The sequence below is a fragment of the Mustela lutreola genome, chromosome 8 (assembly GCF_030435805.1).
Source record: "Mustela lutreola isolate mMusLut2 chromosome 8, mMusLut2.pri, whole genome shotgun sequence".
Classification (NCBI taxonomy): domain Eukaryota; kingdom Metazoa; phylum Chordata; class Mammalia; order Carnivora; family Mustelidae; genus Mustela; species Mustela lutreola.
In genome coordinates, this window is record NC_081297.1 from 121752305 (window position 1) to 121824393 (window position 72089).

General features: G+C 39.4%; 1 long non-coding RNA gene across 1 annotated transcript; it reads left to right on the top strand.

The window, feature by feature from the left end:
• Positions 1-8551: 8551 nt before the first annotated feature.
• LOC131839247 (uncharacterized) lies at positions 8552-42273 on the top strand. Its single transcript, XR_009356882.1, has 4 exons — positions 8552-8751; positions 23424-23618; positions 26823-26904; positions 41225-42273. It is a non-coding gene; the product is annotated as an uncharacterized LOC131839247 (long non-coding RNA).
• The last annotated feature ends 29816 nt before the right edge of the window (positions 42274-72089 follow it).

A 72089-nucleotide genomic window follows, 5' to 3' on the forward strand; every position in this document is an offset into this window, starting at 1 on the left:
TAGTGTCCAGCTAAATTTATAACGAAGCCATTAGAGCAGATGAAAAATGATCACGCTTGATGCTCTTTTATCCTGAACTTTCTCCCAGGATTCTTTTATTTCTCTTTGTCCCCAAAGTGATCTATCTTATATTGAGAAAACTTTACTCCGTTGTCATTCCCCAACTAATGGGATTCGGGTTTAGCAATACAGTGAGGTTATAATAAAGAGTGGAATCATTACAAACTATCTTGCATGTGAGTCATATAATACGCTGAATAGGTCCCTATGAAGCCATACTTATGTAATTATAATGAGGCCAACTCCTTGAAGAACACATGTTTGTGTCTCATATAACTAATTAATGAAGACTGAAATAATTGATGGTGAATGTAACAGAAGTATGCCAGTAGATACTGAAGTTTAGCTCCTTTTTCACCATTGGTTCTTTATCTGTGGTACTAATATTAATTGAGTAATTTGACAAAACAATAGCTCTGTTTGCTTGCTATCCAAATGGTGTGACAGCCCTATAGGACACACTGTATAAGATTAAAAACCTGAAAATAAAATGATGGATGGTGGATTACTGTAGAAAACTAAACTTAATATTAAGTCATTTTTTGAATTATTTTGAATTATTTGCAGATCATAGTGGTCTGTTTTGATGGGTAAGGAAGTAGTCTAGGATCCCAAGCTCAGTTTATTCATTTTTAAATGAACTGGAGCTTTCGCTTTCATTAAACATGACACATAAGGACTGCACTGATTGATCCTTCCAAAAGTAAAACAATCTTCATTTGCATGATTTGGAATGTTAATAAATTCTAAAACCTCCCTTCTACAGCAACACAATGGGATCAGTTAGTTAGCAAGGCTGTGGGTGTCTGTGTAAGTACAATGTTGGATGGATGGATTTTTAATAAAGTTGGGAATAGGAGATACAGTTAAAAAAAAAGAAAAAAGAAAAAAGGATGAAATATTTCATGAGTTATGGACCCACCTACAGTAAATAATAAAGCTGAGTTAGTTGAGAAGTATAAGACAGATGGAGAGGGTGCGTGGGTGGCTCAGTTGGTTAAGCAACTGCCTTCAGCTCAGGTCATGATCTGAGAGTCCCAGGATCAAGTCCCACATCGGGCTCCCTGCTCAGCGGGGAGTCTGCTTCTCCCTCTGACCCTACCCCGTCTCCTACTCTCTCATTCTCTCTCTTTCAAATAAATAAATAAAATCTTTTAAAAAAGCGAAACAAAACAGAGATTCTGTAGCTATGAAAACATTTTATAAGAATGATGCTACAGGTATGTTTTGAAAAGCAATGAGAGACAAATGATAACCAGTACCAGTATGAAGACTCCACACACAACTGTACACAAGTCAAGGGTTTTTTGAAAGAAATGAGGATACTGTTTTCCCTTCACAATTTAATTTATTTTTTTAAATAAAATCTAAAAAATTTTTTTAAGATTTGTTTATTTATTTATTTATTTGACAGGCAGAGATCATAAGCAGAGAGGGAGAAGCAGGCAGAGAAGCAGGGAGCAGAGAGCCCCATGTGGGGCTCGATCCCAGGACCCTGGGATCATGATGGAGCTGAAGGCAGAGGCTTTAACCCACTGAGCCATCCAGGCGCCCCCACCTCCACAATTTTAATCTTTCCTTTCCAATCCGACCCCATGATTCCTTTCTGAATATTTAACTGATAGAAGTTTAAAAAAAAATGTAGGCAATGTTATGAGTGTTACTGAAAAATCTAAGTATTTGTCCTTAGATAGTTACATATATATCAAGGTCTGCTATCTTTTACTATTGTGCTAACTTGAGTTTTTCAAATTTGCCCAACTCTTTGAAAAAATCTTACTGGATTTATGCAGATATTTTTCCAAAAACAAAACAACAGACCAAAAAGCCCTTCCATTTCTTTCTGTAGTGTGCTACTTCGTTGGAAAGTAATAGGATTTACCCTTTTCTCATTTTGAGCTACTGTGTATTTTTCATTTTGAGGAAAACGGAACAGGCTGTAGATAATATCAATCTTCTTGATCTTTCATCTCTCTTTTGATGGCTGGTGACGGGAGAGCTGTGAGGGTTTCTGTATCTGTCTTTTGCTTACAGCGCAAAGATAATGGATCACCTTTTCAGAAGGGGCTGACTTTCACTTTTCAAAAGTGTCTAAGGAAAGGAGTCAAGGAGGTTTTACATCAGTTACTTGTTGAAATATACGGGACAGCATCGATATTTGCTCTGTTTCAAGGGACACCTAAATTCACCTCTTAACCTCCTATTAGAATGGCTGTGACTCTGGGGAAGTCAACTGCTGCGACATGCTGAACTTTCAAACAGAAATACTTTAGCGATAATAGTATGTTGCAACAAAAAGCTTGAATGGTGTATAGTTCTTATACGGAAATTGATGTGCAAGCAATGCAATTTTTCTCAGATTTTAATACAAAATTTAATAGGAAAATTAAATAGGAAAAAGTCATAAGCTATTGCACATTTTATTCCCTTACTGATTGTTAAAGAATTTTTTACTACTGTTAAAAAAAAAAAAAAGCACTAAAAACTTGACCTTTCTATTTACTTCATAATCTGGGACTGACTTCTTCTTCTTTTTTTTTTTTTTTTTAAAGATTTTATTTATTTTACAGAAAGAGGGAGACAGAGAGGGAACATAAACAATGGGGTGAGAGAGGGAGAAGCAGGCTTTCTGCTGAGCAGGGAGCCCAAGATGGGGCTCGATCTCAGGACCCTGGGATCGTGACCTGAGCTGAAGGCAGACGCTTAACAACTTGAGACATCCAGGCGCCACATAATCTGGAACTTCTATAGCAAGCTTCATAAAATTTTGATTCTTTGTTTTCTCAAAAAAAAAAAAAAAAAAAGGTCATTCAAAAATTCACAGATTCATGCTGAGTATCAATTGTATACGATTTCTATAACTAAGTAAAATGAACACAAGTACTGGGCACAATGTCGTGGTAGGTAAACTGCTTGTTAATTTTTTTTTTTTTCCAGATCAGCTTACATAGTGTAACTGTAGCTTTGTTTTATCTCCCTTTAAACTCAATTCACCCAACAGTAAAGGATCTGAACTGGTAACACAGTCTAGACAATAGATAAGATAGTGTCATGTGGTACAAATGGAGGCTTCATTCTCTTTTTAAAAAAGAAACCTCTTAAGACGGGCAGTAGACTCAAAGACATTTTTGCACAGCACAAGCCTAAGGCACGGTTTGTAATCCACTGATGACAAAAATTGTTTCAAGCCGAGAAATGTTCTCTCCTATAGGATAAAGACAATTTTATTTGTGGACAAAATGCCCTATGGAAGGGCTTTTATAATCACATCACCCATTATCATAATCATCAGCTGCATACAACGTCTAAGTCCAATTAATGGAAGATGGGACCATATGGACGTCTGTTGACAGCGTCGTGGTAAGAAGATAATGCTTTCCGTCTTCGGTTCAAGTGCTTTAGAAGCATTAAGCTTCTCAGTACCTATGTAAACTAGGTAAGCGATTCTCTGTGCTCTGCTTTCTCTTTGTGCCTCAGTACATCCAGGCTAAGGCTGCTGCTGATCTTTGAATGTGTAATGATAACTATGAGTTTAAAATGTCTAATTACGTCTCCCCAGAAGGGACCATATGTAATTCTGTGTTTTATGTGATGTGTTAATGAGGAAAATGACCACACTCTTCATCACGGCAACTCAGCTGTGTTTGCTCACGTGACCTCATTCACAGAGCAAATGCTCAGGTGAAGGCAGCTCTTAGCACAACCGTCCAGGAGGATGGTTTCCGGGCACTCTCAGGGCCCTGTGGCTGTAAGTGGGGAGAGGGAGTGCTTTCAACAAATAGGTCAATTCTGGTGGCTTTGTCCTTGCACTTTATAGCGCTGGTCTCTGGGATTGTGGCCTGGGGAGGAGCTGAGAGCTGGCAAGGACCAATGGACACGTAGACATAATGATTTTTTTACTGCGTGTTCAGCTATGTGAAGGGAACATGGTGCCGGGCGGCCAAAGAATGGTTTGTTTAGATGTATAAATAGCTGGGAAGGTTTTTGAGCTCAAAAGGAAGATCGAATACACAGACTTTGTGTAATTTTGTGCTATACTCTACGACTCAAAGAAATGCTGAGCTAATTTGGACAATAGACATCATGGAAAAATCTGGATGACCTCATTATTTTATGGCTTCACTGAGTTAACTTGGTATTTTGACCTCTTATGCATTTAGTGTCACTGTTTCTTAAATGAAAATTTTATTCCTATCGAATATTTATAGATATTAACTGTGATACCTCTGCAAAAATCACTATTGCCAAACCACACTTTACTGTTGCCTTGTTGGCTTTCATAGAGACATGACCCCAAAGCCAAGCAGATTATATCACTTTTCTTTTTGCTGTAAAACTGATAGTGAAGACATGTTGGTTATGTTTCTCCATAAACCCAATACGATACATTTATTTTACAGTTTGGTTTCAGAGAAATTTTTTCATCTCAAAGTCTTGATACAAGAATGATATAGCCTATCATATTTGCTTTGAATTGCCTTGGCTCTTGAGAAGTCAAAGATAAATAATGATAGTGATGGTACAGTCTTTATTGTTTTTCCATTTATATAAAAGTAGTCAAATCAGGCAGAACCCAATATTTGGGTCATGCAAGGCTTTCTACTAACTTACATGGACTAAATGACTGTACTACTACCCATATGCTAGTAAGAGTTAAAATTTCTCATGGTTCTGGGAAATCGGCTGACAAATCTTTAGGCAGTAACATGATTAACTTGTCTTTGAAAAAATAATGTAAGGACTGAAAGAATGAAATTATAGTCCCCTGTCATTGACAGAAGAGAGCATAGTGCATGCTTGTGGAAAGGCACTGGATTGAGTCAGAGTCACTTGGATTTGAATCGTAAATTCTTCTCTGTTTTTTATTTGTATCATTTGGAGCAGACTGCCATTATTTTTGAATTTCAGCATTCTATTTATGAACTACGTAAAGCTCTTCAAATGCTGCCTACTACATAGTAAATATTCAATGGATATTGACTCTATTATTCTGAATAATGATCATTATCGATTAAAACACACTAGACAATGCTGGTTAAAACGTGAAAATACATGTTTTTAGATTATTCTGTGAGAGTTGCAAAAGAAATATTACTGAACTAATGAATATTTTCTATTTGAATGCAGAGGTTTTATAATTATTACACTCTATTTAACATATATAAAGACTTACTTCTTTTTTAACCTGTATAACATGGAAGTCTAAAATATGCATCGGATTTCTCTCGGGGTTCAATAAAATTTTTATTTAAGAATGCTAAAACAACGGTTAGTGTTTTAACAGGATGGAAATTGATAAATGTGGAACAACTGATGAGTTATGCTTAAAGAATAGCCCAAGGTTTCATAGTCACCCCAAATCCAAAAAATATAGTACTGATTCGTCTATAGGTAGGCTTACCCACTAATTTACAAATATGTTGTCTTCTGAAAGTTTCCTTGTAACTCGCAAATTTGAGATTCAGAGAGAATTTTCTTACAGAAAATGTCTTGCAAATGCTGACTTGTTTTCAGTTTAGCCCTTTTTTCCAAAGCTGATTTAATCTGAGCTCAAATCTTATGTTTTCAATAAAAGACAGAAAACAATACTTTAATAACACCTTTTATTCTAAAGCTAATAAATTATATTTGAGCATACAGAATATTCATAAAGGATTTTAATTAAATATTTTCCTATTATGCAACCTATAATCAAAAAAGATTAAAAAAAAAAAAACCCCAATTAGGGAATTTTGAATGAGTTTAATTAGATGTAGGCAAGAAGGCCGGAGGGAACTTTGGTGCATATCTCAGTGGAGAGCTGAGTGGTTTTTGAGGTTCCATTCAATAAATATGCTTTTCCATTGGACCTGCCCTTTTGAGACTATGTTGCATATTTCAATGAAGAACCAATAAATGTCATCTCTATGCTTCCACACCACTGAAGATCAAGTCCAGGTGCCTAAGGCAGGAACATCCATGGTAGCCTCCAGTTAAATGAAGAAAGAAGAAAGAAGTATATTTCCCTGTCATATATACAGGAGTCTAGACGGGGGGCGGGAGACGGTAGGGCAGGCCTGATGAAGCTCTTCAGCTTCTTTTCCCTTGCTCTTCTGCTGCGTATGGCTTCTCTTCCCTGAGGAACCTCATGGTCCATGATGGGTTCAGGAAGTTTGCCATCCCACCTGTGTCAACAGCAAGAGGGGAGGAGGAAAAGATGGGCACCCCTCTCATATAAGAAGTTTTTATTGTTAGCATTTCTTTTAAAGTGCAGTTTTAGGCTCACAGCAAAATTGAATGGGGGGCCCAGAGGCTTCTCCCATACATTCTGGCCCCACACATGCATTACTCCCCTTTATCAGTATGTCCCACGGACCTCTCATTTTAAAAGAAACTTTCTGTAAATCTCATTCAACATTTCTGCTTACCCCTCATTTGGCCAGAGCTCAGTCCTATGGGGTTCACTCATACATTCACGAAGACCGAGAAATGTGGTCTTTCAGCTTCTGGGCAGTGTATCTTCTGGGCAGCTAAAATTCGAGGTTCTATTACAATAAAAGGGGAGAGGGATGACCAGCAGTCTATCCAGTACTCCAAGAGCAGTTTCAGTAGAGAAGTCGGTTGGTCAGCATGAAGAGCTTGGTACCACTGGTCATCACGAGTGAAGGACCACAAAAGAGGTACATGCACAGGACAACGCGTGGTCAGAGAGCAAATGCAGTTGGGAGTACTGGGGAATGCCTTCACGAAATGGACACCAACTGAGGAGGGCCTGCGGGGTGAATAGTATATCAGATCCTACTGCCCACACCAGTCCTGTCTGCTCTTTTCTCTCTTTTTGGAAGATCCTGAATCTGAGGCCCCTCTGAACACGAGGTTGCTCTTAACAACCAACCTTTCCAAAGAATAAACCTCCCTTCAGCAGAGAACTTAACATAAAGTTTTAAAGCTCTTGAAGAGAACCTGAGAGCCTCTTTGAAAATTTTGAGGGTCCCGGGGGATCTTGGACCCTAGGTTGAGAAGCACTGGTCTAGGCCTCCAAAAAAGAAGAAAATAGTTTTTTGTCAGAGGTCATATACCATGCTTATGTGCTTGGTCTAGAGCCAAATAGCCTGGGTTTAAATCTTAATTTTGTCTTTACTAACCCCATGTTTGGGTCAAGGAATTCAACTTTGTTCTATTTCAGTTTTCCCATCTGTTAAGTGAAGATAGCAGTAATATCCATTTTATAGGTTATTATAAGGAGTCAATGAACAAATATTTATGAAGTACATGGAACAGTATCTAGCATATTTTATGTTTCTCCCCCTGCAGAATCAGTAATTCTCAACATTTTGTAAAGTCGAATTCTTTTTCGTTTCCCATCCTCTTTTCCCTTTATGCTTGCTGAGATTGAAAGAAGGGTCACTTGGCTGGCTCCCTTTCCCCCTAAGGCCTCTCTTCCCTGGTCGTACAAATGGAACCTTAGAGACTTCTAGTGGGCACATACTCAACTCCATTCTGAACAAGCCCTTTGTTCTTCTTACGGTGTCTACCTTGTGGAAGGAAGAGAGTAGTTCATCCTTTCTCTTGCAAAAATGAGTAGATCTGGGTTTGAATCCAGACTTTGGATTTCTACCCGCACGTCCCCTTCCTTTCTAAGCTCTGGTTTCTTCATAGGCCAAAGGGAATAGCATAGCTCAGAGGGTTATGATGACATTTGAAGGAAATGATGGCCGTCGAGTACTTATCATGGTGCCCAGCCTGTGGGAAATGCTCAATGAATTTCATCCACACTGAGCTTTAGACTTGAAGACATCATAATGTGGGCTCTGTGAGTGCGCCCCAGAGGTCAGGAGGAGGATGAACGTCATGAAACAAATCCGTCCTTCCAAAGACTAAGCAGACAAGAGTAGGTGGGAGCTGGGGAAGGATCAAAGAGAAATCACTCTAGCCGAGGAGATGAGACGGGAAAGGGGAGCTCTGAGGACAAAGAGGTGAGTTTTCTTCAAGGGCTCTGCCTTGTCCATCCATTGTTTGCTTTTAACTCGAATATTAAACATAAAAGAACAACCATCAGTTGCTGTGTTGTTGTTGTAGTTGTTTCTGAAAGAAAAGTTTTGACATTGTGCCAATATTGAAACTGAAGTTTGGGCAAAGTGCATTTCTGATCATTTCACTAAGAGGAACAGTAATTGCCATGATGCATAATATGAAACCTCAATGCAGAAATAGTGCACTTTAATAGCATATGAAAGTAACACTTCAACTTATTTCTTGGAATATCTTGGCAGAAGTGAGAATCCCCTCAATAACAGTGTATGTTAATATGGCCGTAATCAATTATTTAAAAAAATAGAAAAGGTCCCCTGAGAGATACTTATCAAAACTGTCTTCTGTATAGCTGGAGAATTCCCATAACTGAGGAGATAACTCCATAATAGGCTTTCTTTCATTTGTTTGGACTCACAGATCTTTGTGATATACAAACATTTTCCATTTCTCCTTAGCTGAAAGCAAATATTGGTCTAATACTAGATCCGAATTTTCTCAGATAGCATAGGATGATTAAAAGTGATCACAGTACATCATATTATCGAATTAACATTTTCTTCCCCAAGCTCAGAGGGACCTTTATAGGAATGTACCTCCGAAGACACCCGCCATCATGGTGAGAGGCTGTCACCACAGGATTTCCATTATCCCGGGGACCTACAAACATGGTAGTCTGAGGTACGGGCCCATTATTTTCTTTTCTGCTCTTTGATCCACACCAGAAATTTCTTGGGGGAAGTTTAAATAATATTTATTCAAGTTTCTTTTGCTGGCAAAGGCAAGACTTTATTGATTGCTGGACATAGACAGGTACTATATAATTTCTAAGTTTTTTCTATAACATCGTCTTGACTTACTTTTGACAAAGTTAAATTGATACAAAAATCTGTTGTCTTATGATTTTATAAGCAGATGACTTCTAAAACGTTACAGATCTTTGGTATAAGAACTCATACCAATTGGCTCCGAATAGAACGTTTGAACTTACGATGGCCTTTCGTCTACAGAAGATAAAATGCCTGGCCTATTCTTGGGTTTCTTATTACGCAGCAGACAGGACAATGTTAGTATAAAACACATTGTTAAAACTGAGCAGAAACAGTCAGAATAAACTGCTGTAAACCTTCAATGAAATGAAAAGGTAACAATTTCTACAAAGGGACTGCTCCATTTTGGGGCCCAAATTATAACTCTGCAAGGGCAAAAGAGTTCACCAGATGGAAGGCTGTCTGCACTCACAAGTGTACATATCTTTTTCTTCTGGAGGAAGGAGGCATTTGTCTCCTGACATGTTATCAGAAAAACTGTTCATTTTTATTCTTCATCTGTCACTCAAAGTTGTCACTACATTTAGTGGCTATTTATTCTGTACATCGTTTCTACCTCTACGAGTGCTGTCAGCCTGTCTGGTATTCATATGCCAGCGACACATTTCTTTATACTTCAAGCATGACTTCTGGAAAGTAACTTCCTCCTTCTGTTCTAAATCCCAGCCGAGTCATTGCAAGAAGTTCCAGTCTGCTCGCCCTCCTTTCTGTTCCTTATTTTGAACCAAAATAGGAACTAGTGACATTTTCCTTGATGAGCAGAGCCTTGTTTTGTGTTTTTCCTTGAGTCGAAGGGTTCGATTGAAGCTAATCTCTCCACGCATTTCCACTGAGCCTTCTTTGGGACAAACGCACAAGTTTAAATACGAATGGTGGGAAGGAAAGGGATAACTTGATCTGTAACCTTCACATCATAAATATTTCAATTGACTTAGCTCAATAGCTAGTATTAAGAAATTAGTGACATCGACTTTTATTACTCATTTTCTTTCGCATTTGTCTGAGAGCTCAGAAGCTCTCACCCCTCTGACAAGAGGTAGGCTGAATAACAAACTGGGGATTCCAACGAATGCGTCATTTAAGGGCAGTTTATTTTGCTAAACAAAACAAAACAAATCAAACTGAAACAGAAAGAATAAGTACTTTAATCCTTTCTTTACCAATAATATACTGCATGATTATAAATAAGTTAATTAACCTCTCCATTCCAGTAAGTCCCTTGGCAATGAATTGAAAACCAGAGTTAATTACATAGGACACAAAATTTCAAGGTTATTCTTGAAATATTTTTATTAAGATTTCCTTATCTCAATGCTCATACTCGTAATCTATTTACCAAGAAAATATTCACTGATATCTAACAAAGGTAAAGGCTTAAAACATAATTCCCTGAAGCAAACCAGATAATATTCTGAAATGTATTACCTAAATGAGTTTAAAAGTCAAAAATGCCAGATGGTTTTAGAATTTTCATTTCCAAAAAGGAATTTTAGTGTTTGATCTTGTTTCTTCAGAGGACAAATGTTTCAGCATCTATTACTCTGGCCATTATTTTCTGACTTAAGATTAGTGAATCGAGTTAATAGAGCACAGTCTCTGGATACAGAGAGTCTAAAATCTGTGCTCAGAAAGAAATAATCTCCCGAAGAAGAATTTGCTCCTCATTTACATGATGGCTGCGTCCTGTGATACTGCAAAGAGCCCTGGAATATGGGTCAGGGGACTTCAGATCTGGTCCTGCCTCTTCCATTAGAAATGGCCACGTGAACAGTGTGGGCCTCACTTTCTTCATGTGCAAAGTAAATGGGTTGAACCAGATCCATCCTTTCTTTCTTTCTTTCTTTCTTTCTTTCTTTCTTTCTTTCTTTCTTTCTTTCAGACTTTATTTATTTATTTGACAGACAGAGATCACAAGTAGGCAGAGAGGCAGGCAGAGAGAGGGGGGGAGAAGCAGGCTCCCCCCTGAGCAGAGATCCCGATGCAGGGCTTGATCTCAGGACCCTGGGATCATGACCTGAGCGGAAAGCAGAGGCTTTAACCCACTGAGCCACCCAGGCACCCCGAACCAGATCATTTCTAAGGACGCTTCTAACCCGAGGATTATACTGAAGAATTGGAGAACTGATTTGTCCCGCATCCAAAAACATTATTAAAAATAATTTTAAAAGCTGAGCTTGTCATTTTGCACGTAAAGATGAAACAAGCTGCACATCAGTATATTTAGCTAAAGTGATTGAGATGCCAACCTTAAAAATAAAATCAACATTCTCTGCATCAGGACAATGAACTGCCCCCCAAATTGGGCAATGCTTGGGATAACCCTCTTCTTTCTGAATGAGGGTTCCTCAACCTCAGCACTCCTGACATCCTGAGATGGATATGTCCTTGTTGGGTGGGGCGGGGTGGGGTGGTTTCTCTTGTGCATTTTACGATGTTTAATAGTCTTCCTGGTCTCTGTCTCCTAGATCCCTGACCTCCCAAGTTGTGACAACCAAAAATATCTCCAGATATTTATCCCCAGTTGAGAATCACTGCTTTAAAGTGAACTAGTCTTCTCTGGCTTCTTATCTTAATTCATGCCCAATTGTACCAGGGTTGTCATAGTTCGATACCTTTTAAGCATGTGCCCATATTTTTAAAGAATGAAAACACCCAAAATAAGAATTACCGAGATTAGGGGCGCCTGGGTGGCTCCGTGGGTTAAGCCGTTGCCTTCAGCTCAGGTCATGATCTCAGGGTCCTGGGATCGAGCCTCACATTGGGCTCTCTTCTCAGCAGGGAGCCTGCTTCCCCCTCTTTCTCTGCCTGCTTCTCTGCCTACTTGTGATCTTTCTCTCTGTCAAATAAATAAATAAAATCTTAAAAAAAAAAAAAAGAATTACCGAGATTAGTATGGAAGTTATAATATATAGATGCTCGCTTGTGCCAGGCACCAAATAATCTGTTTCCTGAATCAGCATCCTTGCAGTTAACACCTGCATTATCTGAAGACTGTAATGTTGATCCCCACTGACCTTACTTTCTGGCTGGGGAGATGGGGAGACGTGCAATCCATGAATTTAAAATGGGCTTCCGATGACTTACAAAGTGGCGAGCTGGTGAAATGAGTATGACTGAAGAGGGTGCTGCGTGAGGGCTGATAAGGGTGCCCGGGGACCTGGGAGGTGCCAAGGAGGAAGTGGTCCTTGAGGTGGTTGGCGCTGCCAGGGTGGAGGTGGGACGGGCGGAGTGGGAGGGATGGCAGGTGCCCTGGGAGCAGTGAGAACTCACAACTAGGGAGAAAGGCAGTGAGGGCTGTAAGAGGGGCTTGCAGCATCCTGTGGTCCGGCCGAAGGCCGTGGCTTTCACTGTGCATATTAGCCGATCCGGACATGGGGCCGTGAGATGAAAGGAGGTTTTCGACGGAAATAGCACCTTTCATTCCTGCGACAAAGGCTAGGCATATGGAGAGACTACTCAAAATGCCATTTTACTTTTTAGGATGGCAGTCAAAAGATAGTTCTATAGTTTTCCCTTTCCACGCCCACTTAAAAAAGGTGACCAGCATGGAAATTCAGTCTAGCCAGGCTGATAAACAATCATTTCAGAGCTGCCAAATTATTGGGACTAAAGTATCATATTGTGAGGTGGCTACGTCCTCACATTATCTGCAGGATGTCAGAAAATGCCACCCTCCCCGACAGGGAAGTGCCAGAGACAGCAATGGGAGAGTTATCCAGAGCAAGAAACCATATGGAATAGGGGCCAGAGCATGGATGTTGGGGTTGCGTGGCTTTGGTCTTGAGTCCTGACTCCATGATGTATTCTGTGTGATCCTCAACTTTCTCTTCTATGAAATGGGAATAGGTTGTGTTAGAAGGAATCTTGATATGTTGGAAATACTGGGATAAGTCAGTTATATAACATATAGTAAGCATATAAGATTTAAGGCACTTAGAATTTCTGGCATCTAGCTAAGGACTCATTAAATATGCACTACATTATTATTCCTGCTAAGCCATAAATACTTCTCTTCAAGAGTTGTAAATGTACCAGACTCCCCTTGAGCTTGTCTTTCACATGTAAACATGTTCTGTGAATCCACAAAATGGGATTTTTGTCTAAATAAAAAGATATGGTATAGGGAGGAAAGCCTGGAGAAGAGAACGAACTCTGAAAGTGCATTTTGTTATAACTAAAAGGCTAGACAAAGAACCAGTGGATCAGGTTCTGAGCTCCTGAGAAGTGTTATGGAGAGAGGGGACACTAATGCATGGTTGTGGATCTTGGGGTTGATACAGGGCTGTGCAGTCTTGCCTATGGAAAGTGGACTTTCCTGGAAGGAGATCTCCATGTTTCTGGATGTTCCAGGGGCACTGGCTTCTCCATACTGTTTCCCATATCCTCTGCTCCCTCAACTCCAAGGAAATAGGAAGAAGTGTTTGAGCAGCTCAAACTCTCCTGCCATTTTCCGCCCTGGGAAAGTGTGGCAAGTGCATCTGATTTTGTCTAAAATGAGCTAAGGACATATAGATCTTGTGCCAGGACAGTTCTCTCCCTATCTCTTTGCACATGTTCCTTCCTCACAGAAAGGAGCCAGAGGCCTCCTTCATGGATGGAGGAGGTGGCTATTCAAGACAGTAGATTCAACCAGAAACCAAGGGATCCTACCAAGGAGTGTAGCTTACACTTAAGTTATTAATCCAAAGGGAACCAGAGAGGTGCCAAAGTGGCACAGTCACATAAGCATCTGACACTTGGTTTTGGCTCAGGTTGTGATCTCGTGGTCATGAGACTGAGGCCCACGTCAGGCGAGTCTGTTTGAGATTCTCTCTCCTGCCTCTCATGCTCTCTGTCTCTGTTTCTCTCTCTCAAAATAAATAAATAAATAAATATTAAAAATAAGGGTGTAGGAGAGCCTGACCTGCCTGCTGTAAGACTGGTGAATAGAAGATTGGGAAGATAAGGGACGAGAACCCCCGCCTCAAGGACAGATTAGTTGCTGGGCCTCAGGAAGTTCAAATGAGGTGCTATTTTACCACACCCAATACAGTCTTCTCAACCTTTTGGTTCTACACCAGAAGAGACTGTCCAGTGTTTCACAAAAGAGCTGAAGGAGGTGTGACAATCATGAATACTGAATTTGTCCTTCCAAGTGTCCTTGTCCTGTTATGACTTAGTTGAGTCTCTGAACGGACAGTGTATGCACACCTATACAGCGTGTAGAGTTTGTGATGAAGGGAGACTGGAGAAGACGACGGACCAGGAAAGACTCAGTTAGATGAAACGATATGGTTTGGAACGGAAGATATCCTTCCTCTGCCCTTCCCCCCTGCCTACTCTCCTCACACTCTTTGATGGTCATGCCAGAGTTCACTTGAGCTCAACTTGTGCACAAGATGGCCTCCTTATCTGTTTTATTACCCAGATGTCATTCTGCCATTTGGTGTTTGTTAAATATGGCATCTTGTTATTACAGAGGACACTTTCCAGAGACCAAGTATGACAGCAAGAATCAGTTCAAGTCTCACATTCATCAGTGTTTGGGAAAGAACATAGCCTTCTTCACTGTTTAATTCCTATCTATTCCTTGGTGTAAGTAAATGCTCTCTGACTTCTTTAAGATGTTTCTAACTTACTTAGAAGTACAATTGAATTGTTATATTTTCTGACAGCATATTAAAGATAACATAATTCCATGTTGGCTTTCTATTTTGAGTTGTTCCCCTTCAACTCTTTCTCCTCATTGTCCATTCTATAAGGTTTGTGTCACATTGGTCAAAATTTAACTTTTAACTAAAATGACATCATTCTCATCAGGTAAAATTCTGTTAAAAGTGAAAAATTTGGATTAATACAAATGACTAATAACAGGTAAGTAGTCAAATTCAGAGTAATTGTGCATGTATCTTGTGGATAACAGGCAGCCATTAAAAACCATGATTTCAGAAAAAAATTTTTTTAAAGATTTATTTATTTATTTTAGAGAGAAAGAGGGATGAGGGACAGAAGGAGAAGAGAAAGAGAATCCCAAGCAGACCCCATGCTGAGTGCAGAGCCTGATGCAGGGCTTAGTCCCACGACCCCTGATGCCATAACCTGAGCTGAAATTGGGTCGGATGCTCCACCGACTAAGCTACCCAAACACTCCTCAGAAAATGTTTAATAGCACGGAAAAGGCTTATTACATAACCTAAGAGAACAGAACAAGATGCAAAGCCATATAGATAGTATAGCTCAAGATAGGTAAAAATATAGATTATATATGAAGAAAAACATTGGACGGAAAGCCTAATGTTAACAGAGTTTATATCTGGTATGAGTTTATGGCTGGTTTTATGCATTTTTCTTTTTGTATTCCTATGCTTCCCAGATTTTCTTTTTTTACTTGTGTATTATATCATAATCCAAAATTAACATTATAACATTTTTGCTTCATCAGACCTTACTTACAATATCTTTTCAAGTTACATGTCCTGGTTCCACAGAAACTTCCTCCTTTTTAAATTTATCCCTCTTTGTATCTTTTAAATAGCTAAGTATTTATATGTATATCTGAACAGCTCTTGGTAGTAATACATTTAATGCTACTTCTTTGTTGCTTGTGTGTACGGCTTCACGCCTTTGTAGCAAACAGTATGTGGAGCTGCTGGGTATATATCATAGGAAACCTGCCCTTGCTGTGTTTTTGTTTTTGTTTTTTAATCTGAGAAGCAGAACTGTCAAAAAGGTGCAGCCTTTACCGTGAGCTAAGAACCAGAGGTCAAAATAAAATGCAAAATGGAAAGAAAAGGCATGGTTATGGAGTGCTCTCTGCTAGGCACTTCCACATGTTAGCCCAGTTTCCTCTTCCCGACCCACTACAGAGGTAGACATCCGCTTTTTCTCTGAAATGGAGGCTCACTGAGGGCACGGGACCTACCACTTGCCGCGTAGCCACTCACCGCTGTCCTGCCCGTGCCTGTCGTCTCCACCTGACTCTTCCACTTTACTTGGTCATAAACAAACCTATCTGGCCATGTGTGTTCAGTTAGCAACCACACAGCTGAAAATGCAAGTCTGGGAATGCATGACAGAGAAGTGTGTGGATGCAGATTAAAAACAAAAATGTTTGTCATTTCATATCACAGCAACTTATGTCATGCATGTTTTATGTAAGTTCATTGTCAGAGAACAAATGTTCTCCTTTTTAACTCCTCACAGTTACTAGAGCACAGCGCCCTCCCTCTAGAGTCTCAGCAGGCGCTCCCACCCAGCCATGAGATCTTAGTACCATATACTGCCCACAGCCCACCGCTAGTTTGGATCCACAGATGGTAGGGTTTTTCCATAGATGAATAATAGCTAAGAGACAACAAGGATTTCCAGACAATCAAAACACGTAGTGTGGGAACCTAGCTACGATTTCACGGGCCCCTTCATAAAATGATGAGAATTAAAAATGGCTTATTTTTTAGATAAGTTTTAGACAAGAATGGTGGAAGAACATGTGTTATTAATGCTACTCATAAAACGACTTCCTGGTAGAACAGTGTTTTAAGTTAGTGAGATGTTCGGCGGTGTTAAAACGTAGTAATAGCCAGTGGGGCCTGGGTGGCTCAGTTGTTAAGCATCTGCCTTCAGCTTCGGTCATGATCCCAGAGTCCTGGGATCAAGCCCCGCCTGGGATCAAGCCCCGCCTGCCTCTCCCTCTCCCTCTTCCACTCCCCCTGCTTGTATTCCCTCTCTAGCTCTCTCTGTTTGTATGTGTGTCAAATAAATAAATAAAATCTTAAAAAAAAAAAAGTAGTAATAGTCACTGAATTCTCAATATAATGCTAAAATGGGAGTACTTTGGTAAGGTCAGTAAGGACAGTGGTAGCAATTAAGACATCAGTGAACACCTGTACATGCTAGTTCTTCAATTCCACATATATTGCAGAATCAGAATAGTTGATGAGATTACCAGAAAGTGGTAACCATAGAAATGCCACCAAAAAAAAAAAAAAAAAAAAAAAACTGAAGCTCCTTGGCTTTGTCTTCACACCTTTTAACTGTCTCATTTAGCAAACGTTCACATGTAGCCTAGAATTAATTGGTTGATTAGTTAACTGAATATCTCATCATGTCCCAGGTCTCCCACCTGATAAAACACAAAACGTAAAGATAAAAAAGAGACACTTCCTGGCATCAAGGACATTACAACCTACTATGCCATTTGTATACCAAGAGGGACACAAAGCAGAGTTAATGAAGATGGGGAAGGAGCAAGGGTAAAGTGCTCCGCGTGTCGGATGAGTCAGCCTGAAGGCTGCACGGGGTTCTCATCAAGTCAGCCAGAGGCAGCAAACCCTGCTGGCCAGATGCTGGCGAAGGTGATTTTCCTAAGACTGCAATGAAGGATGTGCAATGTTTATAAAGCCAAGAGCCATGAATGTCGGGGCACCATCGTGTGCAAAGTAGATCAGCTACCAACAGCACAAAATGAATCTCTGTCCATGTTACTTGTCTCTCTCAAAAACTGGGAAAGGTACACAGAGCTCTTGGAAAATTTCCTCAAAATTCCCCTCTTCTCTTTGACATAAGCTGCTTTCACGCCCCATAGCTACCCTCACTCTTAGCCTCTTTTCGGAACCACTTCCTCTCCCCTAGTTTGGGCTGTCCGCATCTGGTCTGCCCACCCACCCTCTCTTGCTCTGTATCAGAACTGACTCTGTAAGTCCTTCCTACCACCTCCAAGGCAATGTTCTCTCCGTCCATTCTTTGATGGTTCTCCATCACTAATGGCCCAAAGCATTATTTTCTTTGTCATTTCTCCTCTTCTCTTCTCACAACATAGAGGGAGGGAAGAAGCTGCATAAAGAAGCTGAGCTTCTTCGGCGGGATGGAAAGACTTAAAGGAGTAGTTTCTGCACCTTTATGGAGGTACAAAATCGCTCTTAAAACCTACTGAATCTGACATCCTGCATATGATTGCTTTAATCACTTACCTACTCAATTTGGGGTTCTGGTGTCTCTACACCTCATATGTCCCATTGCAGGACGTTAAGCACTGCTGTGACTCACTCGGGGAACAGCCTTCCACTGTAGAAATGTAGGTCGGGATCATACATATTTAGGATGTCATTCATACGAAAGACAAGAATTCCTATTTTAATTTCCTCTTTCCTTACTCCATTCTAGTATCTTCCAATATTGCAGATCTTGGGCCTTTGACTTTTCTTGCTCTTGTATAGGAAAAAATTGGATTCTTTCCCATTAATATTCATGGACATGCATACAGATGGTAACAGCAAAAATATATTGTTTTCCAGAAGTGATCCAATAAGTAGAGAGCTGCAATTGTTGGCATGTATATTATAGGAATGGCTTTGATGACGTATTCATGGTATAGGGAGAGAGAGAAGTTTTTTTTTTTTTTTAAGATTTTATTTATTTATTTGAAAGAGAGAGATCACAAGTAGGCAGAGAGGCAGGCAGAGAGGAGGAAGCAGGCTCCCTTCTGAGCAGAGAGCCCGATGTGGGGCTCCATCCCAGGACTCTGAGATCATGACCTGAGCTGAAGGCAGAGGCTTTAACCCACTGAGCCACCCAGGCGCCCCGAGAGAAAAATTTTTGAATAGCCATGGGGCTCTGCTACCGTGCTGGTTGAGTGATTACATACACACACACCTACCTGTTTTAATAATGACACGGAGTGTAGAAAATGAATTACACAACTATTATAAGAGCTCATCTAAGTTCTTTCCCACTAAATTTCTCTTCAAACCAGAAATGCTAAGAGGCCGAAAGCCAGTGCATGTGAGTTTTCTCAGCTCTTCGTTTCCTCTCACTCTTGTTGCAAATCCTAATGAACTGACGGCTTGCACAAAACCCAGCACCCAGAAGTCACTCAACTTTTTACTGAATGAAAATGAACCCCCGAAATCTGAGCCCAGAAGGATAAAGGTAGGAAGGAGCTGAGTGCATCCTGTTCATTTATATACCGTTCCCTGCATAATCACAGAGTAGCTGAAGATGATTCATCTGAAAGACCTATTTAAGGAAGGAAGTGAAAGTCAGAGGCTAAAAAATGACCCATAATCAGGTGCTGACAGTTGTGTGTTGAAAGGTTCTATGTAAAGCCAAACTTTCCGACCACAAAAAGGGACCTGTTTTGTTCAACATTTTGGAGTGAAGAAATTAAGAGGAAAGCTGAGCTAAGATGAAAGGTCTAGAAATAGTTTTAACTTTCATGCTTGACACAGAGAAATAAAAGAAATCTACTGAGTAGATTAAGTAAATCAATGTCCAATCATGCGTTTAATTTGAATTCCCACGAAAATTTGTAGAATTTGTAAGAAGACTCCAGAGTTTATTTTTGATACAAGGTAGGCCACCTCGTATGCCAAAAATTGAAAAGCCCCATGAAATCACGGATGGATGACTTGATGATTCAGGAGCAGAAGGTTCAGATGGTCTGTTATTGATATCCCCTGTTGCTTCCTTATCAGCTAATAAATGCATTTGTTCATGCATTCATTTCTTCTTCTTCTTCTTCTTCTTTGTTTTTTTTAATTCATCCTACAGTTAGTACTTCCTTCATGCTGGGCCTTATGCTAGGGTTTAGGGACAAAAAAAAAATGCATTGCCCTCTGTTAAGGAACATACAGTCTGGTTTGTAAGACAAGAAAAGAGACTCTAACTGTATAGTGCTTTAAGCGCTGTGATAAAAATAAGCCCAGAAGGCTAATTCAGACTGGGGGATCTAAGAAGGCTTCCAGAAAGCATGAACACGTGAACTGAGCTTTGAATAAGAATGGGTTTAACCAGATGAAGCAGAGGCACTAGAGCATGGTTGCTAAATGTGTAGATCCTACAGTCAGGCTGTCTGGGCTCAGGTCTTGATTTTTGCCAGAAACAGTGCATGACTCTGGGCAAATGTCCCTCACTTTTTTTCCATGAGTGGGGATTATAACAGTACCCACCACTTACCCATCCCAGGATTGTAAATAATGAATATGCGAGTTGTTATTTCCAAAGTGCTCAGAAGAGCGCCTTTCTCCCTTAAGGGTTAAGGGAGAAAAGCATGTGGTGAAGACAAGCTTAGGGAGATGAGTCACCCAGGTCTCCGGGATGGCTGGTGCAGTGGTGGGAAAGGGCAGGCACGCTGCATTTTGGAAAGAGTTAAGACTAAGGTTTGGGGGCCATCACGGGGGAGGACTGAAAGATAAGGGTGAAGAGATAGGAAGGCTCTGCTAAAGAATGTGAATCTTATCCTATACACCACGGAGAACTATGGAAATGTTTTAAGCAAAGACATGTTAAGATTAAGTTCGTATTTTAAATTCCCAGGTCACTCTGGGAATGCTGTGGTGAGGGGATTGTAGAGTGCAGTTTGCAGACTGCAGTTCTGCAGTCGGGGAGGCAAATTAGGACAGGTTCCCCCCCAATTTTCCAATAACAAGAATTGTCTGGACTGCTTTTTAAACATACAGATTCTCAGGCTCCTTCCTGAGAGATTCTTACTTGGAAGATTTGGGGCAGGCCAGGTAAAACATATTTCCTGTCCTCAGGGAGATTTTGCAAACACTGAGTTAGGTGGTGGTAGGAGTCTAGGTGAGGACTAATGAGGTCCTAAATAAATGTACCAGAAACAATCTGTTTGGAGATAAGGGGGGCAGATTTCAAAAGGAAGAAACAACAGGACTTGGTAACAAATAGGACGACAACTCAGATTTGGATAGGTAGAGTTTGCAGTGCCAGTGGGAAGAAGTTCTGGTAGAACTTCCAAATACATGCCTGTCTGGGGAAGAGATCTGGACAAAACTGGAAGTCATCAGCATAGACACAGTAACATAGTAACTGTAGCTCAGTAAACTGCAATAATTAATTGGTGGGTAGAGGAACACAATCCCATTTTATTTGCTTATTTATTTAATCATTCACTCAGCAAACCAATTTTAAAATGTATGTCTTAAGCCAGGAATTATGTTAAACACTTATTACATAAAGGAACCTGTGAAGAAATAGCTAAGAGGGATATCAGGAAAAGAGTAGTGTCATCAAAGCCAGTGGAAGAGATTATGTCAAATGATACCAAGATGCCAAGTGAGATGGTTAGTGAAATGGGTTCCCTCGATTTAGCAAAAAACAAGAAGGTCATTGGTAACTTGGGAGAGACCAGATGCTGCTGAGTGATGGGTAAGGACATTGAATTTGAAATATGGCTTGTGGTATGAATGGGTAGTGAGGAAGGAGAGGTAATGAAGGAAGAAGAGACATACGTGTGGTAGACTACAGAAAAGGTTAAGAAATCTTCCCACACCTGTATGCATGACTCTTTGCATAGTTACTCCCATCAAGAAGTGGAGTGAATTTCTTCACCCTTTAATCTGGGCTCGGTCATGTGACTTGCTATGATCATTGGGATATTAGCAAATGTGATGCAAACAGAATCTTGAAAAGCCCTCGCTTATTGGGGCTTGCCTTTCTTGCTGCTCTGGGGAAACCCCATGACTGCCACCAAATGAATATAAACCTGGACAAATTTGCTGGAGACCTGGGACCACTCATCTGTGTCACTCTCCTGGCAGCCAGCTTCCATTGACAGCAAAGTGCAACCACCAGACATGGAGTGAGACGTTGAATCAGTCCCTAGTCAATTCCCCGGAATCACCCATTCACAGAAAAATGACTCTCGTTTTAAGCCATTCAAGTTTCGGGCAGTTTGTTTCTTACACAGCAAAAACTGACAGATGGAATAGGATATTGTTTGAGTGTCAAAGATTTCAAGTATCTAAGTTATCCTGGGATTTGTACTTGTCTCTTAGCTGGATTGGAGATCAGAAGAGCTGTGTTTTTTCTTGCTAACACATTGTTTCGGGCAGAAACACTATGAGTACCATTTAGGAGTGGAATGGCTAGGTCATAGAGTAGGCTAGGTCATAGAGTAGTATGATTCATGCCGCAATACAGATGAATTTTAAAATAACTATGCTGAATGAAAGAAGCCAACCCCCTCTGACCCCTCCCCTACCAAATACTTACTGGGTTATTTCATTTATATAAAATTCTAGAAAATGAATTCTAGAAAATGAATCTGTAATGACAGAAAGCAGATCATTGGTTGTCTGGGGATGAGAAGGAGGAGGCACGGGTGGATTACAAAGGGGCACGGGGAAACTTTGAGGCATAATGGATGTATTCATTATCTTGATGGTGGTGATGGATTTATGGGTATACACTATATACATATGTCAAAACTCATAAAATTGAACACTTTAAAGATGTGCAGTTTAATGTACATCAATTTTACCTTGATAATGCTGTTAAAGAGAAAAAAGAAGAACAAATAAAGTCTTCCAATCGTGGTTCCTATTCATAAGTGTGGCAGCAGAATAATGTGCTGCAAAGACACTCATGCCTTTATCTCTGGACCTGGAGATATACATATGTAGAGCTCTGTAGGAATGTGAATATTTTACCTTAACAGGGCAAAGGAAGTTAGCAGATCTTGAGTTCAGGAGATTATCTTGTCCTAATCTACTCACATGAGTCCTTTTTTTTTTTTTTTTTTTTTAAGATTTTATTTATTTATTTAACAGAGAGAGAGAGAGAGAGAGAGAGAACACAAGCAGGGAGAATAAGAGTGGGAGAAGCAGGCTCCCTGCTAAGCTGGGAGCCGGATGCTGGACTCCATCCCAGGACCCAGGACCCATGATCCCCTGGGATCATGACCTGAGCTGAAGGCAGATGCCTATCGACTGAGCCACCCACAAGCCCTATTCTCACAGGTCCTTAAAAAGGAAAAGATTTTCCCACTTGGGTCAGAGAGATGAAAGAGCAGTGGGGGTGGGGGAGTGGAGAAATTTGAAGGATTCAACTGCCATTGCTGGCTCTGAAGACAGAGGAGGGGGCCAGGAGACAAGGAATGTGGTAGCTTCTAGAAGCTGGGAATGGACCTCCATTACAGGAGCCAGAAGACAAGGGCTTCAGTCTTACTACCATAAAGAACTAAATGCTTCAATAACCCAAATGAGCAAAGAATGACTTCTCCCTTAGAATATCTGGAAAGAATGCAGACTGCAGACAGCTTGCTTTCTTTCTCTGGTGAGAACTATAGCAGACTGCTGACCTACTCAATTAAAAGGTGCTTAATTGGTGTCGTTTTAGGCGGCTAAGTCTGCTGTATTACAGCAGTAATAGAAAGAGAAGGTTTTCATGGACAGAAAACTGAACTTACTGGCTATGGTAGCTCTCTGAACGGCCAGTGTTTCCCAGCCATAAATCAGAACTAATCATGTGCTGACTGTATTTTGCCTCCACTTGCCACTTTCTCCTGTCTTACAAACTTTAGGCTTACTCATCTTTCAAAGGGCTGTTCTCACCATTTGGCCACAGCCTGGCTGTGGGAGCCTAGCTCTCCTGGTCCCCTAGTCTGAGCACACACGAGGAGACATTTTCCCTCAACTGTACAATTAGCCCCTCATCGAACACTAGTTCCATCAAACACACCTTTACAAATTAAAGTGGGTTTTTTTTTTTTTTTTTTTTTTGTTGTTGTTGTTTTTTCCTTGTATACAGAACTTAAAAGCCCACGAACTCTCAGGGGAAATGCTGTATACTTTCCCAGATGCCTTACATCTCTTCGGGATCTAAAACTTGAAAACAGACTGCCTTAGTTTAATAGTGGCTCTACCCTACACCTCAAGAGACGTTTTGCCCTCGGTGTTTCTGTTTTCTCATCTGTACAACGGAGACAAGAGCCGTACACTGAAAGTAAGGATTAAATGAGTCTATGAAAAAGGGTTTTAACAATGCCTGGTACACAGAAGCCCTCCGTGAGTGTTGGCCGGTTAACTGTGATTGTTATGATGACGCCTTCGCTGTCAGAGGAAAATTTCGATCTCAGTACTGGATTCACATGTCCTAACTTTGTATGTCCTAGCGGAAGAGACCTTAGTTTGCCTTTTTCCTGCACCTGTCCTGCTAAGAAGATGAGGTTCCCTTCCTCTGGTTTTCTTGCCCTAGAAGTTCCTGTTTCTTCTTAGGCAAAAGCAGGAAGAAAGAAAAAAATCACATAGTGATGTTTGCTGAACACATCAGGATTCAGTGCAGGGACTTCATTTTTCCCCAATTAGGAGGGCGCCGTTGCCAGGGGAGGGAGTGCTCTTTTTCACTCTCCCCATCTTTCCAGCTTTTCCCAAATGGCCAGATCTCCACACTGAGCCTCTCCTTCTCAGCGAATGATGATGAGCTGAAAGATTCCTCAAGTTCTGTTGTTTCTGAAAACAAAACAGGGACATTCCGGACCAAATTTAAACAGAATCCTTTACAGTTAAATCATGGATCAGCTTTTCTGCGTGGCATTTATTTGAGGAAAGGCCCTCTGGAGACGAGGGACTTGATTTTAGAAAATCAAGTCACACAGATTTAAATGACGATCTGGTTTGGGAGAAGAAAAAAAAAATCCACTATGTGAAAGAAGAGTTATTTTTAATGAACTTATTTTCATGGCTCTGAGTGCACCGAGGCGAAAACATATGGATGGGATTGCTAATTTAATATCATGTTTGCTTCAGGCTCTAGATGCAATATTCTAGACTGGGAGTCCAAGTCGTTGGTCTCCAGTTTTGAATGGAATACTGACATGTGAAATAGTCAACTGAAAATAAAGTAGCAGAGTTAATGAAAGCAGTTTTCTTCACTGTGGTTACAAGATGGCAGGGGCTTCCCGATCTGCACACTGTACATCGAAGTGGAAGCGGATATGCCAGAGCTCAGAGCTCTGTGTGGGCAGGCTTCACAGTGGGGATTTCAATTTGAAAATTGTATTAGTTGCCATAGTAATTGTCACCATCCCATGGTTTGTATGGTCTTTGTGATACTGAGCACCTATTAGAAGCACCCAGCAAGCAAAAGTGTTTTATTTTTTCCCTTGTGCATTCTCGAACAGAAAAACAATGTGTTCAAATTTTAAGTTGAATTCAAAGCACAAAAAAAAAAAGGATCCCTTGCCTAACTTTATTTAAAGCATGTTCATTTCCTAATTATGTTTTTAATCAGATTTTTCTTCAGCAGAGAAATCATCAGGAAGTGATTTTTTTTTTTTTTTTTTTTTCCAAAACAAGGAGTCCCAGAAACCAAGGTTACTAAGCTTCATGAAAAGAACAGGAAACTCTCCTCTTCTTATGAATGTGTTGTGTCAGCGGGATGCCACTTGAGTGCAGATTGAAATTAAAACTGAACCGGAAGTGGCTGTGTATGTTACCACTCCCTTTGCAAATGGTGCGCCCCATGGCTACGGGTTACCTCATCCCTGGATGCTATTCTCAAGGCTAGGTTTTGCTGTTGGGCCATCTGATGGGTCATGTGATGGAGAGGTGAAATGAAGTCCCCCAAGATAAGCATTGTGTTTATTCCTCTTTATAACTCCTGTAATTTTGGGGTGCCTGGGTGGCTCAGTTGGTTGGGTGTCTGCCTTTGGCTCGGGTCATGATCCCAGGGTCCCAGGTCATGTTGGGCTCCCCGCTCAGTGGGGAGCCTGCTTCTCTCTCTGGCCCTCCCTCCTTCTCTGCTCTCTCTCTCAAATAAATAAAACCTTAAAAAAAAAAAACCCAAAACTCCTTAATTTCTGTTTTTACATGTTGATTTTTTTGGCAGATAGCTATACACAATTGCTATATCTTTATAGGGAATTGCACACTTCGGCATTATTAGATTCTCTTCTCTGTCTTATGTAGCTATTTGTTCTGATTTCCACTAGTTTGATATAAAGAGGATGGCTTCTGCTTTATATTATCTGTTTTGGTTTGGTAGATCTTTGACCACTCTTTTATTCGAAGTCTTTATCTTTGATTTTTTTCCCTTGTATTTGGTGTGAAGTAGGTTCTATTTTGTGATTCAGTTTGTAAAAGTTCTCCTTTAAATAGATGAGTCAAGACAAGTTACACTTATTGATAGGCAAAAATGCTTGGTCTTAATTTTGTTATTCTGTTATATCACGTTTCTCTTTAACAGCTTTTATTATTATTATTTTTTTTTTTTTTTGAGAGAGAGTGAGAGAGTGCATGTGTGTGGAAGGGAGGGGCAGAGAGAGAGAGAGGGAGAGGAAGAGAGAGAATCTTAAGCAGGCTCCACACTCAGCAAGGAGGCCTACGTGGGGCTCCATCGCGGGACACTGAGATCACGATCTGAGCTGAAATCAAGAGTCAGACACTTAACCGACCATGCCACCCAGGTGCCCCTCTCTTCCTAACTTTCTTTAAAAAGGTCTGTTACCACACGACCTGTTTGCTTTGTCCACTTATTGTTTTCGGTGGGAAGTCTGGCTGAGATTTAGGGAGGTTTATACTTTTTTATTTTAATATTTTCATAATTATATCTTTATATAATACCATTAAGTCCTAATCTTTAAAAATTTATTAAACAAAATTTATTAGTTTCCCTTTATGAACAATGATGAAGGTAACTGGTTTACTATTCCACTTCTTCGCCCTCTCTTTCCCTCCCCAACTTTATTCAGTGACCTTTCTTAATGTTCTCTTTTGTAGAGTTATATAGGCTTCTAAGTCCATTTTAAATTATAGTGCTTGACTCTTGGCTGTTACAGATGGGAGATTTACTATTCCACTCACATTCTTTCTCTTTTATCTCCCATTAAAAAAAAAAATTGCGTTCTCTTTTTTAATCATCAGGCCGTGTACAATTTACATTACCTTTCTTTGCCACAAACTGCAATTTGTATAATCGTTCTAATTGTACAGTTAAATATATTCAAGGGTCACTAACATTCTTTTTTTTCTGTAGTTTCCTCCATTATATCTTGATGAATTGAAATTTTTTCTCTGGTCGTTTCCCTATGAAGTGCCCCAAAGAACAACATTCCATGAATTCTTGTATATTTAAAACATCTGAAATTTTTATTCTTTAGGGGCACGTTGGCTGAATACAGAATTGTTGATGTACCCTTTCTTTGTGGAGTATTTTGCAGGCATTGCTTCACTTTTCCTGGTATTTATAACTGCTGTGAAGATTTCCGAAGCCAACACAATTTCCTTCCTTTGTAAGTAATTTGATAGTTTTGCCTGGCTGTCCATTTCTTTCTGTATTTGGAGTATTTCATAATTATGCTAACAACATAAGACTAATCATTAACTATGGTGAATTAATTTTTTTCTGTCATGGCATAGTGTGCCCTTGAAACATAGCGACTCAGATTTATATTTAAAGAACATTTTCTGAGTTTAGGAGGGTACGTATTGCATGGAGCACTGGGTGTTATATGTTATATGCAAATAATGAATCATAGAACACTACATCAAAAACTAATGATGTATTGTATGGTGACTAACAAAACATAATAAAATAAAATAAAGTACTTTTTTTAAAAGATTTTATTTATTTGATAGACAGAGATCTCAAGTAGGCAGAGAGGCAGGCAGAGAGAGAGGAGGAAGCAGGTTCCCTGCTGAGCAGAGAGCCCGATATGGGGCTCGATCCCAGCACCCTGAGACCATGACCTGAGCTGAAGGCAGGGGCTTCAACCCACTGAGCCACCCAGGTACCCCAAGTTAAGTACTTTTAATTGAAAAAAAATTAAGAAAATGTTCCTAAATTGTAACTTTATATTTTTGTTTTGTTAAATGTTTTTCTTTTTCTTTTTGGGAACTCCTTCTACGCAAATGTTGTGTCTCCTTTGTCAGTCTTCCATTTCTCCTGTTTTCTCACTACTACTTTTTTAATCCTTTATTTTCATTTGTTTTGTTTGCTTTCTTATCTTTATACCTTTTACTGTATTTTTGCTATCATTCCAATTTTATATTGATTTCTCATATGATTTGTAAGGTCTACTTCTGTCCTGACTGGAGCAGCCTGAGTGAGGACGGTGGGGAGGGGTCTGGCACAGAGGTGGCACCAAGGAACAGAGTGGCAGAAGATGAGTTGAAGGAGTCGGGCAGGGCATGGTTAGATCATGCTTTGGGCTATCGGCAAGGAGTTTGGATTTTATTCCAAGTGTTACAGGAAATAACTGGGAGAGAAAATGTGGTAAAGAGGGAAAGTATCTCTGAAGAGGGGTGTTTGAGCAGAAACCTGGTAGGCCTACAGGAACCACGATAGAAAAGCCAGGGTAAGAAGAGTCCTAGGCAGAATGAACAACAAGCATGAAGGTTTAAGAACAGAAAGAGATTGGTATGTGAGGAAAGGAAAGGAAGTCTGGATGAGTGGAACACAGACAAGAGAGAAAGGGATACAAGACAAGACTGGAAACCCAGCTACGGACTGTAGAAACACAGTGGAACTGGAGAGACCAGATGTGAGGTTATTACATTTAGGGGATCGTGGCTTAGATTAGAGTGTGGCAGTAGATCTGGACAGAAGTGAACCGATCTGAGATATATTATGGAGGTTGAGTTAACAGTACTTGCTAATAGCTTTGATAAGGAAAGAGAATAAAGGTCTCAAAGATAATTCTTAGTGTAGATATATAAGGACACCTGAAGATGAACTTATTATAGGAATTGAATCAAAAGAATTTTCAGCCTTAAAAAAAAAATTCAGCCTTAAACATTTGAATTAATAGGTGGGAAGGAAGATGGAGTAATGTAGAGTTATCGAAGGAAAAAATGTTTATGAATTAACTGTGACAGACATTCACATATGGGATCTCCTTTATTGTACATAAGAGTCATTCCTTCATTCAACAAATACTGGCATGCTATACAAAATCTTAGGTACTGAAGATATAGCAACTGATGGGAAAAACACAAAAACCTCAGATTCTTTACTCCCCTGACGTTTACAAACTGGTGGAGACTTCGATTCTCTATTACATGTGTTATGTAGGAATTATTTGTCCTCAGTTTTCAGACAAGGACCCAAGGCTTAGAGTGAATAAATGTTTCATCCAATGTCATATGAACAGATGGGGTCTAGATTTGACTGTAATCTTTATGATTCTAATGTCCATTCCTAATGATGTCCTCACACATCATTAAACTGATGCAATTCGTTTATTTTAAACCGAAAATGCAGTATCTGGGTAGGGATATAAATTGATATGAATAATCTAAGAAATTGAAGACTTTTTTTCTGTTAGAGGGTTTTTGAGGTTTTTTTTCTTCATTCATTCCTATTTGATTTAAATTGAATATTTAAATTTTGCATTTGTAATTTACAAGATGCTGATAACGTTCTCAATTAGGACGGAAGAAGTGTGTCTAACACTCCTGAAAACACATCTCCCAACCCCCAAAGTGCCCGAGTTTATGTGAAACAGAGAGATTTTCTTCACTGTCAGGTTTCCTGCCTCTCACTTCACTCCCACAGCTGTGTGTTTGAATATTCAGAAGCAAGGTTGGAGGTAGGAGTCAATTATTTTGGGCGGGTTACTGTATCCGAGCTGTTGGCTCTGTGGTAGAGGCAAAACACAGTGTGTAAGTAAAAACAGAGGTTTCTGAAATGTTTGAGTTACTATGCTGAAACTTCCAATATAAATTACATTTCTAATGAATTATCTTGAATTAAAATTTAATGGCCCCTAAATTGTATATAAAACACCAGCACAAAAGCAGGCTCTGTGCAGATAAACATCATTAGTGTGTAAGTAGGGAAAGTTCTTCAGCTTCTATTTCCCTCCGGGTCTTCTAACCGCTCTGTGGGTCCTTTTCTGCCTAATGGGAATGCCAGTGCGCTTTCCTTTCTGACTTCCCCAGCCAACCTCCTGCGTTAATTGCTGGGTTTTGACTTCCCACTCCCCCCAAAAAACCCAGAGTGCTCGTTCCTTACTGACGTGCCACTTTACCTGCCTTCTGCACATGCCCGTTCTGGCAGCTCCTCGTGATCCTTCAACTCACAGGAAATCCTGAGAGGAATGGAAAGGACAAGCCCACCCCCACAGCAGAGCGCGCTCCCAGCTGAGTCACAGCAGTGGGATGAACACTGACATGTATATTGACAGGCCCGTTTCGTACTCAAGTGCTCCCGCAAATAGGCACATGGCTGCTTGGAAGCCTGGCACTCCCCCACACTGGGAGGCATTTTGCCTCCTCAACTGTTCTCCTAGTTGGGAGTGGAAGCCTCCCTTGATCCAGCCAACCTTTCTGGATAAAGGCGGAGGACAGACGAGAGGGCTGGGAGAAAATGCTGAGACCTTCCTGGACCACCTGGATGCCGAGGAGACTCCTGCGAGAACCTGGCTTTGGGGTCTGCTCACTGCTACCGTCCACAACGGCCCAAACGGCCACACCCTGAGTGGCCGGGTCCCAGAGCAGCTGTTTGGACGGCTTGTGTGGTCGCACCACCCCTCACTAAGAGACGGCCTGCCAAACCCTGGGAAACTTGGAGTTGAGGTCAATTTAATGCTTTCCCATTAGGTCCTGGGAAGAAAGAAGGTGTACAGTGATTGTTTTTGCCAGATGGCTTTTCTGACCAACTACTTTTCATAAAGGTTTTTTTTTTGGTACTAAATCTCAGTTTCATCTATAAAACAAAGTGAGATATACATAATCACAAAAGAAAACTCTCAATTCAAGAGAGTCTACAATCACATTGTTTACTTAACCAATGTCATTAATATCACTTGACTTTCATATCTGCTTTATATAGAATGCTTTGAAATAGCCAGGGACCCGTTTTCAAGTTGGAAATGGATAATTAGAGGGTTACGGCTTTGGGTGTAGTCTTTTGGTATCAGAGAGGACTCTGTTTAATGTCTGCTCTGCCTCTCACCCTGGGATCGTGGGCAAGTTGCTGGATTTCCCTCAGCCTCAGTTTCCTCATCTGGAGAATGGAGATAATTATGATACGTCACCTGTCACATTATGCCGAGAGGACAAACTGTGATTGTGCAAATAAAACACGTAGCACAGTGCCAGGCCCACAAAAGGCTATAAATGAATGTCAGAGAATGTCAGTGAGGCTGACAGGACCCCCTGGGATGGGTGTCAGTTGGATTTGTGTCAACTTGACTGGCCTAAGAAATACCCCAAGGCTAGTAAAACATTTCTGGGCGTGTCTGTGAGGTTGTTTCCAGAAGACTGAGTAAGAAGAACTGCCTTCACAGCGTGAGTGGTCATCCCCCAATCGAACAGAACACAGCAGTGGAGGAAGAGAGAATTTGCTCTCTGCTTGAGCTGGGACGTCCATTTTCTCCTGTCCTCAGATATCTGAGCTTCTGGTTCTCGGGCCTTTGGACTCAGACCAAATTGCACAGTAGACTTTCCTGGTTCTCTAGCTTGCAGATGGCAGATTGTGGGATTTCTCAGCCTTATATATATATAAACACACATATTTATATATATGTATATGTATATATATATAAAAGATGAATTGGCTCACATGATTTTGGAGGCTGAGAAGTCCCAAGATATCTGTATCTATATCTATCTATATCTATTCATTTTCAGCTGTATATATGGATGTAGATATCTCCTATTGGTTCCGTTTCTCAGGAGAATCCTAATACACCACCAACTTGTTGAATTTTCACCCTCTTGTGTAGACTGATAACCACCGAAAGTGCACATACTATTTAATGGTTAGGATTATGAAATTCTGATTAGATAAACTTTAAAAAGAAAAAAAAAAACTAGATCAACGAGTAGGTAATATCCTTCACATGTGCAATTATAATGCATCAAATGGATTTTAGCAAGAGTTCAATTGGTGTTTAAAGTATTCATTAGTGAAAGATTCAAAGGTATGAAAGTTATTTCTCATTACGACCAACTTAAATTCAACAAACCAGGGGTGTGTGTTTGTGTGTGTGTGTGTGTGTGTGTGTGTGTGTGTTTTGCTCTAGTCATATTGTGAATTTTTTTCTTGTAGCTCCTTTGCACTAATGACTTGAAGAGACAAGCTGCACGTAAGTGTGTGGTTGGCAGCCATGAGTAGAATAGGGTAGGGGTGTCACATGATTATAGTTCTTAGGTTGATTAGGGTGATTTTAATGTCAAAACAAGGAGTGCCTTCTCACTGTTGCCATAATGAACACTGTGGGAATTCAAGAAGAATTTATGGAATAATTATTCACTAGACTTTTTATTCAAGTATAATTAACATACAGTGTTATATTAGTTTCAGATGTACAATATAAGGATTCAACAATTCTATACATGTCTCAGTGCTCATTAAGATAACTGTATTCTTAATCCCCTTTATCTATTTTCTCTATCCCCCTATCCATCCCCCCTCTGGTATCCACCAGTCTGTTTTCTATATTTAAGAGTCTGTTTTTTGTTTGTTTGTTCATTTGTTTGCTTTTAAGTAGATTGTACCCCGACTCCAATGTGGGGCTTGAACTCACGACTCCAAGATCAACAGTTGCCTATCTTACTGATTGAGCCAGTCAGGCACCCCAATTTTTTGGTCTCTTTTTATTCTTTGTTCATTTGTTTTGTTTCTTAAATTCCACATGTGAGTGAAATCATAGTATTTGTCTTTCTGGAAGACTTATTTCACTTAGAATTATACCCTCTAGGTTCATCCATGTTGTTGCAAATGGCAAGATTTCATTCTTTTTTATGGCTGAGTAATATTCCATAGTATATACATCATCTTTATCCACTCATCTGTGGATGGGCACGTGGGTTGCTCCCATATTTTGGCTATTGTAAATAAAGCTGCAATACACACAGGGGTGCATATATCTTTTTGAGTTAGTGTTTTCACTTTCTTTGGGTAAACACCCACAAATGAAATTGCTGGATCATATGGTAATACAATAATAAATAATTTTTATATTGATTTGGGGTAATATTATCCAGTGCTTAAAAACTTAAGGCAATGGTAATTTATTGCATCTTATGATATTAAAGTGACTGCTTATTAAACTTTTTACTAGAAAAACTTCTCTTAGGTGCTTTTTTTTTTTGTCCTTCTGTAGATAACTTTACATTTTTGAATCCTTCTCAAACATTCAGAATTAGAAACTCAGCCAGAAAACTTGAAACTTGCATTTGAAAAGTAGCTTCTTTGGAAAAGGAATGAAATCAAAGTTATCCAGCATTAACCTTGGTACCACAATTTGCAAGAGCTGATAAAATTCTCTTTCCTTTGGCTGAAATTCATCTCTTACAAGTTGAACAATACTAGATAGGTATCTTTGCTCTCTAAGAAAACCTATCTCTATTCTTAGTACTTTACTGGTATAAATCCATTCTGATTTTGGTATATCGCCAACCAGTTTGACACATGCACAAGACTCAGTGAAAATACTCCAAGAACACTGGGAGATGTTGAAATTCCTTAACATCCACCCATGGGTGTTTCAGAATGTCTCCCAAACTTTGATTACTCCAGTGTCACTGACCACATCAGAAATTAATCATCTGCCACTTTTCATGTTATCACTTACAAACTGACATTTAATGAGAATATATTCGTGAAAAACTTTGCCACATTTTTCTCTAATAAGTAAAGAAAAAATCTTTTCAATTAAATGACTACTTGAAGATGGGAACTACCAACCCACAGACCCACAGACCCACAGACCTAGTGCTTCATCTCTGTCACTGTTTCTCAGAGGCAAAAAAAAAAAAAAAACAAACAAACTTGTCACGGTGTTTGTTGAGAGGAAGGTACCTATGACACTGTCTACCCACAATTACTACTGAGAGTTTCCAGGTTTGAGAAACACTCCTATCATGCACTGGGCCAAAGTGCCTTTCAAACGGGGTGAGGGGGATATTCACATTTATGAATGGATAGGATATTCTATTCTGCAGACCCCCAACAACAACAACAACAAAAAACAACTTATAGTTTACTATGACTCATTCCACTTTATAGTTAGGCATGTTTACATGCCTATCCTTTCCGTTGGAAGGGAGTTCAAAATTCAAGAAAGTAGAACATGTCCTCACTTGTTTCTTCAACCCATATATGGTTCAGCATTGTATCTGGAGCTCAATAAGGATTTGTTGACTGTGTAGGGGTTGATGGGGCACTACCATTCCTTTGCCCTTTGTCTTGGACGTGGTGGAAGTTAGACATTCTTTTCAGAGTCTCTATATAAAAACCACCACAACATACATAACTTTCCATCTCTCTTGCGACTATGCTGTATGGACTTACTTTCAAGCTGACATGCATGATGGGGGTTCTGGATCATCAGATCAAATGCATTCCTCCGACTCTGCCATATTTCAGTAGAGTCAACCCCGAGATTCAGGACAAGGAATGAAACCTATGGCTTGTGTAAGATGCACTGGTAAAGCACACTTCAGAAGCATATGGCAAAAGAAGGGAAAATTAGCTTTGCCAAGGATTGGTGGATGAAGTCATTGAGGGTGGGAAACCAGTTAGAGAAGCACAGAAACAGTAAAATCTTAAAACTGAGAGATGTAAGGACAGAAAGACACTCAAATACACACACACACACACACACACACACACACAGTATTCACGTTCCAGGGCTTAATCTGTGAGCATATTCTTGGACATGGCCTCCTCATGTTCTTTTCTCCTTCAGCCTTTAAAAAAGAGATCTCTCACTTGTAGCTTCTTTGCAGGAATATTTTTAAAATTATTTATTTAAAAAATAACCCTGCCAAACACTATATTTAAGCTGCTCAGAGTTAATAATCATGCCTTCCACATATAAAGTGCCTACTTATACTTGTTGTAAGTGTCATTGGTAAGAGAAAACATTTAGATACAGTCTGTCCACTCAGATGCCAGAGTAGTAGCCAGGGTCTGCCGGATAAACCACTTTTTTGTTCTTTTAAGATTATACCCCAGCACCCCCACCCCTCCTATGTCCTCCCTTTTTCTTAAAAATTCTTTGTGACGGAAGTGAAGGTGGGAGAAGGTCAGGTCAAAAGACGAAAAGGTTTCTTTTATGATACAGGTTTACAAGTAATACGTCTTTCAACAAAGCTGTTTATTTAAGAATAAAACGGTCCCTCAGCATCCATAAAATGTGAATCTTGAGTCAAAGAATCAGCGCGGACATGTGGCTGCTCTGGCTAGTAGAGTCATCTGTGGAATGGAAAAAGAAATCCTATTGTTTGGAAAAAGGTCCTTAAATGTGATTTTAAAGATTTATTACTAAATACTTGTTCCTAGGAAGAAAATGCTAGATTCATTTTAGATATTTCCCTTTGATCAATTTTCTAATGGACTAAATTTTGTTATGTTTAACACAAATATTTCCTTGAAATACAAAGAAAGGGATGTGTGACTATATACACAAAAAGCAGTAAGTTCTATAATGTAAACAATAGTGAAAATATTACCACATATTAGTTTTTCCTAGACTTTTACCAAATAAGCTTCGTAACTTAACTGCATTAAGACTACAATTCTCTTCACGTAAATGATTCACACTCTACCACTAATTTTAAGTGATCCTTCTATCACTATCAAACACATGGTGAAGCAAGTCAAATGATTGGGGAAGGGGAGAAGCAAGTTGTCAATGGTGTGAAGTCATAACTGGAATGCAGTGATTCATAATTAGTAACTGATTACAGTTTTCTTTAATGGATGGGGAAAAGTTAAATTAGGGATTTAACCATTACCAGCAGACACAGCGAACACTTCCTATGAGTTCTAAAAGTAATTACTAATATCAGAATGTGTTCTTGGGAGTTAATCCATTTTCGACTTAATTCTGACTTGCTACATCAACAACTTTATTACTGATCGGTTAAATTCACGTTCATAATCCTGGCAGTAAGATGCTGAAATGTTCTAAAATACTCACATATTTACATACTCACTCTCTCTCTCTCACATACACACACCCCTTAAAAATCATAGGTTCAAATATTTACTAATTGAGCAACCTTCAATTAGGGTCCAGAATCTCTTATACTCAAAAATACTGCATTATCCTCAGATTGCATAATCCTCAGTATTAAAGCAAGAACATAGTTCTTATAATCCAGAAAAACTTTACAAACCAAGGAATTTAAATAAAAAATTCCAGATAGCCCTCAGTCAATCATAAATACACAAAGGTAACAGGACCTACCATTCAATCTACTGGTTTAGTTATAGAATAGGATACAAAGGGAAGGAGTAGCAATGTGAAAAGCTACCATGTTCTGGGTGTTTACTATAAGCACACATACCCTGAATGTGCTTACTCCCTGTATACACATGATCAAATTTTCACAATATGCCTGTGAAGTTGGAATTACAAATCCCATTCTATGGATGGAGTCCTGAGGTCCAAGAAAGAGCAGAGCTGAATTTGAACTGAGTTCCATTTTGCTTTAAGCCTTTGCTCTGTGGTTTCAGAACTGTGGCTCTGAAACAGCAGAGGCAGTCATGCCCTATTTACTGGGATATTGGTGTTCTAGCCAAGTTTGTTATAGAGTGCATTTTTCTGAAGGAAACTCTGAACTTTGCCAATGATTTATATTCTACACTTTGAGACTGTTTACTGTTTACCAGTATAAGTTTTATGAGGGCTGGGACCATGTCTGTGTTTTTTTTGTTGTTGTTGTTGTTGTTTTTTTAATCACAGGCAAAGTACCTAGCAGATAGGAGGTATTTAGTAACTATTTGTTAAATGAATTAACTGTGGGGAAAAAAAATTTCCTTGCAGATATAATAAAAGCAGAGTTGAGAATCCAGAAAATAATTTAGTGTACCTTTTAGGTTCAAGAAAAAGTATTTAATGCAATAAATAATGCTCAAATATGGTTACACAAAGTATTAGTAAAATCCTTTGCTATTGTTAAGCAATAAAGTATTCCTGATAACCAAATGTACGGTACATCAAGGGACTGGATATCATAATGTCTGCTTTATGAATTTTTCCCATTATAAAGTAGTTACGTCTTAGAAATTGAGTAATTTCAGTAAGTTTTCATCAGTTTCAATTTATTGAACACGTGTTAAGTTCAAATTCAGAAGGAATTTCTTTACTCTTTGCTATGACTTGTTGAATTTTTCTACTATGGTAATATTTTATTACCTCCTTTAATCTCACTAGGTAATCAGTGAGTCTCACTTGGAATTCTATCTCTTTTTATGTTGTGTCACCTTCATTTTTCTGTAAGGATCTTAAATTCAGGGATGCTGTTCATCATGGTATCCTTAGGGTTTACTATGGATCTGGTCCATTATAGAGATCCAAGAAATTTGTATGGAAAGACAACAAGGGAGTGAGAGATGTAGTGGGAAGAAGGAGGAAAAGTTGGGGGGAAGGATGGAAGGAGAGAAAGAGAAGGCAAGAGAGAGAAGAAGGAAAGCAAATAGTAAATTAGTTCTTAAAGTAGGAGAAATAAAGTTCAGGATCAACAATGCTGAATACTTGCTTAGAAACAGAGGTCTCCTGTAACATCTACCAAGGTGTTTACATGTTAAATAGCTACAGAGCACAAAGCTAGTCCATTGATAATTGCTACTTTTGGCTAAGACTTGTATCCTTGCTGATACCTCACATAGGATTTTTGAGCCTAAGGAAGTGTTTGACATTTCACTACAACCCATAAATTGCCAGATTAGCCGAATTATTCACACAGTTGATGGCAGAAGAATACATTTATTAATCCGTAGTGATATCCTCCAGATTTTCCAGGTTCTAGGGGATATAGTATATTTTTTCACCAGTTCTACTTATACTAATTTGGACTTATTATCATAGATTCATACTGTATGCAATTTAGTAATATTTTGTTCATGTGCATGTTGAGTAGTAATAGCTTTCCAAACCTGAACTTTTGTGTTTCTTGATTGCTGATACTACCAAATATAAGGGGTTTTTTTCCCCTTAAGATGGAATAAGAGCAGAACACAAGGTCTATGACAATCAGTTCTAGTGCTCTAGTTCTAGTTCTAGTGCTTCCCACTAGTTAGAGAATACTTCTACTCCTCAAAGTCAATCAGGGAGCAAACATTTATTGAACACCCAAATGATGAAATATACAAGGCTCTTAAGTAAGAATATTCTTCAGAACTATAGCGTTCCAGCCAAACAGGCATTTTTTTTAAATGTTATTCAGAAATGGAGGCTTCTGATGTCTTTCAGAATTGCTGATTTAAATACTTAACACTAATTCACCTTTTATCTTAAGAATGGCAAATACTAAAGAGCTCTTTGCAGGTATAGATTATGCAAATGTCTGGTATTCTTATTCTCACTCTCAGGGTGAAAACAAATCAAGAAGTTATTGAAGACTCCCTTAAAAAAAAATAAAAAGGGGTGCCTGGGTAGCTCAGTTGGTTAAGTGACTGCCTTTGGCTCCAGTGGTGATGATCCTGGATTCCAGGGATGGAGTCCCACATCTGGCTCCCTGCTCGGCAGGGGGTCTGCTTCTCCCTCTGACCTCTCTCCTCTCATGGTCTCTCTCTCTCTCTCTCAAATAAATAAATAAAATCTTAAAAAAAAATAAAGGTACTGTGTAAATTTTACATCATTTGTTTGTTCAAGATTCTTTTATTGAGTACCTGTTACGTTAAATGAAGATGTAGAACAGGGACATTGGAGATTTCATAAAAGTGTCTGGTGCCCCATGAGCCTGATCCTGTGTTTGAACAATGCTGTCCAAAGTATGTTATGGATTTTCCAAATAGAGTGGAAAACCACTCATCTCTCTTTCCTTCTACATCTGGTTAACTAGTTGAGCCTGTTATTGATTGCTTACCAGTACAAGAGGCTTTAAACATTATCTTTCCTGAATCTTTAATCCATTCCAATCAGGAGCCATCTGGTATTCCTAAACTACTCATAGAATATGATGTGTTGAGAAAAGTACGGTTTTTAAAAATCAAATGAGTTGCAGTTTAAATTCCAGCTCTTTCACCAGTTAATCTCTTGGTAAAATTACATAATCCTCTTAAGCCTCAGTTTTCTCCTCTGTAAAATAGACCCCTTTTTTTTCTCTCACAGGGTTGACTAGAGGGTTACAGTGAAATAAGACATATAAAATACATAGTCTGATTCCTGCCATACATTAGCAACTCAGCAAATGGCTTTATCTTCCTGGTTCCCTACTAAATGAGGGTGGGGGAGGCAGAAGGCAAACAAAACCCAGAGGGAGTGAGAAACAGGGACATAAATTATTGGAAACTACTAAATTCCTTGCTCTGACTTTTGTGTTCACTGCACCCAGTGACTCTGTACTTTAAAACGGTTATTTTCCTGCAGCATTATTTACAACAGCCAAATCATAGCAGCCCAAGTGTCCATGGATAAATGCATGGGTAAAGACGATGTGGTATATATACTCAATGGAATGTTAGTCAGTCCTAAAGAGTGAAATCTTCCCATTTGCAAAAACATGGACGGATCTAGAGGGTATAATGCTAAGTAAAATGAGTGAGTCAAAGAATGACAGATACCATATGATTTCACTTATATGTGCAATTTAAGAAATAAAGCCAAACAAAGCAAAAAGAAAAAAAGAAAAAAAAAAAAGGAGAGACAAACCAAGAAACAGACTCTTAAATCATAGAGAACAAAGTGATGGTTACCAGAGGGGAGGTGAGTGGGGGGGATGTATGAAACAGGTGATGGGGATGAAGTAGGGCACTTGCTGTGAGGAACACTGGGCATTGTGTGAAAGTGTTGAATCGCTGTACTGTACACGTGAAACAAAGATAACACTGTATGTTAACATACGGGAATATATATACTGGAATTAAAATTTAAAAAATAAAAAAATGAAAAAATGAAAAAAAAAAGTAAAGCAGTGAGGTTGATTATTAAAAGCCCTTGGAAATGGGCCTCTATCTCCTATTCTGATCTATGATGGGCCTCAGCCTGGGATTTTCATTCAGCAGATTGTAATGGAAGCCTAGAAATCCATGATTTCATAGTACTCTCTATTTTGATGTCAAGCAAGGCTGGTAACTGCTGAACTAAGGTGATGTCAAAGGCCATGATGACGAGAAGGGGCTGTCCAACTCCCAGAGAGCTCATGCTTTTGGAACAAACCCTCAGGTCTCAGTGAAACAGAAGCATATGTGATTTTTGTTATTGTGATAATTAACTTTATGTGTCAACTTGGCTGGGACACAGATGTGCCCAGATATTTGGTTAAACATTATTCTACATATGTCTTTGAGGGTGTTTCTGGATGAGATTAACATTTGAATCAGTGGATGAACAGAGCGGATTGTCCTTCCGAACGTGGGTGGGCATCATCCAATCCCTGGGAGGCCTGAAGAGAACAAAAGCAGTGTAAGGGAGAATTTGCCTCCTCTGTTTCCAAGTGAGACGCTGGTCTTCCGCACTCGGGCTGGAACTTATTCCAGGGGCTCTCCTGAGTCTCAAGCTTTTGGACTTGAATGGTCGTAGAAAAGATGGCCATTACCTGTCAGAATTTAAGAGGGCTGAGACCCATCTCAGAAGCTGAAGTTTGGCTTGGGAAATCTGAGGGAAGTCTGGAAGATGAGTTTTCTTGCTATCTTCAATGAAGAAGTTTAAAATAGCCTGCATATCTTCCTCTCACAGGTGGTGGAGATTCTGTAGAGAGGGATAAAGTCAGGAATACCCACTGATTTCAGAGTGGCGGAGGAAGGATCAACAGGTTACAGTGAGTTCCTTGTAATTTGCCATTTAAAGAGATGATGGAGGTCTCGTCTGTTCCTATCTCAGGGCTATAGAGAAAGGAGGGTAGGGCATAGAGAAGACCTGCCTTTGTCGGCCTCCCCACTTAGACTTGCTCATCTATTAGAGGTTACTTTGCTTGATGAATTCCTTTTCAGTGAGTCTCTGGAGTACTGCTGGGGTCGTTTCTGACAACTCTCTTCCCTCCATGCCTTAGAAGACCATCACAACCCAAACTGTGCTCAGTGAAATAGATGTTCGTAGGTGTTGCATAAAAGGAGACTCTACCATCAACCACGTTTGGGAAACAGTGGGTTAACAAAGAGACACAAGTTCCTTTCCAGCAGGTTTTCTCAGATCTTTTAACAAGTTGGTGCACATTGTGAATCTGCAAGAGACAAATAAAATTTGAAGCATTTCCCCCAAACCCTTGACCATGGTGGCTTATTAGTGAGGATTCCCCTGGTCATAGGTGATGGAAATTGAGCTCCAACAGGCATAAGCCACAAAAAGAGTTTACTGGCTTGCAGAATCATAAAGCCCAGGCATGGCTGACTCTGGAGGCCTCAAATGATGTCACAGTTATCTGTCTCTTTCCATCTCTTGCCTCAACCTTCCTTTGGGTTGGCCGTGATCTCATCAAGTCTTTCTCTACGGGGTGGTCCTTGGCAGCTCCAGACTATATTATACTTACGGTTACAAATTCCATTTGCAGAAATCTCCACTACAGAAGGGAACTTATTTTAAGTGAATTGTTTTTGAACTTAGAATTATTTAAATTGTAAGAAATTAAGTTATAATAATGAGATATAAAATGTAATTTCTGAAAACTTTGTTTTTATATAAAAACAAAGTTTTTATTTTTGTTTTTATACAGAAGTCTTCTCGATGACAGCCTATGGTATTGGTGCATGCTGGTTTAAGACACCATGAAACCAACCTAATGGAAGCTACCCTTCAGAACTATTAATGTACTTGAGAACTTGGTTTGCTTTCCAATTTCTTGACATTTTCCTGTTTCAAATTAATGATTTCTAATCTACACAGTGTTTTCTTATTGCTTCAAGAGTCTTTAGGGGCCGCTTTGAGTTAAGGAAATAGGTTATCAACACATTAAGGTAAACATACAATTTATAAAATACATAACAGAGTATTTAAAATGGAATCTTAAAAAATATCTTCAGCCCTTACTCTTTAATCTCTGACCATGAACCCATTTTAGTGGAACTCTTAGAAAATTACAGAAGATAGATCCACTTAAAAATTTTTATTAGTTGTCAACTTTATTGTAAAGTTATGACTAGACTCCAGACGTATTTGACTGTGACTCCCAGGATTCTCCATTAGTGTCCCAAATTGGTTTTAAATCATCAACATCAGATCATGATACTGGCAGGAATTGCTGTAGAGTCCATGTGAGAGTAGCTTCTCTTTAATCGTCCAACTGGTAATCATTTTCATTTTGAAATGGATAATGGTAATGAGTTTACTTTTACAGATGGCATATTTTGGGGGATTTTGATTTTTCTAAACTAAGGAAATTATTTTAGCAAGTTAGAAATTGAATTCCTTGGAGAGGCTCATTTCTCTTCCCATATATTTCCTGTGTCCTTCTGACAAGCTAGGAAGAGAACTATAATGAAAACAGAATCATTTGGAATTTTTATAACTGGATTCGTAACCACTTTGTTGATCCTTTCTATTATGTTACTTCCTATTCACCAGTGATAATATCTTGAAAGATTTCAAGATTCTTCAAATCTGAATAATTAAAAGAGATCATACTATGCCTAACAATAAAATAACTGAATATTATTTGTTTTATTGCTTGAAAACTAGTTATCCATATAAAATACATGTGTGCACCTTCTTTCAATTGTTGGATGTGAGAGATCACTATGCAAGATAATAAAGTTTCTGACAGAATTCTTTGTCCCAATCTCTTGAATAAAATGCTTAAATGTCATGATCGTTTTAGGTAACAGCTAACATTCATTGATAAGTGCTCTGTACAGATGATCACTCTTAAATCTCACAATGACTTTAGAAAAAAGTTAGCATTTTTTTACCCTCAATTTTACAGAGTTGGACATTGAGGCACGGGGAAGTTAAGTTTAAAAATGGCAGAATAGGCTGGGCAGTCTGAGAACAGAACCAGGCATAGTGACCACGCTTAGTCTAACGGTGGATTGTTTTACCTGGGCACAGATTACTTGAAAACATTACTTAAGGTACAGCCACAATGGGAACCTTTGGATTTATCTTAAATGTAGAAGAGCCTTACATTAAGGGTGCTGGCACACATAGGTACGTGTACACACACACACACACACACTCCACAACTGCCTGACGGCTCAGCACTTTTTGGTTATTGCCCTGCTTTTGTTTTCCTGACTTGAGTTAAAAAGACTTTAACAAAGCTCCCATAAATAAGAGACCAAGTAAATAAAAATCTCATATTTGTAGTGTTACACTAATAAGCTTAATAACAATAATCCGCAAACATCTGCAATCATAAAATAAAAACTTCATTACCATTTCAATGCAGTCACTGCAAATCCTCAGGTTAGCCAGTACACCAGCTGCGTCCTGGGGCTTCACAACACAAACAGCAATTCATTCCAAATTACCACTCTCTGTTAGTGACTCTTGCTCTCTGGCTCCCGTCCCAAACACTCCTGCTGTTCAGGTCTATTGTTTCCCCTCACTAGAAGCCTTTTATTTCCTGGGAAAGCTTGAAGGATGGTCTCCATGAAAAACTAGGCTAATCTTCTAACTTCTGATCTCCTACTCTCTGTCCTCCACTATTCTGGGCATACCCAGCCTTCCCTTCTCTCGTCCCAGTGACACTGAATACACAATCTAGGTGTATAGAATACTTTACCCAAAGGGTGAAACTGAAGGGGTTAACCAAGCTTCTGCTATTTTATGACCTTGTAAAATGAGCTAGTTCGAGATGCCGATAATGAGCCTCAGTCTCTCTACAGGAGCTGTGGAGCTCCCTAATTCCTGCCATGGGCCTCTAAGTCATCAAATTCCATATAAAATTACAGAGGACCTCCCTCTGAGACTTTATGGCCTCAGAACAGCAGGTGAAAAACCGGATTGGTGGAAAATGGACAGTCTCTGAGTCACATGTAACACACATCCCAGCTTATAGAAATTTTTTCCTACTTAAGAGATCATACTTAACAGGCAGTTTATTTTTATGCTGCAAAATACTTGTCTATTCCCTTTCATCTGGAGCTTAAACTTTTTTGCAATTCTGAATACAACTGAAGAGAAGGAATGAGAGGATATTTGATCTTAGCCCTACTGATCTGAGCTGTACTGACATATAAGATTTCAGGACAACAATGTCTTTTGGATTAAGTTTTCCAGGGCACAAACATAACGAAGAAATTGGTTTCTTCTAGGATATGGAAATTCAAGTCCATTCATTGTCAAAGTAGGGGTCATTTAAATATTTCTTTTACCTATAATTTCTAATCAGATGCTAGAAAACATGGGGAGAAATGTACTTCTTTTAAAAAAAATTATCTGCTGTTTTGTTGTCATAACCCAGTACCTGGTCAGATGACCTCACATTGTTTTCCTAGGGTTCTGGGGATCTCTTTTTAAAGATCCTTTAAATCTTCACCTGGGAGCCTTTTACTGAGCAAGTGGATAGCCTCCTAAAGCCACAAGCTGGCATCAGAGACCATCTTCCCCTTGGAATGTGACACCTGACTGAAAATGAGGTTAGCTTTAATCGCAGGCACCACAGATATCTTCATTCTTGGATGATGTGCCTATTTTGATTCCATCAAAAAAAGAGGATAGCTCTGGTTGCTAACACAGCATATGCCTCTGTTGAGAGGAAACGTGGCAGCCGTTCCTAACACCACATATCCTTCCCCAAGCAGCCTGTCACACAGACCAAACAGTGTTTTTACGTGGCATATTTATAAAGGTGAGAGGGTAGAAGAATCTGTCTTTAGGGTTCCACTGTCCATTATGGACATAGCTACTGGGGAAACTTGTCAATAAACATGGTCATGGGCTCATCTTCCTAGATCGGATATTTCCCAGATAGATCCCATCTCAAGGTCCACTTTTGAATCTTTACAAGAAATGTGCCACAAAGACATTTAGGCCTTGCATTACAAGGGATGGAAATGGGACATCCTGGAAAGCTGATTCCTTTTAAACACAAAAGCTAAGGGTGAGCTTACCTATTACTTATTGCTTCTTTGTAATGTTCTCCTCGGCAGCTAGCAAAAGGTGCTTGATTTTTTTTTTTTTTTTTTTTTTTTTAAGATAGAAAAATAAAGTGACATCTCTTTATGGAGTTCACCAGCAGAGCCACACATTGTGGGTTGTTTTGACAATTGGTTTCTAAAAATAGATTTAGGATAAATGTAGGCATTCCTTGGCATGGTTAGAGTCATCACAAACTGCCTACAAAATCAACTCCTGGTACCCAAATGCCTATTTTTAGGAGACCCCAATGAGTTGTGGTCATTTTGGGGACATTTACGTGGCTCCTAGTAATTCATAAATGATGGATTACTGTGATGAGTGCAAACTCTCAAACAAGATTCAACTTAAAGACATTTTTTTTTTTCTGAAAGTGCTATCCTGAGCCTTGTTTCATCATACCAATATACTGTATTAAAACAAGGAACTACAAATTGACTCACACAGATGGTTTGTATAGACTGAGTTCAAAATGCACCATTCTTAAAAGAGATGAGGAAAGGAATGCCAGCAGCCACGTGGCTGTCATGTTATCATCAGTGTCAGCATATGATAGGAGAGGTGAGATTCTGGGAGGCAAGAGACCTTGGAACAGGGATTCAGGCACAGTATTTGATTACTGCAACTTGTTACAGGCATTACATTCAATACCTTCCATAGAGATAGGATAGAAAGAGTGGGTAATTGGATAACTTTTTCTGGGATAATTAGAATACCAAATTAAAAGTTTACCAAATTAAGTTTACAGCTTCTTAAAGGAGACAGAATACTCAATTCAACTCTTCAACAGGAGGTTCTATCTATCTAATCAATCTTTCTACATACTCACCTGTTCCTATCTGTTTATTTAGGAAATATCTGTGTACTTGATATACATTAAATATCTCCATGTGCATAGCAAATGTCTAGGGATAGCACATAATAAGCCAATCAAATAAAGTCTATAATAATTAGAAATACACACTTCCATTCAGAATACTTGATACTGTTAAACATAAAAGTAAATGAGACAACAGAATCTTTTTGAAGAAAATCTTGGTTTAAATATGCAAATAATTGCAAGCTGGTGCAGCCACTCTGAAAAACAGTACGGAGGTTCCTCAAAAAGTTGAAAATAGAGCTACCCTACAACCTAGCAATTGCACTACTGGGTATTTACCCCAAAGATACAAATGTAGTGACCTGAAGGGCACGTGCACCGGAATATTTAGAGCAGCAATGTCCACAATTGCCAAACTATGGAAAGAGCTTAGATGTCCATCAACTGATGAATAGATAAAGAAGATATGTTACATATATACACGATAGAATACTACACAGCCATCAAAAAACCTGAAATCTTGCCAATTGCAACTACATGGATGGAACTAGAATATATTATGCTAAGCAAAATAAGTCAATCAGAGAAAGAAAATTATCATATGATCTCACTGATATAAGGAATTTGAGAAACAAGACAGAGGATCATAGGGAAGAGAGGGAAAAATGAAACAAGATGAAACCAGAGAGGGAGACAAACCATAAGAGACTTTTAATCAGGAAACAAAATGAGGGTTGCTGGAAGGGAGGGTGGTAGGAGGGATGGGGTAGCTGGGTGACGGACATTGGGGAGGGTGTGTCCTTTGGTGAGAAAAAAGAAAGAGTAGATTTGATGGGTTATAGAATGAGGTCTCTAACTTTATTAGATTTTGTCAAATTGTTCCTTAAAAGTGGTTCTATCAATTTATATGCAATGACAATGACAAAGTTTCCAAGAAAAAAAAAAGCAAATAATGTTGATGCTTTATACAAGATAGATTAGATTAATATTTCTTGTTTTTGTGGCACCCTCTAACATAGAGTCTTTATATACTTGCTTCGTCTTACTCTTCCCTCTTCACATGCTACCTTGACTTAAATCTTTGTTTTTGGTGATGAAGACCCTCTGAACATTTTTCATTCTGTCTTCTTGATCAGTAGAGTTCTGTAGAGTGATCTCATTTTTTAAAGGCCAACTAAGTTGCCCTATTACTAAAATGCTTTTTGATTTCTAGAGATGATTATTCCAACTTGAAAATCTTTCTTAACTTCTTAGAAACGCAAGTGTAGACTACATTAACCATAACTGTATGAAGGAAAATGTGCAGATATTAAACTTCTGCTAAAGATAATTTGGAGTTCGGTGGGGGGGGGGTAAAAGCAGAAGTGGAAATGGGGGTCAGAGGAAGGGGATAATTAAAACCACCGTGATTAAATTCAGCATATTGAAATCTTTCAATGAAATGAGAATGATCATTCATGCCCTGAGGGAAAATTGCCTTTCCCTTCTGGATGGAATTCCTATTTTTGAGAACTGCAAATTTGCTAAAGTAGTAGATTCGTCCAAAATTAGCTTGTAAAGTGCTTGCAATAAGCAACATCTCCAAATCATGGTCAAATGGCATTTTGTACAGATATTCCATAACAAAATATTTTAACGTAGGTTAAAGTACAATTATGAAAGTGCATTCTATTTCTTTAGGGTTTTATTACTGTGTTTTACAAATTTAATACCTTATCCTGAGCTGATAGGAGCCAAAGAATAATACATTTCTATGTTTGGCAAGGATATCCAGCTTCCATACTTCAGAACCAAGGGAGGCTGTCCTCAAAAATGCGTGAGGTTTTTCACTGAATGAAACATTGCTAATGCCATGGCTGGTCATCTGCCTCCAAATTTAGCAAATTTAGCAAGTCAAATGAGAACTATTTATTAAGTACCTGTAGCATGCAAAACCCTGTATGGTAAGTAACACAATATTGACTTAACAAAAAAAGGGAAAAAAAAATCCTAGTACAGTAGGTGATACAAACAAGAGTTTGGCAACAATCAGTTTCTTTCCTGACTTTTAATGTGGGATGGGGGTGGGGAGGAGCAGAGGTTGGGATAAATAAAATAGGAAAAAGTTACACAGTATTCAAGGAAAGGCTATGTGGTTTGAAGTGTTCTCAGTGTCCAGGGTAGGGTGGCGCTGACTGGTCCTTTCTCTTTCAGATCCACTGGTGACTCAAGGTCCAGGTTTACAACATGGCCACACTGGTGTGGAGAAAGCAAAGCTTGACTTCTCTCATGGGAACCGAATCCACAATCTCATTCTTACTAGTTTTACATTCTAAGAGAGCTCGAGAACAATACAAATGAGTGGTGATTTTAGGAACCATCCTTAGATGTAACACTTTGACAGACAAATCACTATAGTTCTCTCCTACCTATCAATTATAACTGAGTAGCCCACTACACTTTGATCTGGCAGAATGCTGGAAAGTTATTTGGATTGTTTTTCCACTTATATAGTTCAAGGTAAATCCCAACAGGGTTATAAACCATAGGAATTTTCAAGCCTACATAGCCCCTGATCTTTTCAACAGCCCCAAGGGGCCCTAGGACCCCTTGAAGTTAGACTCCAAGTAATGTGACAAATTCTCACTCTGTTCTGAAGAAGATCTAAAAGCAGTAAATCAGCTTCTCTGGACCCTGTTGAGATTGAGTCCACCAAGGAAGTTTCCTTATCAACAGCAGTGGGATTAATTACTGGCCCAATAATAAAACCTTTTCCCCCACCATAGATATGAAGAATTTGGAGTGTGGTGGATGAGTCTTTTCACCTTCCCCTTGATCTGAGCTGATTCTGATGTGTTTTGGCAATTAAAATGTGGTATAAGTAATGCTGTGTACTGATACCTTTTGGGATCCTGTGAGAAGCCCAAGCAGCATGGAAAGGCTGTGGAGAAGAATCCAGGGGCTCCAATCAACAGCCCTGGCTGAGTTTCCAACAACATGCGAGTGAGCCGTCTTGAATTCTAGGCCAATCTGGCCTCCGGAGGAACACAGCCCCAGCAGACAGCGTACAGAGTAAAAGAACTGCTTAGCTGAGCCCTGTTAACTGACAGTATCTTTAGGATAAAATGATGATTGTGGTCATTCTAAACCACTAAGTTTTAGGGTGATTTGTTATATACCAAAACCCATACAGACATTAATATTTTCTCCAAGCTTGCTTTCAACCCAATGACACTTACTTGAATAAGATGTCTAACTGGGGATAGCATAATGTATAGAGAAGTTGAATCCTTATGTTGCATACCTGAAACTAATGCAAGACTGAGTCAACTATAGTCAAGTTAAAAAAATTTTTTTTTTTTTTTTTTTTAAATCTAGCTGGGGTAGTATCTGGTTTTGGAATTTTTTTCTTAAATGTAATTGTTTTGAGTGGATAAAAGTCAAAGTTGAGGCTATGGTGGCAAAACCACTAAGTCACTGGAAAAGGGGGTGAAGCCAAATGTTGTGGGGACAATGGTGTCGGGAGAAGGTTTCTGGGTTGGGAAAGGCTGCGTCAGTATCATCTGGTCAGTGTCACATGCCAGTGCCCCCCAGGAGAAGCTCCTGGACTTCAACATTCTGCCTAGACTTTCAGAACTGCATGAGTAAACCTTTATTCTTTTATTATTTTCATATTGAATTAGAAGCTCTTTTACATAAATATAATTTTCTTCAGCATCGGTTGATTTTTTTGGACCATGAAATTTAGCAGGAAATTAAAAGCATGAAGGCTTGCATGGCATAATGCTGAGCTCTGCAAGTTTGAAATAAAACTTTATCTAATTCTGTCCCCCAAATCTGCTTTTTAGAAGCACAAGTCCTGACAAGCTCACATTACTCACATTCACATTTGTGACTGCCACCTCACTCTCCTCCTGAGATGATTCTGTTGCTCACCAGTTTGATGGTTCAGTAGAACATGCATTTGCCAATAGCCTGGGTCAGGTGCCAGCTGCTTTGGGGCTCCTTTGATTGCCATGTCCCTTCTGGAGAGAACAAGTTGCCAAGGAAGTAGCAGGAGTCAAAAATGAGTCAAGGTCAGGAGACAATAGCCGTGGCATCAGCCCTTGTGGAAATTAGCAGAGTTCACCGTAGGATGAAGGCATTAGGTACAGTGCCAAGCATCTGACCAGAACCATTCAGGCTAGCGTTGAATTTGAGGGCCGTCAGTTCTCTATTTATCCAGTTAGATTCTGAGAGAAGGAACTGGCTTTCTTCTAGAAAGTGGGTGGGATTATTGTTGTGCCTGCTTAGAAATAAAAGGCCAGATCTTTGGTGCAGGGCACGGAGCCAAATGTAGTGGTGCTAAAGTACTAGGTGACTGCAGGAGGGTAATAAAGGGAAGTATGACAGGTCAAGTTCCACAGGTCAAGCCTGTGGAGGCACGCAGAGGGCAAGGATGTAACCAATCGTGAAGGGATGACAACAGAGAGCTCCAGTTTGGGAAGCAGAGCTTAGAAAGATTCCTGGATACAAACTGCTACAAATGATGGGAGATTTTAAAATGCTGTGGGCGGGCAAACATGCCTGAAAGGAGGGAACAATAATAAGCACAAGAAGGATCCTGAATTAAAAATCAAGAGGTCTGCAATGTAGACCTAGTTTAGAAGCGAACTAGTTGAATGACGTTTAGTAAGTCATTTCATACCAAGAAATAAATGCCAGGATTGGTACAATCAAGTGGTTGTATTGTGCCTACAACTGACTGTCCATTACTACTAGAGTATGTGCCGTTTTCCACAAGGATGAGCTTCTGAGAAGACTAGACTATAGATTTGGCATTCAAAGTTTGAACCGAGTCCACCTTTGTTGTCATTGGAATTTTCCTATATCTAAGATCACATTTAGCTGTGACTCTATATGCTTCTTTTATTTCAGTCTTGAACTTACATGAGTTCAAGTTTATTTTCACAGCTGGGTTGCCTGTCAACCTTCAGTCTATAAGAAACTATTGGAAAGCAGCTATCTGTAGTTATTGACATTGAAAATGGGGGAGCAATTCTTGTTTTCACTCTGGATTGGATTACTAGGTATGGGGAACCAAAATGGGGGGGGGCTGCTGTGAGTGTGGGCCACAGGTGGGGGGGTCACCAAGACCGGAGATCCAGAGTGTGTGGACCTCAACGCTGTCTCCTGACACTCAGAGTAAAGGGACTTGCTAGAGGGCAAAGAACTGTTTGTCTTTTGCTACAGAGCATGCATGTCTGCAGAACAGAGACCCTGATATGTCAGAGTTATTTACTAGCTCCCCCCAACAGACAGGGAACACTGAGGGCAACTGTTTTACACAGACTAGGAAATATATGGTCCTACATAAGTCATCACATAAGTCTTGACAATTACTTGTCCTCTGAGAGGCCATAAGTATTTTGCTTTTCCCTCTCAAATACTGCTCAGAGTGCTCTGGGATGCATATCATCAGGAAATAGTAGAGTCCCACTTTCCTCTTCTCATCCATGGAGAGGAAAGAAAAATAGGCTCTGGACACAGTTTAAGCTTTGCTTTTATAGTTAACAAATATGCCACCAGTCTTATCCATATTACTTCTGGCCGAATTACTAAGAATCATCCTAATCATCACCACCATGTTTGTAACTCCAATTAAAGGTACCTACCTCACACCAGGCACTGTGCCAAATACCAACATACTGTCACTGACCAAATGCTCCCAAGAATGCTGGGAGGTTGTTATTACAGCCCCTGTCTCATATACGGGGATTCTTTAGGCCAGTAGGTCAAAGCAAAAATATTTAACAACCAGTCCCGTAAGGTGATAGATCTGAAGCTATGCACAGACATCCCAGCATTAACAGGTTGAAAATTAGCTCTCATCTTTCCCCCTATTCTTTTCCTGGGTGGGATCAATTCTTTCTTCAAGTCTTAGTTTAAATATCACTTTTTCCAAGAGGAGTCTAACCTCTAAGGACCTGGGCTAGTGCTTCCTCTGTGAAAGCCTCATAACACTGCCCTTCTGAGTAAAGTGTGTCACACCTCCAATAGCTCCCTCCCGTCTTATCCTCTCCAGATCAGTGCTCTAACCGAGTTCCCCATTCCACCTCTCCTTGTAAGAGAGATGAACTAATGTTTCCTTGTGTGTGCCTGTGTGTGGGGTTATCGGTTATCATCAAGATTAAATTTTGTATTTTCAATATAATTATAATCTAGAGAAATATATATATACTTTAATACTTTAAATATATATATACATATATACACACATATATAAACATATATATATATATACACATACACACACACACTTTAATATATATAAACAAAGATTTATAGGCACTCCTATAGAGAACACATGTGGGAAATCCCACATTTTGTTATGGAACTGGAACATGCGCGAGTCACTGCTGGTTTCTACAAAACATCTTTCAGGATACTCAACCAGTGATGCTAATTTGAATTGCACTGGTGTTGGGAGTTCTGCCTGCATTTATTTTATAACTTTGATATGTTTTTGTAACTACATGAGCTACATGTGTAATGTATTCATATCTAGTTGATGTGTTTTCATGAAATGTCATAATACAATTAATATAAGTCAATGCTAGGGGTCTGGGAGAATCTGGTTTTTGCCCATAAAAAGGAGGCCTTTATGTTCCCTAAGTCTGAGAAACACTGGAGAAGACAGTCATTTCCATAAGGGCAGGACTGGTTTCTTGTGTTCATAGCTGTGTGTCTGCATGTGGTAATTGGCCCACTGGCCAGCATGTAGTATGTTCTCATACTCCATGGGAGTATGGCAGGCAAAATCTTTCATCTTATTGATGGACTCTTGCTTTTCTTAATCTGTTCTCCTGTGTGAGTTCCATGCTCTGGGCTTCATGGTGAAAGCCCATTGGCTTCTCTGACTTTTCTCTTCCTAACTTGATGCTACCCCCTTTGTTTCCTGTGTTCCTGTGTTTCCTGGTAATCCCCACATGGCTGTCAGTCTTTCTGGGCCAGTCCTTCAGAAGCCCTAACAACAACAACAACAACAACATCAACAACTACAACTAGACATGTTGCTTTCTAAAATGAGTCATTTCCAGTCTACTTTTCACACTAAACAATTTTAGAGCACTTTGCAATATGATCCAACTTTCCAAAAATTTTCAGAAATTTTTCAGGAGCACAACTTGGCTGAAAACACTTAGAATATTGTATCTGATGAAAACAGAATGTAGTAACACAGGAATTTTCTTTGATACCAAGTCATTTAAACTCCAAAGCAACAGGTAAAACAAAATAAACTTAATGTCTCTTATTTAATTTCTTAAAGTTTGTTTGTTTGTTTGTTTATTTTTAGCAATCTCTACACCCAATGTGGGGCTCAAAATCACAACTCCAAGATCAAGAGTTGTATGCATGGTCTCCCCACTGAGACAGACAGGTGCTCTAGGCTTCATTCTCTTAAATGTGTGAATACTGAGATACAGCTCAAAAATATTTTACCAGGAAGCAAATGTTACAGGAAGCATAATAAAAAATGCTTTTAAAGTTTTTTCCTCTACTGAATTGCTAAAATAATTTGCATTGAAATAATCAGATATCTGATGTTTTTATAGAAATAAAAGGGGGTAGAGGCAAATCAGCAGACTTGGGTTAAATATGGGTGTGCCATTTATTTCTAGACACTTAATTTCATTGATAGTCTTATTTAATTCTCATAGACTTTTGTGAGATAATGTATATGAGGAAAGGCTTTGTTTGTTTGTTTTTACTAGAAAAAACTATATTTACTATACACGATTTTAAAACAGATGAAGTCACTTGATTAGCTAACTGGTAATCAGACCTGCTACTGGTGGGCTCCTTGAAAAGGAAGCATTTGTATTACTTTCTTACCACTTTCAAGTGGATTTAATAAATTCTATGCAGACTGAATAACTGTCACAGCACTGGCCAGAAAATGAAGTATGTTATGGTACCTGTTTCACTGGGCTTTATCATTTAGTTGGAGTATTGCATATGCTACTGTGTACCTAGTTGGCAACCATTAAAATTGTTTAGAGATTAACTTTTATTGTATGACATCTAGAGTATGAAAGATACTAAAAATACAGATTAAAGAATCAGTGAGGGGCGCCTGGGTGGCTCAGTAGGTTAAGCATCTGCCTCTGGCTCAGGTCATAATACCAGGGCCCTGGGATCCAGCCCCGAGATGGGCTCCCTGCTCAGCAAGGAGTCTGCGTCTCCCTCTGCGCCTACCCTCACTCATGCTAGCTCTCTATCAAATAACTAAATAAAATCTTAAAAAAAAAAACACACAAAAACTTAAGTACCAGTGAAATAACGCCACAGGAGATAATATCACATAGAGAGAATTATTTTTTTTTTGAAAACATGTTACTTCTTGATCTTTATGAATTAGCTTTGTGACAGATGGGAGATAATATGGGTCACCGGGTGGTAGGAGGCTGCCATTATAACAAATACCTTTTCTGGGGTGTTATCTTCCCCCCTTCTCTTCATAGTAGCAGATAAATCAGTTCAAAGGAAATACTTTAAAAAAGAAAAAAATAAAGAAAAGGAATTCAGGAACAATGGGGTTCATCATTGTATTTTTACGTGGTTCTTCTTGTACAACCTAAATCACAGCTGTGGGGGGTGAGACCAGTTGGGTCTTCTAGACAAGGAAGGGTCAAAAGAATTGGGTTCCAGATCATTCTGCTATTTAATACCAGAGATCTTAGGCAATCCCTTAATTTTTCTATAACTCGGTGTTCTTAACTGTGCTTTGATGGTTCACTGAGCAATATATATGAACTTTTCAGAGCAATGTAAAAATCCATCAAAACTAAAGAATTTTACTGAAGCAGGATTCCCTAGAATGCATCCTCTGCTGGTAATGTGTATGATGATTATCAAAGAGAAAATAGGATTGAGCATTTCTCAAAAACTTATTTGCCCTGAGAACATTTTTCATCTATTAAAGGTCTGTATAATTATGTTCAACTGAGACTACACTACCAAAATCCCTTGAGAAAGCATGGTAAGGCTTGTTGGGACCCTTTCCAGATCTCCCAAGGCAAAATGCCTAGTGCAGATGGTAGGGTGGGCAATTCCCATTGCTTCATTTCTCACATGTGCCCCAATCATGAACACCTGCTCTGAGATGAGGACTTTGTCAGAACTTTGTGTAAGGAAGAATGATCAATAGAGCTTATTAGAAACTCAGATGTGCAGGTTCTGTCCTCAAAAACTAATAAAGGGGGCCCAGGAATCTGCATTTATATAGAGCACCTCAGGTGATTCTGATGCTGGCATCTGTGGACCAGATGTTGAGAAACATGGCTCCATAGTTCTCATCTGTGGCCTCCTGGAGATTCATCCCAGGAGCTCCTACAATCTACTGACACTCAGGCATTGCCCATGGAGATTCTGATGTGAAGAGTCCAGTGGAAGGCCTGAGTACCACCAGGTGAATGCGTTGCTTAGTCAGGGATGAGAACTGCTGACCCAAGGATCCCAAATCTGTAGGGTTTAATGGAGGATGGGCATGGTTTCTTAAACTGCAGATTGATAGGTCAAGCTCTTAGAAGGCATGGGTTGAAGTCCAGGAACTCATGTTTTCAACAAGCCAGTGAGCTGATTCTCATTGTTAGGTAAGTTCTGGATCAAGTGTGTTAGATATCATAGAGGAGTTTATCAGATGGTTCACTATCATAGTGACTATGGCAGAACACATGTCCTCAGGTGGGGAAACTGAGGTTAAGGAAGAAAAGATAAGAGAAGCAAGAAAGGGGTACCTGGGTGGCTCAGTGGGTTAAAGCCTCTGCCTTCGGCTCGGGTCATGATCCCAGAGTCCTGGGATGGAGCCCCCGCATTGGGCTCTCTGCTCAGCAGGGAGCCTGTTTCCCCCCTTCTTTTTCTGCCTGCCTCTCTACCTACTTGTGATCTCTGTCAAATAAATAAATAAAAATCTTAAAAAAAAAAAAAGAAAAAAGAAAAGCAAGCAAAACCAGAGCACTGACAGGGAAGGCAAGCTAGTGAGCTTGCTTCCTTAAAAGGATGACAAAAGAAAGATCGAGAGAAAGTCTTTCTATTTGGACTTTCTTTGCACAGCTGTGGGGTCCCAATAATCCTAATGGGAAGGGTTCTGAATTCTGCTAATCTTGAATTTATGATATAATCAGGTTAGAAAAGTATATAGTTATGCTTTTAGAATTTTGAAAAAAATTTACAATGAAGACATTTAAAAATTACTGAAGTGGTGTGTGTAGGTTTTTTTTTTTTTTTTCTTGAGATCATGGTTTTCTTCAGGTTTTAAATGGTTAACATTTATGGATGTGGTTTTACTGTGGAACTCTGTCTCTACTACTTTTCAAGGGAGGGAGAATTAAAACGTATTTGTGTGTTGTGCACATCTCATTGATTCTTTACCCATTTGCCATGTTTACTAGAGTTTTAGAAACTTATGATTTTTTATGATTTATTTATTTTTTAATTAATTTTTTTATAAACACATAATGTATTTTTATCCCCAGGGGTACAGGTCTGTGAATCGCCAGGTTTACACATTTCACAGCAACTTTTGATTTTTTAAATGCATGTTACTATAAATTAGGTCCAGTAATCAGAAGGCAATGGGCCTCTGTGTATGTAGTTTCAAAACCCTATGAAAATGTCCGTAGACATTCTCCATCTTAGTACGTTTAAAGTCAAATATATAATTTTCAGAAACATTTAACAAGATTGATGTTATACACATTTTTCTAAGGATACCTTAGGTGCTAAGCCCCCTCATGGGAATTAATACAGTTATATTTAATCTGATACCAGACTGTTCATAATGAATTCTTTTTGCCAAGTAACAAAATGGGTGAAAACGTATGAAATAGTTAAATCAGTGATCTAGTTGTAAAGATGTTTCAAGTGTTCCTTTTAGCTTTGAATGACTCCATTGATTTGGCCATTTAAATCAACTGTAAGAGAGCACCTCCAATTTAAGCCGTCCTTGCTTGGCTTCTCCTCCACCCTAACCACCCCCCAGGCTGGCAACCCTCCACCCTTCCCTTTTCCCTCACCTTCCTGTGGCTCCTAGATTTATTCTCTGATCAGCTAGTGGCTGGAAATGATAAACAGTGGCGGCCAGCAAAATGCCATGCAAATTCTATCAGGAATGCGCCTAATAAACAGAGCTGATGGTTAAGTAAACATGGGACGTTTTAATAAATGCTACTTGTTTAATGTCAAATATTTACTGAGAATCCAGGGAGAAGGGGCCACAGAATTGAATGTTTTCAGCAGTAGAGGGATTCAATCACAGAATTGTCCTTGTTGCTGACCATGCTTTATCTTTGAAACTTAGACATATGCTTCCCCTTGGCCGTGGCCACTCTCTTGTCCTCGCCCTTCCCCCGCTCCTAACTCTGCCAGCTCCTCTCCCCCAGAGAAAGAGTGTTATTCAATGCCTCCAAAGGGTTTGGATCAAAATGAGTAAATCTGGGACTCCCTGAAGTCACAGGCTCATTAGGAAGGGACCATCTCCCAGATGGCCTCTGCAGGAGCCCGCAGTGCTATTTTCATAAGTTATTTAGACCTAGTTCTATTTATATCAGGTATGTGGTCTGTGTAGTGTTTGGAAAACATTAGTGGAACCTGCCAGGCCCACCATTATTAGAAATGTAAAGGACTGGAAACATTACGCTCTTTTCTTCTTTTCTTTTCTTTTCTTTTCTTTTTCTTTTCTTTTCTTTTCTTTTCTTTCTTTTCTCTCTTTCTTTCTTTCAACTGTTTTTGGGTTCCTAAGAAGTCCCCATGTGAATATTTTCCAACTTTGGGGTGGAGAAAAAGGAAAAATACAGAAAAAAAATTTTCCTGCCATATTTTTACCCACTCTTTGGGGCACTAATCACAAGGCGCATCCTGTCACCATAACACTCCCCCAAAATTTCCAGGGTAAACACCCTTAGTGTGGGTGTATTTTATGTTTAAGGACAGCAATGTTAGCTTAGGTTTGTGGTCTCTAGGCAAGAAGCTGTTTTTAGAAAATACCAGATTCAGCTTTTATTGGTTGATGGGAAATATGCTTAGAGATTCTGTTACTTCTGACAAAACAGCTGGCTACAGCTGTAGACTAATTTATATGGATATGACAAGTCCATTGGAGAAACTGCCAAGTGTAATAGGTGGAGATTTGTTGAAAAATAAGGCCGCGAGACACTGTCGGAAACCTTCTCTGTTCCTCTGTTCACTGGTGACCTTACCAAGTCACTTTTCAGAGGACACATGAGTTTTCTCTCATGTTACTGATCATCCATGGCTATTGGTGAATATTAGATATGGCCCACAAATTCCTTCCAGGACTTTTATTCTAGGTTCTAATTTTTTTGTGTTATTCCTGTGCTACCTAAATTATTTAAAGGCATAACACCTCAAGACCAGAGAGTCTTAGGCATTTTCTACTTCAACATCTTCACTTTAAAGAAGAGAGAAACCAGCCCAGGTCCAGGGATGTTCAGTGATTTGGCCACTGTCACGCAGTTTGTTTGTGGAAGGGTCAGAACCTGACTCCCTGAAATGGAGCTCCGTCTCACATATCAAAGCCCTCTCCACCCTGAGACATTGTCACAGTCCAGTCTTCCCTCCCCAGCATGTTGTTCACCCGCTGGTTTTCCCCTACCAGAGAGGAGGGAGAAAGATAAGGAGCAAGGTGGATTGCTGTAACAAGGGCTTACCTTTCCTTATCAGCCATAAAGAAAAAAAAAGCAAAAAAATAAAACAAAACAAAAAACCCCCAAAGCAAACAACAACAACAACAACTACAAGAAGGGCTTTGTTCAGCAGGAGTTATTTATGGAACATTGGAGGCTTTGCCAGTTTGAAGGGGAATTGCGCCCCCCTCCTCTCTTCCCCCCTCCCCATATTCTAAAAATGGATTCTCTGTGCTTAATATATGAATTCATATGGTTCCACTGCGGGTATGGAGGTGACAGGAAGGTGGGAAACCCAGGCCACTGGAGCAATGATATAAGAGAAATTGAGGTCACACACTTGGGGTACATATCTGTTGCCAGGGAATTTCTACAAGAATGCAAGGTCCTTGGGAGTAGAGGCTTTGTTTTCTGCTATATTCCCTGGACTTAGAACACTGCCCTGATACGTCATGGATGTTAATAAATATTTGTTGAGTGAATGAACGAGAGAAATGGCCAGGTCTAATGATACTCATACACACATACCTAAACAAACCAGAACATACCCCCCCCCCCGCCCCCAACCAGGCTACTTCTCTCTCAGTTACTCAGATAATGATACAAGAAGATGACAGTGATGATTACCAGCATGCATTCTTTATTCAGTGAGATGTTGTCAGTTCCTCTGCAGTCATGCTTCTCTGCTTACATTTTAATTAAAACATTATAATTCCTCCACAGTGAAGCTCTAGTGACAGTTGAGGAGGCCCTACCTTTCATCAGGATGTTCTTACATTTTACCCTCTACTGCTCAAACCACCGAGGCACTGATTTTCTCCCTTTGGGTTAATTGTCCCATTGCTTTGGTAGGAAGTGTATTTTCACTTCTATGTCCAACGGAAAAACAGAGAAGTGACTTGATTTCCATTTCGGTTTTAATTAAGAAACTAGCTAATACTTTGAAAGGTATGCTGTGAATATGAAGGGCTGACAGCTCATGGAACAATGTCAAAAGTAGCCACCAGAAAACATGTCTGCATCAGCTGACATTTAACAAAGTACTGGTAAAATAAGAAAGAATTTTTTTCCTTACTTTTGTTACTATCAGATCAGCATTTGGGATAATAATTGTGCAAATTTAGAGCAACATGGAGACATTTTTCTATTGTGAATCAGAAACAATGTTAAACCTGCAAGGACATAGACATGATAGAAATTGTTAGAAGCCAGGAAAGGAAATAAAGACATTTGATTAATGAGCAAATGAACCCAATGACAGGGTACAGTCCTGGGGTGAGCTGACTACTTAGGTGACTTTCACAGTATCACCTCTACTTGTATTTTTCAGCAGACTTCTTGAAAATGTAATGTTGGCACCCAAAAGTATGTAATAGTACAAATCTTCTATCTCCGTTAGGAGAGGATTTGAAAAAGCCATCGGAAGTACCCTTTTGCAAGGTACTTTTGGTGCCAAGGCCCACAGCAACGTGTTTTTAGATGCATAAGAAGTTGGGATGCCTTTTCTAGATCAGTAGATATAGAAATATGCGAGCCAAATATGTGATTTAAAATTTTTTAACAGCCACATTAAAACAGGAAACATAAATAGGTGAAATGATTTGTTTAATCAATGATGTCCAAAAGATTATCACTTCAATATATCCTCAGTAGAAAAATTATTAATGAGATATTTTGCATTCTTTTTTCATACTAAGTCTTTGAAATCTGCTGTGAATTTTACATATACAGTGCCTCTCATTTGGGACTAGCCACATTTCAGGGGCTCCACAACACTGTGGTGAGTGGCTACCATATTGGATAGTGTGATACTAGACAGTCAAGGTTCAGTCAGCTGATGTAAAATATATAGTCCTTTGACATTTTTTAAAAAGATTTTTTAAATCTTTAAATAAATAAAATCTTTAAATAAAAAAATTTTCTGACAGACAGAGATCACAAGTAGGCAGAGAGGCAGGCAGAGAGAGAGGGGGAAGCAGGCTCCCCTCCAAACAAAGAGCCCAATGCAGGGCTCGATCCCAGGACTCTGAGATCATGACCCGAGCTGAAGGCAGAGGCTTTAACCCACTGAGCCACCCAGGTGCCCCTCCTTTGACAGTTTTATGGAATTATCTCTGTTATTCCACTTGAATTGCACAGCAACTCTAGGAGTGATATTTTCAGTGAGGGAGCCAGGTTTGGAGAGAGTAAGTGAATTACCCAAAACTTGGTAGAAATGTTTTCCTTCTGTCATATTGCCTTCCAGTTACCAAACTCCAGGAGAACTGCCACATCGCCTTAAGGTCTCTGGCATGAGAAGGGCCCTAGAGGATGAGTGACATCGGTATTGCTGACAGGTAAAGATCACTTTTAGATCTGGTTAGTTGTTGGAAACTGTAACAAAGGGTAGGTATAATGGTCAATAATTCATGACAACAAACAGTTTCAGGAAAGATGGAAAGTGTGCTCTGTAAGAGGAGAAAAAAATCTGCAAACACTCGGACAAAGAAATAGCAAAGAGCATAACTTTACTTCTTCATAAAACATGTTGGCCACACAATGACAGACACTGTGTTGGATACACAAGTTATTCAGTGCTTACTGATGCTGATCAGTAAGTAGATACTTGTACACAAAATTCAGTAAATTTCACCACAAAGAACTAGATTCAGTAAAATTCAGTAATTTCATCACAATGAACTAGACTGTGTGGGGTCACAGAAGACAAAGTCTCTTGGCTCAGAAAAGGGAGGAGATACTTGAATTGACTCTTAAGGCAGATAACAACTTACTAAGCAGACAAGGTGGGAGAGGGTTGTTTCAGGCAGAGAAAACAGCAAGTAATAATGTGGCTAACAATGACTTAGTGCTCACATGTCCCAGGCACTGTTCTAAGCTCTTTACAAATCTAATCTAATTTCATTCTTTTTTTTTTTTTTTTTTTTAAAGATTTTATTTGCTTATTTGACAGAGATCACAAGCAGGAGAGAGGCAGGCAGAGAGAGAGAGGAGGAAGCAGGCTCCCCGCTGAAGCAGAGAGCTCGATGTGGGGCTCGATCCCAGGACCCTGGGACCCTGACCTGAGCCGAAAGCAGAGGCTTTAACCCACTGAGCCACCCAGGCGCCCCTCTAAATTCATTCTTAAAGCAACCCTATTAAACATGTAATTCTAGTGTAACAGGAAGCTAGTGGATGATTCTGAATGTGCCCTCCTGTCCATATTGGAGAAGGATCACTCTGGTTACTGTGTAGAGACTGGATGGAAAGTGGAAAAGGATGAAAACAAAGAGGCCCGTCAGTGTGCAGTTTCAATAGTATATGCAACAGGGGATGGGGCTGGGGTGGGGAGCTTCCAGAAGAATGTTTAAGTTTGCTTTTTTTTTTTTTTTTTTTAAGTTTGCTTTTTTAAAGAGCAGCAGAGTTCTACTGCATTAGCTTAATGTAAAAGGGAAGGAAAAGTGGCAGATAAAATTCAATGTTGGCTGACCAAGCCATGTTAATACATTAGGGGAAGAATCACTTAAACTCTTCTTCCAAGATTTGTAGCTATCATCTATTTCCTAGGAAAGGATTCAAAAGAGAATACACTGCTCTTTGATGTTTCCTAAAGCCCATACAAGGAAAAGAATTTAAAAGAAAATAAAACCCCAAACACTTATATTGTATTTTAAATGGCCACAATAAATCTGCTACATAAGTAAGGCATGTAGTTCAGGCTGCCGAAGCATTACGTCTCTTTCCAGTCACTTATTAGCCCAGAGCAATTTTATTTCTAGCACCATCATTGCACTGAGGCAGGTTCTGCAAAGAGCTGTATCCATTTGGATGTTTCATGTTGAAAGTATCAGGAGATCTGCTTTAAATAGGCTCATAACATTTAGGAAAAGGCTTGACCCAGTGCCCTGCCAATGTGACCAATGACCTGGCTTCTTTATTTTTTTTTTTAAATTTTTTAAGATTTTATTTATGAGCCACCCAGGCACCCCTGGTTTTTGGTTGTCTTCAAATGGCCACCAGGAGCTCCTGAGGTCATTTGTTTTCTTTTTCCTATCCCAAGTCTCCATGTTTCAGACCATCTTTATGTGCCCTTCCCTGTGGCAGGAAGACGCTGTCCTTGGGAACCAAGGGCTGGGGTCAGTTCCACATAATTCATATGGCTACGGATGGGGAAAGCAGCAGACTGGTTTCTCAGAGGAAATTTGGAATTCTCATCCCAGAAGGGAGAAGAATAAACATTGCACAGTACACAGCGAGTGTCCATTTAATCCAAATGACGTCTTCTGATTATCATCTAACTTTGCCTCTGTACAGTGTGTGACCTTAGTTCATAATTTGAAAGACCTCCCTTGATAAAATTACACTCCTTCTGCCCATTCCTTGCTAGTTCTATGACTATTCTATTCATTCTTCTGTGAAAGACTATCACCTTTCCTCTACCTCTTAAATGTTAGCAGCCCCCCAGGCTCTCTTCTTAGCCTTGTTCTTTTTAAAAATTTTTTACTTTTTTATTAATTATTTTTACTAACATATAATGTAATATTTGCCCCGAGGGTACAGGTTTGTGAATCGTCAGGCTTACACACTTCACAGCACTAAGCATAACTCTTCCTACCCTGTCCTTGAGTCAGTAGATTCAAGCCCAGACTCAACTATCACTGGTATAGAGAGTCTTTTTTTTTTTTTTTTTAAGATTTTATTTATTTATTTGACAGAGAGAAATCACAAGTAAGCAGAGAGGCAGGCAGAGAGAGGAGGAAGCAGGCTCCCTGCGGAGCAGAGAGCATGATGCGGGGCTCTATCCCAGGACCCTGAGATCATGACCTGAGCTGAAGGCAGAGGCTTTAACCCACTGAGCCACCCAGGCACCCCTGGTATAGAGAGTCTTGACTTGGGTTCTGCAAACTCATCAATAACTCAAGTAAAACTTTAGAAAATTAATGAACTGCCCCCAAATTGTATCTACATATTACATGTATATGTATACAGGAAAAAGTTGATAGCTTTCATTAGTTTTTTCAAAATCCTTCGTGACAAATAGTTTGAAAACCACTTTTACTTTTGCCATGATCACCCCAAAGTCCTTCAGATCTCTTTCCACAGCCTTAACTCCCAAACTCTGCCTTTCCTACTCTGTCTCCTTTCGGATGTTCCTGCAGACATTTCAGTTCAGATCAGATCAACATGCATTTTAAATTTGGGGCTAGGTTACTCAGGGTTAAGAAATGGTACCTGACTCCAGTGGTCTTCAGTTTAGTGAATCATATCAATTCACTTTAAATTCAACGTTTACTTTCCTAAACCTCTTTTCTTGTATTCAGTACTTTATTTAAGGACCGCAACTGACCTTTCTGCCCAAGGTAGAAGCCCAGGAGCCATCTTAGCACCTAGACTCTACAGGTGGCAGTGAGCGATCAATCTCTCTAAATTATTCTGTAGACTAAATATTTTAATTTTTATGATAAAAGTAATTTTATATTTGAAAAAACCCTAATTTTTTAATTTTTAAAATTCATTTGACAGAGAGAGAGAGAGAGAGAGAGAGTTCACAAGCAGGGGGAGCAACAGAGGGAGAGGGAAAATCATGCTCCCCACTGAGCAGGGAGCCTGATGTGGGGCTCAATCCCAGGACCCTGAGATCATGACCCAAACAGAAGGTAGATGCTCTACTGACTGAGCCACCCAGGTACCCCAGCAAAACCCTTATTTTTTTTTATAATATAAGCTACATAATTCAAGTTTGACAAAATATTTCCCTGTCAGTAGGGATAAATTGAAGAAAAGTGTATTTTAAGTATGCTGTGGTAAGACATATTCCACTTAGAAGGGTACATATTAATTGTGTTGGAGGGGCAATGTAAGGTTTTCACATTTATTAAAAAGAGATCATGGATTTAAAAATGGAGAAACACTCTCCTACCCCCTAAAGACAGAATATAATCTGCCATAAAACTCATCCTTCCCACCTTCCAGATCATTCTCACATTCATTTCTCTCCCTTCCATTTCCACTGCTGCTGGTTGAGTCCTGGGTCCCTCTGCAGCATCACATCCCTGGTCTATTGTACTATTTGCCAACATCCCCTTATCCTCTTTTGGCATCCAATCTCACTCTTGCCCTTCCTCTCTCTCCACTCTACACAAAAAAAAAAAACCCAGAAAGATCATTTTTAACCAGAAATCTATCTATATATTTTTAATGCTGGTCACTCCAGCAAAATATCATTTAGTGGTTTCCCATCTTCTACAGGAAAATATTCACCTTGTCTAGCACATTGGATTGCTGTCTAGACCTTTGATAATCTGGCCTCTTCTTAGTCTTCCATCTTCATCTTCTCTCCTTTCTCCTTCCCCTGTTAATGTATATTTCTGAACTTCTGAGATGCTCTCTTCAGAGGCAGCCATGACCTCCAAAACTTAACTCGAACATCTTGTCCTCTACCCAGGATAGCCTTTCCTACTTTTTCGTATTATCACAATGAGAAAGTAAACACTTCACAACATAGCCCTTGCCCGTGGTGATCTAGCAGCAACACACTCATCTCTATAGAAAATATTATTATCAATTCTCTTATTCCAAGAGTTCTTTCCTGGACACTCATCTTCTAATTATATGGATGCATCATTATGGTTTCTGATTTGCATAACGAGCACAGGACAAGGTGTTTTTTTTTTTTTTTTCCCCTCCCATTATTTGGAAAGAAATTTCTGCATCCTGAAATGTAAAACAGTACTACAGAACATTATTTAACAGACATCAGACTTTTTCTTCTCATTAATCTCAACTCTGAAAGATTTACTGAAGTCTTATATTCCTTGATCTGACACTTAAGAGTTAGGAACAGCCCACAAAGACTACATACAGCTGGGGGATAAGATGTAGATTAAAAGAACCATTGACTCACAATGGCAATAGAAAACCATCAGGGTTGAATTCAATTTGGATTCAGGTTCAAAGCACTAAGTAAAACGGAAGGTAGAGGCTGTAAATAGTTTTTAGTGCCCCTGGAACTCAACTTTTTCCCTTGGAGCAGCAACAGAGGAATCACATTGCCAAAGATTAGGTAATTTGTTAACCACTCTCTCCTTCACAAACCCCTAAAATTTCTGCTGCTTTATTCAGAGAGGTCATACCTCTAGCGGTTAAGGGTACATCCTTGGAGCCACATTTCCAGCTCTGGAACCCTGTATCTGGACCTCACTGTGAGATCTCAGGCAGAGATACTCTTTGTACCTCACTGTACTCACCTCTAAGTCGGGGAAATGGCACCTGTCTCGGATGGTGCTAAGAAGTGTTTAATAAACAAGGTGTGTAGAGTCCTCTCACACAAGTGCTCTACATGTTTAGCTATTATTATTTTCTGAGGAGATTCATGCCTTTTTAGGGGGCCTTGTTGATTATATTAGTTTCTCCAGTGCTGTGAGGAGACTAATGAGAGTAAATCCTTATGAAGACTTCCCATGTGCCAGGAGCCCTTCTAAGCACTCACACATATACCCCCAGCTTACAGGCACACAGAGGCTCAGCAAACTTGCACAAGGAGACACAACCTCAAACCCGAGTGCTCTTCACTGCAGTGAGGGGAATGCAGGAGGGGCAGTTTAAAATAAGAAGTACCAGGGCGCCTGGGTGGCTCAGTGGTTTAAGCCTCTGCCTTCAGCTCAGGTCATGGTCTCAGGGTCCTGGGATCGATCCCTGCATCAGGCTCTCTGCTCGGTGGGGAGCCTGCTTCCGCCTCTTTCTCTGCCTGCCTCTCTGCCTGCTTGTGACCTCTCTCTCTCTCTCCCTCTGTGTCAAATAAATAAATAATCTTTAAAAAATAAAAAATAAGAAGTACTGCTGTCCCTTGAACAACATGGGTTTGAACCGTTCAGGTCCATTTATATACAGCTTATTTTTTCAATAAATACAGTTCAGTTCTGTAAATGTATGTTCTCTTCCTGATTTTCTTAATATTTTTTTCTCTAGCTTACTTTATTGTAAGAATACAGTATGTAATACTCATAACGTAAGGAATATGTGTTAATAATTAATACAATTATTGGTAAGGCTTCTGGTTAACAGTAGGCTGTTAGCAGTTAAATTTGGGGGGAGTCAAAAGTTATATGTGCATTTTTAACTATGTGAAGGGTCAGAACACCTAACCCCTGTGTTGCTCAAGGGTCAATTGTATTAAAATTTTGAACTGGTCTTACTCTACTTGTTATGTCTGCTTCTTCCTTTTTTTTTTTTTTTTTTTAAGATTTTATTTATTTATTTGACAGAGAGAGAGGTCACAAGTAGGTAGAGAGGCAGGCAGAGAGAGAGGAGGAAGCAGGCTCCCTGCTGAGCAGAGAGCCCAACTCGGGGCTCGATCCCAGGACCCTGAGATCATGACCTGAGCCAAAGGCAGAGGCTTAAACCACTGAGCCACCCAGGTACCCCTGCTTCTTCCTTTTAGTCACAGTTCTGGGTAGCTAGATTTGAGCTGGCTAAGATATCCTAGCCATGGACATAGATTAGGAATGCTGTCAAGCAGCGTGCAGCTTAGAGTAGAGGTAATTGGTAGACCAGCATGCACCCCTACCCCCAATGGTAAATACAAGAACCAAAACCAGGCAGTCAGTTCAGCTGTGTCATTGGTTTGAAGGAATAAGGGGGCTAAGGAAAAGGCAGGTTTCTACAGGGCACAGTAGTAGAGATGGGCAGAGGAGACTGGAGAAAGGCCGGGCCAGGAGAAGGCAGTGCCATTATTTATTAAGCGCTGGCCCTAGTAGTGAGCAGAGAGAAACTCAGGAGGCACATAGATTTGGCATGAAAAATTGTTCCCAAGTCTGTGCAAAACAAAATGGAGCCATATAACTGTCTTATATTTTTGAGTCATAGTACTGCATCAGAGCTAACCCAAAAAATCACTGTTTCCTAATACCCACAGAGACCAATGGCAGGGGATAAAAAAGACACATGCACAAAGATTCTCACTGTAGCATTATTCAGCAAGATAGTGAAGAATTGGAAATCGCCTCAGTGTTCAACAATAGTGGAAATGAAAAGTAAAATAAGAAAGTACTACCTGATTTAATATTATGCAGCCATAAAACTAATAATTATAAAGACTGTGGAATAAGTGTGTTGAGCACACTTAATCTTTTAGGTGGAAGTACAGTATAAAATTGTGTCTCTATTATGGCTCTAACTATGTAAAATTATGTAGGTAGACAGGAATTGGGAGGGGAAACACAAAAATATGTAAAGTGTGAACTTGGTTGAGGTTGTGAGGTTCCTTTTTATTAGTGTAATTTTAGGCAGGGGCTAGGTGGAACTCCAAGGAGAATGTGGACCAAGTGTAGATGCACAAAGGGTGAAAGAGAAAGTGGCATAGAGGATAATAAAAGCTTAGTACGTCCCAAAGTGAACTCTTGTTTTCTCCAGATCCTTCCCTCTTGCCAGGGAAAGACACTATCAGTCATCTAGTCACCTAAGGTACAAACTTGGGAATCATTCTAGATGTGATCATGGACCATCCACATCCAATCCGATACCTCACGGTGATTTTAACTCCATAACTGCCTGGAAGCCTGTCCTTCTGTGTCCATCTTCACTGCTACTGTCTTTGCTTAGGTCCATACCAACTCTTGTTGAGTTACTCTTTTTTCCCCCCGCACTGCCCGAATCTTACCTAGGCTCCCCAGTGGTACCAAGACCAGGCTTTCCAAAGAGAAATCAGATGTTACTTCTCAAAGCCCTCAGTGACTCCCCTGGGCCAGGCAGAAAAATGAACAATTCTTTGCATGGTTGAAAGCCTCATCTGATAGGACTCTACCTTCCCTCTGCAGGTATTAAGTCGACAACAAGCCCTGATGATGAGTCATGCTGCAGGGTTTGCCAGTACTGCTTGTTCTGCCTGGAATGTAGTCCCCATCTTCTGATGTATCTTTTTTTTACCCCCATACTTGATGAATAGTCTGCCTAGCTATAGGATTCCAAATCGGACATGTTTTCCCATCCAAACTTTGAAGGCATTGCTCCAAAGTATTCTCCCTTTTAGAGATACAGCTGAGAAGCTTGATGCCATTTCGATTTCTGATTCTTTGTATATAATTAGATTTTTCCTAAACCCCCTTTCTCTTTCTCCCTCTTTTTTTCTCTCCCTCCGCTTTTAAGGTCGTTATCCTTGGTGATCCAAAATACCACAGTAACATATCCTGGCATGGGTCTTCTTTCATTTATTTTGCTGGAGATATAGTGGGTTCTTCAGTTAAGAAACTCATTTTCTTGGGGCACCTGGGTGGCTCAGTGGGTTAAAGCCTCTGCCTTCGGCTCCGGTCATGATTCCAGGGTTCTGGGATCGAGCTCTGCATTGGGCTCTCTGCTCAGCAGGGAGCCTGCTCCCCCTCTCTCTGCCTGCCTCCTCTGCCTACTTGTTATCTCTGTCTGTCGAATAAATAAATAAAATCTTTTAAAAAAAAACCAAACTCATTTTCTTTAGATGTAAGTAATTTTCTTCTATGATTTCTTTCATAATTTCTTCCCTTCCATTTTTCCTAGTCATGTTTTCTTGAACTCCTACTGTTTTGATGCCAGACCTCCTGAATTGCTACCCTAATCTTTGTTAGCATTTTCCCATTTCCCTGTTCTTAATATTTATTTTCTAGATTGTCCCATTTCCTTGTTCTTTGGTATTTATTTTCTAGATTTTCTCAATGTACCTTCTAAACATCTATTAATTTTTAAATATTTAAAATATATGTATTTTTAATTTCCAAGAGCTGTTTATAATTCTTTTAATGTTCCATTGAAAAAATCCATTTGTTCCTAATTTATGGATGGGATATTTCTGAAAACATTAAGGACAGTTTTGTTTCTGTTTATTTTAGTTTTACCTCATGTTCCCTACATTATCTATGTTTCCTTCAAATATATTTTTTTTCCTGTCTGCTTTGGTTTCTCTGTTCCAGTGTGGAGGTTTTCCATGAATATCTGTTGTGTCTTGAATGTAAATTCCTATCTTAGAATGAAACACTATAAAAAGTTGATTGAAGATTCTGTGATTGTGTGATGGTGGGTGTGTATTTGGGGGATGGTGTTTGTTGAATAAAGAGCATCTCTGTAGGGTGACTGGATCTGCCTGGTATCAGTGTCCTGGAGGTTTTTTTTTCCCCTTGGGCCAGTTATTTTTCCTAGAGAGGAATACTCCATTTTTATATTGTGAAGATAAAAGGAAATATTCTGGTGGTAAAATTTTGGCTGCCAGCAAAGTGGGGCTGATCAAGGGAAGCGGGCGAGGGAATATCATCATTCCCCATGTGGAATTCCCCTGAGTTCTCCCATTTTCAGTACAATGCCTCATCTTTACCCTCAGCTCAGTGATTCCCAAGTGGTAACTGACACTTCTGTTCCTGAGTTTCTCTGGGGTTTGGCCTGTTCATTCTTGTCATCTTCCACTTGCATTTCTATTTACACTTTCCTTTGGTCTGCATTGTCAGCTAACTCTTCATTTTCCAAAATTTCCTGATAAGCCTTATGAAGTATTGTCCCCATTCCTTTTTTCCTTGTCTGTGTGAGTTTTTTGTTTGTTTGTTTTTGGTTTTTTTACTTAAAAATTTCCTTCACTGTCATTCAAGATGGGTTTGGGTGGGGATGGTGATAAATATGTCTACTCAATTTAAGATGCTCCACCAGCTCTTTTCTGACCTCTGTTGTAGGCCATGGTCAAGTCAAGTCTGATGTAGTTAGGAGGTATGTAATTGTGATCCAGAAGAAATTTCTTGTATGGTAAATGGATGAACACATGGGTGATGACAGAGTCCCTTCTGCAGCCAGAAAGTCTGAACATCTGAGAACCTAGGGTTCTGGCTCCCCTGACCCTGCAGTTTCTTTTCACCAAGCACAGGGAATTTTAGGGGAACTTTTTAAGGAACAAGCAATGCACTGGAAACAGCCTCCACTCATTTGCACCCTGGATTTTGTGCATTGTCCTGCTAATTTGAAGTTTCGGTAGCAACCAAAGGGAAAGCAGCCTTAAACTGAGTCTCCAATATCCTTCAGCTCTTTGGCTCCAACCTTAATTTAACCACTCATCCCTAGGAAAAACTATTGACTGTGATAATCTTCTGTTCCTTTTCTGCTTTGGCTTGTCCTGTTCCAAAACTTCAAATATTTATCAGATTTATTTTCAGGTCCTTTCCAAGTAACATCTTTGGCACATAATAGATGCTCAATATTTATTTATTAAATGAATGAATACAGAGATCAATGAAATGTCAGGGGAAATATGCAAAATCTCATTTGTTCTGGTCATCTTCATTGACTTACAGAAATATCAATATTCTTATTGATTCTTACTAGGAAAGTGAGTAATCCTCAAAGATTAAATAGCCTCCTTTGATTCCTTCTCACATTAAGAATTAAAATCTTTATTTCTTTCCTTTTTTTTTTTTTTTTGGCAACATATTGTTTCTATATCTGTTTTAAAATTTATTTTTTTCTGCTTGATTTTACAGTTGGCTATCCATCTGTTTTTATAAGATTAGAAGCTTCTTAAGGGCAGAGGTTATGCCAATTGTCTCTGCCTCTCCATAGTGCAAAGCACAATGAATAGACACAAAAAGCTCCATCCACATTTGCAGAATTAGGTTGAATTATCCTGAATTTGTCACATATGCAAAAGTAGAATATCTATTGATGGGAGTGTGAGGCTATCAGTGAGTAAGGGAAGAGAATTGCAAATATTTCTTGTTTTTCTGAATCACTTTACTACTAGAAACTGATCAACTGAAGTTTTAATTTATTGTGTAGACTCTGATACTATACTCTGCTCCATTCCTTACCTTTTTTTGCACAAAGAGTCTTTTCAATGACCTCGAATTATAAAAGTCTGGCACATAAGTCAGTAGTATATCAATGTGCTCAGTAAAATAATTAGTAAGTGGTCTTCACCGAAGCAGCCAACAATATGAATAATATTACAATTATTATTCTGATACATAATCTCATATCTACACAGAATTGATTTTCTATTCATTTTAGAATAATACCAGGGAAAATCTAATTTTTCTTCCCAGTCCTTCTTAAAAGGAGGGAACGAACTGTGTAAAACTCTTGGTGTTGATTTCTTGAAGATGCTAAGTGTCAAGGAGAATGTAGTGACTTTAGAGTGAAGTGACTGATCATCTGCAATGATCCCTCCATAAGTAGAAAAACCCAGCTAAACGGATGGCATGATTCCACTCTCAAACATAGTGTAGCCCACTCCAGGCAGCATAAACACACTCTACGGCTTGGGCACCTGTTTCTGAAACAATGTTATTAAGTTCCTTGAAATATTTAGAAAATATATTTGTTTTAATCACTGTAATCATAACAGGGATGTGTGTCGGTGCTTAAAATAATACAAATGTCACCTGTATGATATAAGTCATTGAGCAGTGAAAATGGTTTCCCAACTGCAAATAGCCAAGATAACAAATATATTTCATGTTGGGTCACTTTAATACCAAGGAACAATGTAATGGTGACAGTAATAAATAAATAAATAAATAATAAATAAAATAAAAAATAAACTTTAAATATGGGGTTTAAGGTTTAATTGGATTTCTGAAAATAGTTAATAGCACAATATTTAAAGTGCCAAAAGGGAGAAAAAAAAATATATATATATATACATAATATGAATTCTGGATGAAGATATGAGATGTTCTGAAAAAATAGGAAACAGGAACAAATATTAGTAATTTGAAGATGATTCATAAATTGAGCACTTAAAGGTTTCTGGAAGTTGTAGTGGCTAGAGATTTAGGACTGTTCAGATCAAGACTCTGCAGAGAAGTGAGTAAGCCCCTGGGCTAGAAGTAGATCAAGTAAGAACACCAGGTTGCCATAGTCTCAAGGCCATGAACATCATTCAGGTACTACACTTAGCATGCATGCTCCCATCTAAGAAACTTCCTTCTTTCTTAAGGTAGTTGTCTCCTGAACTTAACCATGGCTTGTTAATAGGTGCACAACTCCTGATTCCTCACCTAGCTTCTTCTTTTTTTTTTTTTTTAATAATTTTTTATTCT